At 31.9% G+C, this 63,058-nt stretch overlaps 3 protein-coding genes across 4 annotated transcripts; 1 reads left to right on the forward strand and 2 right to left on the reverse strand.

Annotated features, from left to right (window-relative positions):
* Positions 1-7,141: 7,141 nt before the first annotated feature.
* LOC145316551 (uncharacterized) lies at positions 7,142-21,237 on the reverse strand. Of its 2 annotated transcripts, XM_080157124.1 has the most exons (4): positions 21,175-21,237; positions 7,961-11,584; positions 7,649-7,736; positions 7,142-7,291 (listed from the first exon to the last, which is right to left on the reverse strand). In XM_080157124.1, exons 1-4 carry the CDS (start codon positions 21,205-21,207, stop codon positions 7,221-7,223), a joined length of 3,816 nt encoding a protein of 1,271 aa, XP_080013250.1. In that variant the 5' UTR covers positions 21,208-21,237; the 3' UTR covers positions 7,142-7,220. The 2 variants fall into 2 exon arrangements, with proteins under 2 accessions (XP_080013250.1, XP_080013251.1); XM_080157125.1 differs by lacking the exon at positions 7,649-7,736.
* A 1,194-nt stretch (positions 21,238-22,431) lies between these two features.
* LOC145316552 (uncharacterized) lies at positions 22,432-34,923 on the reverse strand. Its single transcript, XM_080157126.1, has 12 exons — positions 34,783-34,923; positions 34,203-34,262; positions 33,566-33,675; positions 32,777-32,831; positions 32,291-32,405; positions 28,614-28,791; positions 27,940-28,050; positions 27,390-27,564; positions 26,904-26,994; positions 26,421-26,525; positions 25,448-26,107; positions 22,432-24,889 (listed from the first exon to the last, which is right to left on the reverse strand). Exons 1-12 carry the CDS (start codon positions 34,842-34,844, stop codon positions 23,963-23,965), a joined length of 2,649 nt encoding a protein of 882 aa, XP_080013252.1. The 5' UTR covers positions 34,845-34,923; the 3' UTR covers positions 22,432-23,962.
* Positions 34,924-41,552: 6,629 nt separating this feature from the next.
* LOC145318276 (uncharacterized) lies at positions 41,553-50,740 on the forward strand. The gene is made up of 10 exons (XM_080159591.1): positions 41,553-41,699; positions 42,486-42,589; positions 45,847-45,907; positions 46,025-46,071; positions 46,512-46,580; positions 47,929-47,958; positions 48,033-48,098; positions 48,305-48,404; positions 49,755-49,954; positions 50,313-50,740. The coding sequence occupies exons 1-10, from the start codon at positions 41,580-41,582 to the stop codon at positions 50,659-50,661; spliced, it is 1,146 nt and encodes a 381-aa protein (XP_080015717.1). The 5' UTR covers positions 41,553-41,579; the 3' UTR covers positions 50,662-50,740.
* Positions 50,741-63,058: the final 12,318 nt, after the last annotated feature.

Below are 63,058 nucleotides of genomic sequence, written 5' to 3' on the forward strand. Positions count from 1 at the left end.
TAAATTTCATTGCCCAATTCCTCCCTGACTAAGAATAACGATGCATTCAATGTTGTGCCAATTTTGAAAAAACAAGGATGACTAACAGTGTTAATTTTATTTTAGTACACCCATGACAAAAGTAAAATAAAGTAAATGGGTTAGTAAAAGCTAAAAAAAGTAAAAAATGTTAGTTTTGAGAGCAACATGACAAAAAGAGTTTTCAATTTTTTAACATCTACAGTAACATAGATATTCTGCTCGTGTTAGAGCTAACAATTTGTTATTATTCAAAGAGCTATTAATAAACCAAAGTAATTCGTTGTTTGAGTGATTTTAGAGAAGCTGTGCTACTTGAAAATAATATTCTCAGTGTTTTCCTTCTTTTGTGCATAATGGGAAAGTGTAAATGACATTTTCATCTGGAATTCATACAGAGAGATTCATATTAGATTACTTGTCAATAATATGTCATACAAAGGTAAAGATTAAGTAAAATGAAAGAAGATTTCACAAGGGCAGTCTAATCCATACTGCATCATACAAAAGACTTAAAAAATGATAAAGAATAATGATGCTTTGTCAAGGGAATGCTTTGCCATTAAACAAGAGAAACTATTTGCCTTTTAAAGATTAAAAGGACGTTTATACAAAGATCATGCAATCAATGAGTTAGTTTTCTGACAGATGATTCTAAAATTTCTACAAATTAGGTTGATATATACGGCGAAATAAATAGTAATATTGTTAATCCTATTCTTTTATCTTTTATATGTCTAATAATATGGTGTTTTAGGGACAATGGTAACAAACACATTATTTTATTGAGTTCAATAACTCTACTAAATAATTGTATTAGTTAATTAGTGTCAACACCTCTCTGATCCGTCTATTATACTAATTATCCTTACATCCTTGCAAGGGCGTGCACACGACGTTTGTTTGAGGGGGTTAGATAGAAATTATAGAAAATTAACTTTGAGGGGGGGGGGGGAGGAGGTCCTCAACCCTATACTATGTCCACAAAAAAAACAACTTTACATCTTTCCAGGATAATGGTGTAATGGTAATGTTTAGGGGAGCATATCCCCCCTTGCCATCAGCATAAGTAAGCCTATGTAATGTATCCTTTATTTCACAAAGAAAGTATACAATACAAACCTTTATTTCAATTAACCTTTTTTACCTTAGAGGTCAAATATCTTAGTAAGAATTTTATTGTACTGTGAAATTTATTATAAACAATGAAGAAATTTTTAATAAATAGGTGAAATTTTAAACTTCATAAATGATAAATTTCGATAAAGCATTACCTTAATAAAGATATTACATGCCAACCCTAATAGTCTTGATTTTAGCGTCAAGAAAATATTTTCTCGTATTCATTCGAATCCGGTGGATAGGAACCGGTTCTCATCCATACGAAAAAACTTTGTCTAGCATCGTATTATATCCAGCTTTCTACGAATATAGAAATGTACAATCATAAGATTAAAACCAGTTCTTTTTAGCCCCGAGGTGCCACCTCGGGGCTAAAAAAACTAGTTTTAATCTCATAATTGTACTTTCTTTATCCGCGGAAAGCCGTTTATAATACGATGCGAGAAATAACTATTCTTTCAATAATAAACTTTTTATCTTTTTTTTTTATTTCTGCGCTACTTATAAATATGATTCTTCTTTTTAACCATTTAACCAACAAAAAATAGGGATGTTTAAAGGAGTGGAAGAAAAATTGCTACTCTTTTAGATTTGATGAGTATTATAATTATTTTAGATTATATAGATAGATATAAACTTCTTTTATTGTCCCTTCTTATATCTATAAACTGGCGACGTGTTAGGTTATACAAAAACAAAACTAAGATGACAACATCCATAAAAACAAAGCTCTGAAATGGAAGGACAAACGAACATTAACACTTGTAGAGTGTCAGAACTGAATAAGCAGAATATTAATGCATAAGACTATACAAAATTGTAAGTAAATTTTTTGCAAAACTGATTGAATACATGATAATGTTTAACATACTTACATTTTAGGACTTGATTATAGAGATGCTTACAACATTGTTTCTTGCTGTAATAGGGATCAGATGAATAGGATACAAATATTTGTTGAAAAAAGTAAAAAATCAGCATGTTTGCAATGGACGGACGTACTGACTTTCTCGTAAAAAAATATAGTGTTGCTGCGCTTATTAAGTCGTACTTAAATGTTATTGGAATCATCATGCAAAGTTTGAAATCTATAGGACAATTCTAACCTGTTTAAATCAACGAAAAGAGCTAAACGTTACGGACAGGCTGACCCTAATTATATAAAAGCTTCGCTTTTAACAATATGTTGCTTTACTTTTTAGATTGTTCCTAAGTCTGCAATCGATTGGCTAGAATATTCAAAATTAACAACCTAAGCTATTCGTTATGCAAGATTGAAAGCAAGGAAAAAGTCTTTATGAGAAGAACTACTTTTTTATTAGTAGCAGATATAGATTTTAACTTTGATGCCAAAGTATCGTATTCGTAGATCCAATAATCAATCCTATAATTTTTCAGGGAAGGAGGTGGACATCGGACTGTTAATTTTAATGTTCCCAAAAGTTTTGAACATCTTTCACTCGTTGGCAGAACAAACACTTTTGGAACTAATTACCTTTGGTGCGTAGATATTGTAGAGCAACGACTGCTTTAAACCTATGGATTCAAGCATAGACGTCCAAGGGGGGGGGGGTAATGGGGCGATTGACCCCCCAAACAATTTTGGGGGGGGGGGGGGTAAATACCCCTGCCAACAGATTTCAGCAAGCAAATTTTACCCCCGTGGTAAAAATTTTGGGGGGGGTAAAAAAAATTTGCGGCGCGCTTCGCGCGCCATTTTACCCTCCCCCAAAAACGAATTACCTCCCCCTTAACAAATTTTTACCCCACCCCCAAAAAAAGCTTGGACGCCCCTGGATTCAAGATCGCATAATTACTTCAAATGTTACTTTAAACAATATTTGTTTAACAATCGTTGTGTCGGTCGGTCTTAATTGTAAGGTAACTGCGCTACTGAAAATAACTATTAGTTTTAATATCTGTTTTGTAAAAAACTATGTGAATTTGATGGTTCACTAAACATCACAATTTTTTACATGTTAAACTCTGTCAGACACCTGTAAGAAACAAGGATAAAAAAAAACATTTATTTATTTAAATACAAAAATAAATTTTTAAAAATGGATTCTTTTGAATTTTGAATAAAATTTCTGAATTAATTTTAACAGAATATATCAACCCCTGTTAAGAACGTCCTTTGAAGGCTTTCTAGAATGGGATAAATATTTTTTTTCTCTTTTTAAAAATAATCTTTTTTTTGTGTTGTCCGTTTGAAATTGATGATTAATGTTATTTTTTATTAAAATTTTAATCTTGAATTTTTTTATGCACCCCTTTTTCTTGATTAAATCTTTTACGTATGAAAAAAATGTTAATTTCCTGGAGGGGGAAACTTGGTTTGCGGAGATATGGTTGGCTGATTCTATGGAATGCGGAGGAGAAATTGTTGTGAATGTTCGGCAATAATATCTAGGTAAGTAGTATTCCGACACTCACGGACATGGTGAAACATTTAGATAAACATTTAATAAAAGGATGACAACTACATTGATTATATGTTTAAAAGAGGCAAGATGACTGAAAGTTTGTACAAAAAAATTTTTGTATCTATTTTCTGGGAAGTTATCATCACGCTTAAAAGAAAACTTGGCCTAAAAAAAAGTTTTTCTTTTTAAAGGAAGATGATGTATTGAGCAATTTCTTGTAACAATGTTTATTGAAGGTGTTATCAAGTATGGATCAGTATTTCAAGTATTGCTGTTAGCAAGCCATGAAACAACTTCTGGTATGTATGGCAACCCCAATGGTATTCTTTCGGGTACCCAAAAAATAGTAAGAAGTATCTCGCTAGCCGCAGCCCAGCGTTAGATCTTCCACAAATTATTAAATCAAAGTTCTTGTCTTCTTGGAACAATATATTTTAAAGAAATGTTTCTCCGTATCCTGTGCAACCACCTGTTCCGTAAAGTAAGAGCAATACTTAGCTTTCTCTGCTACGATGACCAGACATGTATCTCACACCTTCCCTTAATGTGAACAAAACTAAACACAATTAGGAAATCATTCATCTCCTTATATCCACAAACCTGATGCGTGCACAACGATTCACCAGTGGGTGTGAAACTCTTAGCGGTTTAAATAAGGAAGGGCCTTCCAAATTTTAAGGGGGATGTTGACACCCCCCTTCTGTTCGCCATTGCCTCAAACTTTTTTCCTTGTAAAAATTGATTAAAGGAACATGTTAACTCTCTGAGATTCTAAATTTTGTTTAAATGTATTAGGATTTCTAATTGGCCCTTTAAATCTGTTTTGAATGTGCTGAGGAAGGGTGTGATGTACAGGAACCACTAAGAAGCACACACCATGTACATTATAGATTTCCGGCTCAGTAACAACAGCTTTTTTTTACGCATTTATTTTCATGTAAATTAGAATTTATAACTTTTTGCTTTATTATCTTTTATTTTACTATTGAAGTTTTTGCAATTTAAAATATTTAACTAGCTGCCTGCCTTCATGTGCAGTTCATACCTTCATCAATAACGCATATAAAGCATTTCTTATGCCAAGATTCCAATTAGTAACATTATTGATAAGAACTCCTTATAGAAATCAATATTTTTTATTTAAATCTGTTTAATACTTATATGATTCCTTTATGGTTCAAAACAAAAAGTATTTTAAACATTTCTATAAAAGTTTGGTTCCAATGTTCCTATGATAAACTTGGGGTTGATTAAAAATAACTTTTTTTTGGAATCTATGTAAAAAGCATGGATTTATTTTATTTATAGCATTTTTTTTTTACAAAAAGCGAGATGATACTCAGCTAATTATTTAAACAATTTTGCAGAATATTCGGCAATACGAGCTTGCAAATATTTTCACATGCTTGTAATTGCAAGGTGAATGGTATTATGTAAATTAGACAGAGAATCTGAAATAAGCCACTAGATATTTTCGTCTAAGTTTCTCGTTAATTGATTATTTTAAGTTTAAAGTTCAATTTTCCTGTCTACAATGTACATATATAGAATATCTCATTTCATTCCAGTTCTATCAATATGTAAAATACTAAAAAATTTCAGATTACATTACGATGCCATGAGATAATTTTCCTTCTAATTGATTTTTTAAAACAAATTACTCAAATTTAATAATATCTTTCATTTATGAGTTCATTATGCCCTTAAAACCTTGAGTTTAAGTCATCAAAATGAGAGGTTATGTGATTATTAACTTGTATTATTCTCTTTGTTCAGCTAAAATTTAGATTCTAAAGCTAATTTGCAGTGTTCATATTCAATTAGCCTAGTTTTAGGCTACTTTTATGAATTTTGTTGTTCTTAAAAAGATATTTATAATATAGTTATTTATTCCCTATTAGCATAGCCCGGCCCTTTTCTGCAGACATACCAAAAAAAAAAAATTTGTATTAAAAAAAGAATTATGAAGCTGAAGGCCAAATCCTATAAATTTTCCTAGGCTGTGAGTTAGGGTTTCTTTAACCCTACTTAGATATAAAGGACTATGCAAGACTTGGTAAATCCAAACTAGGCTTGCCTGAGTAATTTTACAGGAGTTGGTTTAGAGTGAATAACAAAACCTGTTATCAACAAATTTATTCACTTCAGCCAGATTCGAAGATAAATAAGTAATTAGTTTTCAAAACAAAAAAAAAACAACAGCTATAGTCCCTTTCGTGGCAACTCCTTTTAAGGGGCGTTTCGTAATATTTTCACAGTAGTTTTTATCCTATTTCTAGCCCCTGCGGAGGGCTCTAACTCTGCGGGGCCAATTACCTAACCATGCGGGGCAATCACCTAACCCACCTTAACATAACCTAATCGGTATTATCCTCTTAGAAATTTTTTTTTCAATTTTGAAAATTTGAGTCCCCCCCCCCCCCCCCCCCCCGACAACAAACAACTCTGGACGCAGCGCTCGGCTCCCTAGCCGCAGCGCTCGGCCCCTTTGCCTGCCTAGCCGCAGCACTCGGCCCCCTTGCATAAATTGAAGTAATTCTCATGAAGTTTTATATTAAAAATGTTGGACCCAACTTTATATGTCGTCTTTGACGCAGAATAAAAAAATAATAATTAATTCCAAAAGAACGAATGTATGAATGTCCGCTAAAATCTCTTAAGCGGCGGGACCGTTCTTTACACAGGGAAGTTTTACAATGGTCTATGGAGGTTTTATTTAAGACGGGTTGGGGAAGTGAATAATAGGTATTTGTGTCTAATAAGTTAGGCTAATTCAAGAATATCTGTTTGGGTCAAAATTTTGTTTCTTACAAATTTAAATGCTATCATGTAACTCCAGCAAAAAATTCGAATCCTATGAATGTAAGTAAAATGGATATTGGGTATTATTGAAAGATTGATTAGCCATAGTTTCTAGTGTTTGGAACTAAGTCGTCATAGAGTAGGTTGAGAAACTTTTGTACAGCCACTAAGGCCAGCTTAAGCACATTATGCCTTCACCTGTTATTTCATGAAAGCTTCTGATTTTATCTCTCACTCGTCGAGTAAGGGGGGTGTCCGAAATAATGTCACCGTAATACATTCCAATCTTCGCAGAGGAGCTTGGAATGAGGGTAGTACAGATATTATGTATTGTACGTGACTATTAAGTATCCAAACTTACACAATTTAATATTCCCTCTAATATTCTATGATGCAAAATTGTAAACTCAAGGATGACTCTATCCTAGGTAGCGAAGAAAAAAATCCTGATTGGACAAACAGATAGTGAGTCAAAGTGCAGTTGTTCAGTTGTAAAAAGAAAAGAGAGAATAGGTAAGCCAATTTATTTTTACCTTAGCGCGTTTCATCATGATAATGAAACACCTAACACCTGTGTATCTTAGACACCGATTAATATCCTCTGGATTAGAAACGGTTCTTAGCCTCTCCTGACTAACAAAGCTGGTTTTAATCATATTTTTTTTATTTAGATATCCACGGAAAGCTGTCTATAATGCGATGCGATAAATAACTAATAGACCCTCGCTTTCCTATCATGTAGGAATTTTGAGCCCAAACATGTATTAAAAATACACAAATTATATATATATTTTATTTACTGCATGAATTACAAGTTTATATTTACATAGATTTAAATAAATAAAACATAAATTAATTTGTTTTTACATGTTGACTCAGAATATTCTCTAACTCCTCGGGTATGTGGAAGGAAACAACTCGACCTTAAATTTAAATAAAATAAAGATGGACACGTCATTAGTTTTTTTTTAAATTTTGTTTTAGGGGAATGTCACTTAAGGAAATTCATTATGCCTAAAACTCAACAAAATTTTTTTTTCATTGATCTTTATACTTGTAACAAGTAAAATGCAACGAATAGCAGAAAAACCACTCATTTTTTGTCTTCTGTTTAAATGGAATAAAGCTTCTTCTAAATAGAATAAGATTGAATTAACTTAATATCATTTTCTATGTAATAATACAACATCATATTTATGAACCCATAGTTTAGCTTGATAAAAATGACATTTGATTCAACTTTAAGAATTCTGCCTAAAAAAATGAAAACTAATTCTGACCTTTGTTTTGTAAAGAGAAGCCAGACTCGTAATCAAAATCTTTTATCCCAATAACAAGTTGATCATCAGTGGTGTGTGCGGAATTACCCTAAGCGGAAATCAAAAGGTTATTTGTTATACCTAGTTAAAAGTTTTAGATATAAGATTTAAAAAAATAAATCATTTAAAATAAATACAAAGAATAAAATCAATGTTAAGTCTATAAGCATTTAATCTTCTTAAAGTTTGGTAACATTAAAACATGTATTCTGGATATCACAATAGCTTTTAATAATCATAAAGATGGTGCCAACTTATCTGAATTTATTTTACCTCATTCTTTTTTGGAAGCTGAAGGGGATTGTCCGGCATTTTGTAAACATATCCTTTCATCATATCCTCCATAGGGCACAGAGGTACTCCAGCATCTAGCAGAGCAGGGTTGTCTCCAAAAGTTGCTTCAAGCTCATTCACACAGTTCGGGACAGGCCTTGCTGGTGTTGAAAGGGGCTCGGGTAACTGGGTGGTCGTAGTGGAGGATTTTGTAGGTAATGTTAAAGGGTTTTCGGGTATGGGATAGTTGTAACCAGTTTCTGCAGGCTTACAGAGTGGTACTCCTATTTCAATTAGCTCCTTTCCATCCACTGTCTCCTTTTCCTCTTCAGGTACACAACTTGGCAAACTATATGATGTAGTTGTTGTTGGCTGTGGCGTGGTTGTTGATGGTGTTGTTGGATAGGTCAGAGGAATCTCAGGAACAGGATATTCATATCCAGGTTCATCTAAAGAACACAATGGAACTCCAAGATTTATGTATACTTCATTTTCTGGTAACTCACTCTCTTCCTTTGTAATACAATCTGGTGAAACTGTTGTAGAAGTTGTTGTTGTAGTTGTGGTTGTGGTGGTAATTGTAGTAGTTGTAGTTGTTGATGGTGTTGTTGGGTAAGTGAGAGGATTCTCAGGAACAGGATATTCATATCCAGGTTCATCTGAAGGACATAGTGGAACTCCAAGGTTTATGAGTTCCTGATTTTCTGGTAATTCACTGTCTTCCTTTGTAATACAATCTGGTAAAACTGTTGTGGTAGTAGTGGTCGTTGTTGTGGTAGTTGTGGAGGTTGTAGTAGTAGTTGTAGTTATTGATGGTGTTGTTGGGTAAGTGAGAGGATTCTCAGGAACAGGATATTCATATCCAGATTCATCTAAGGGACACAATGGAACACCAAGGTTTATAAGTTCCTGATTTTCTGGTAATTCACTCTCCTCCTTTGAAATACAATCTGGTAACACTGTTGTAGAAGTAGTGGTTGTTGTGGTAGTTGCAGGTGTTGTAGGATAGGTCAGAGGATTCTCAGGAACTGGATATTCATATCCAGGTTCATCTGAAGGACACACTGGAACTCCAAGGTTTAAAAAGTCCTGATTTTCTGGTAACTCACTCTCTTCCTCTGTGATACAATCTGGTAACAGTGTTATAGTAGTTTTAGTTGTTGTGGTAGTTTCAGGTGTTGTAGGATAGGTAAGAGGATTCTCAGGAGCAGGATATTCATATCCGGGTTCATCTGAAGGACACAATGGAACTCCAACGTTTAAAAGTTCCAGATTTTCTGGTAACTCACTTTCTTCCTTTGTAATACAATTTGGTAATACAGTTGTTGTTGATGTAGTAGTTGTAGGTGTGGTGGTTGTAGTTGTTGTTGCAGCAGTTGTGGTAGTTGCAGGTGTTGTTGGATAGGTTAGTGGGGTTTCAGGAATAGGATATTCATATCCAGGTTCATCTGAAGGACACAATGGAACTCCAAGGTTTAAAAGTTCCTGATTTTCTGCTAATTGACTCTCTTCCTTTGAAAGACAATCTGGTAACACTGTTGTAGTAGTTGTGGTGGTTGTTGTAGTAATTGTAGTAGTTGCTGGTGTTGTTGGGTAAGTGAGAGGATTTTCAGGGATGGGATACTCATATCCAGGCTCATCTGAAGGACACAATGGAACTCCAAGGTTTAAAAGTTCCAGATTTTCTGGTAACTCACTCTCTTCCTTTGTTATACAATCTGGTGAAACTGTTGTAGAAGTTGTTGTGGTAGTTGTGGTTGTGGTGGTAATTGTAGTAGTTGTAGTTGTTGATGGTGTTGTTGGGTAAGTGAGAGGATTCTCAGGAACAGGATATTCATATCCAGGTTCATCTGAAGGACACAATGGAACTCCAAGGTTTAAAAGTTCCAGATTTTCTGGTAACTCACTTTCTTCCTTTGTAATACAATCTGGTAATACAGTTGTTGTTGATGTAGTGATAGTGGTAGTTGTAGTTGTTGCTGGAGTTGTTGGGTAAGTGAGAGGATTTTCAGGAACTGGATATTCATATCCAGGTTCATCTGAAGGACACAATGGAACTCCAAGGTTTAAAAGTTCCAGATTTTCTGATAACTCACTCTCTTCCTTTGTAATACAATCTGGTAACACTATTGTAGTAGTTGTGGTTGTAGTTGTAGTGGTTGTTGTGGTTGTAGTTGTTGTTGTTGCAGCAGTTGTGGTAGTTGCAGGTGTTGTTGGATAGGTTAGTGGGTTTTCAGGTATAGGATATTCATATCCAGGTTCATCTGAAGGACACAATGGAATTCCAAGTTTTATGAGTTCCTGATTATCTGGTATCTCACTCTCTTCCTTTGTAACACAGTCTGGTAACACTGTTGTAGTAGTTGTTGTTGTTGTGGTAGTTGTGGTGGTTGCAGCAGTTGTGGTAGTTGAAGGTGTTGGGTAAGTAAGAGGATTTTCAGGAACTGGATATTCATATCCAGGTTCATCTGAAGGACATAATGGAACTCCAAGGTTTATGAGTTCCTGATTTTCTGGTAACTCACTCTCCTCCTTTGTAATACAATCTGGTAACACTGTTGTAGTAGTTGTAGTTGTAGAAGTAGTTGTAGCCGGTGTTGTAGGATAAGTGAGTGGCTGTTCTGGAATAGGATATTCATATCCAGGTTCATCTGAAGCACACAATGGAACTCCAAGGTTTAAAAGTTCCTGATTATATGGTAACTCACTCTCTTCCTTTGTAATACAATCTGGTAACACTGTTGTAGTAGTGGTGGTTGTTGTGGTAGTTGTTGTGGTTGTGGTAGTTGCAGGTGTTGTAGGATAGGTCAGAGGATTCTCAGGAACTGGATATTCATATCCAGGTTCATCTGAAGGACATAGTGGAACTCCAAAGTTTATGAGTTCCTGATTTTCTGGTAACTCACTCTCTTCCTTTGTAATACAATCTGGTAATACAGTTGTTGTTGTTGTAGTGGTTGTTGTAGTGGTTGTTGTTGTTGTAGTGGTTGTTGTGGTTGTTGTGGTTGTTGTAGTAGTTGTAGTTGTTGCTGGTGTTGTTGGGTAAGTGATTGGCTGTTCTGGAATAGGATATTCATAACCAGGTTCATCTGAAGGACACAATGGAACTCCAAGGCTTAAAAGTTTCTGATTTTCTGGTAACTCACTCTCTTCCTTTGTAATACAATCTGGTAACACTGTTGTAGTAGTTGTAGTTGTAGCTGGTGTTGTAGGATAAGTGAGTGGCTGTTCTGGAACAGGATATTCATAACCAAGTTCATTATCATCACACAGAGGAACACCAAAAGAAAGCAGCTCTTGATTTTCTTCAGAATCACTATCTTCCTTTCTTATGCATTGTGGTAAGCTGTAAGAAACAGTTGTAGTGCCTGGGGTTGTTGTAAATGCTGTTGTAGAGGCTGAGGTTGTAGTCAATGGAGGTTTTGTTGGGAGGACCAGAGGGTTTTCTGGAACAGGATAATTGTATCCCTGGGCTAATCTTTTGTTTCTATAATTAAATAACAATGTTCTATGTGCTGTGCTCTCTGCTCCTTCTATATTTGTTATTAGATTCAGCTTGTTTGACCGCCATTGTGCAGGCAGCCCAGCTGATTCTGATAATATACTAAGGAAAAGAGCCACAACCTGAAAAATAAACAAATTATTAATTTCAACTTTATTGCTATAAAAAATCTCCCCATTTTTATTAAGTTTATTAAGTCAACGATATTATCTAACAGCATTTTGGAAGTCATAAATGCACCTTCAGTCGGGCACCAAACCTCTCCCGCCATATCTTTATATAATGTAAAGTAAAATGGAGGCTGTTTCTTCCTATTTCTATGACATGCGGGAAGCCCTCTTCTAGTATCTTTTAAAATCTAACCTAACCTGACCTAAAGTAATAAACAAAAAAACGAAAAACCACCCCCAAAATCTTCGATTTATTTAATAGATAAGAATGAGCGGTGTTTCTGTACTCAATAAGGCCCTTAAAAGACAAACTCCAAAGCTTCTTCATGCTATAGGCGAAGCATATAGTTAAGGAACAAAAATTGCTTTAAATTTTAATCCAAGGAAGTGATTATAATCTTCAAATATTTGGTTGATAACCCAATTTGTCCTAATAATTATAGTCTTCAAAACTACCAAGTCAAATTTAATATTTTTAAAACTATTTAGAACCCACATATTTATAGAAAGAAATCAATACAAAGGTAAACCTAGAGTTATGTTTATAATGTTTCACTTTTTTATCTTATTTTTTTAGATTTTAGCCTGAAATGTTAGGTGAATAGCACACCCATTAAAACATGTAAAGTTTGTGTTGTATTTATAAGTTTAGACACACACAGTTAGCAAATTGAGTGTTATTACATTGTAAACTAAAAAGTAAAAGAATCGGGTCTGTCTAGTGCATTTTAAGGTCAATCGTTCCTGATGACGATTTTCTCCAAAAATGTATATAAACTGTAAAGGCTGCTAGTGGCCAAACGGATGAACATACATGTTATGATCGCATATCGTTATAAGTGGCATAAGAAGGACAAAAGACAATCTGGAATAGTTAAGATCCAATGATGCACAGAAAAAGCTTATCTGAAGAAAACACGCGTAAAATAAGTCTTTTTCGCGCATTTATGTGCGCTGCGTGTTAACTGTATACTTCTGAGTATTCCAGATTATTTCTATGGTTACAATTTTTTGATAAAATAATATATACGTTTAACCATTGGCCTTTAAAGTTCATTGATTTTTAGATATAATCGTTACCAGGAACATTTTACCGTGTACTGCAATAGATCCAAAAAATCTACTAGCAATATAATATAAGTGGGATTTTATTAATCAAGATTAGCCTAAGAACATCTTACATAACTTTTAGATATGTTATGGTTTACAAATCATTCATATTTGGGCTTAGTTTTTGGGCTGTGTGAGTGTGTGAACACCTTGTAGTTGAGGTGTGCCACATTACTAATTTTTACCCAGTTAGGTCAGCTTTACTCATACTATGTATACTTTGTCAAATTTGTTAAAAGCGAATCTTCTCTATGCAGTCTGTAAGTGCCCCGTTTATATTGGCCCGGCATGTAAATTTTGTCTTATTGATTTAAACCTTGCACAATAACTCCTGTATTGATTAGGTTTAATTCAAGAAACAATCACATAATTGTTATTATTTGAAATATTAATTCAGGGCAACAATTTGAAAGATATTTTTGGCTTTTTTACACCTAATTTTGTTATGATAGAATTATTCTTTTTATCTGATTTATAAAATTGTGATTCCTATGACAATTTTACAGTGTAAGTACCAACTAAGGTTTTAGACAATAGTTTGTCTGCTATATTTTTTTAACTTTCCTATTTAAAAAAATCATCGACTAATTTTTGATCAAACTTTAGTAGTTTAAATATTCAGTATCTCAATTAAAAGTAAAAAATATTTGTTAACGTTCGTTTGTTAATATGTCAGTTGCTCACTTTTGTGGATAAGTTCATTCTTGATATTCTTTTCTGTAAACATAAAAAAGCTTGTTGGCAACATTTGGTTAGTTAAACAAAAATGCCAGGCCCAATGTCGTTTTTCTTCAAATTTTAAAACAAATTAAGTCTTTAAGTAAATAATTAAGCCTTTATATTAAGATATTTGTTATTTAGATATCAAAAACATTATCACTTTTTTTATTGACCTACTTAAGTAATATATATATAAAAATTATTAAATATCAAAAATATGGATTTCATTAATATTCTTCTCATACGCTAAACTTAAAATAAAAGTACTTTCTAAGTGTTGCTTGTGTAAAATAATAAAATACTGCACCCTTAAAAATTTTTACATTGCTTGACCATCTGAAGAAATTCATTCAACTTTTACAAGTATAAAAATATCCGTGAGAAAATTTCAATAAAGAAAACATATAAAAATCTCAGCCGCGTGTTTTAAAGGCGGTTGGCTGCTAAAAATAAAGAAGTCCGGCCTTGCCGCACTTGATAATAGTCAAAAATGGCGACTTGGATGCAATTATTAAAAAAACTATCATGACTGCCTTGTGATTTAAGCGGCAGAAGTGAAAAAAATATGATCTGATGGATGCGGCTAAACGTCCAACGTTAAATTGAAGTAAAAAGACCTATTGTGTGAGAAACAAAAACTTGTACAATGTACATAATATTCTTGACTCTTGAATGATATATTTGAAATTTTGTAATTTGTAAAACATTGTGAGGTGCTCATCGCGGTAAAATCCCTCTAATCGAAAAGTGAACCAAAAATCCCCCCGCTATATTATTTTCCTATGAAAAGGATTCTAGCCCCTGCAAGAAGTCCTAACCCAATTGAGTTATTCAAAACATCATTATCCTAAGTTACAAGATTCTTAAAACCATTAAAAAATTACTGTCGAGGGGGTAATGTTGATTATGGTTGATTAACTGGAGATTGAATGAATATTACCCTCATTGCTCATGCAACAAAACCCTGATAACTTTTTTTTGTCTGCTTGATTTTATTTAGTACTTTAGGACGAACTCTTAGTTTCGGAAAATCACTTATAAGCTTAACAAGGATAACAACATCCATAAGAGCTAATCTTAACTAATCAAAAAGTTAGATAAACGCACATTAATAAACATAGAGTAACAAAGCATTTAGTATGGACACACATACATTGTGAGACTTGATTATAGAGATGCTTTGCTTATAACAAAATGGTTCTATTAAAAATGAAATGTTTATTTTAAAAAAATCTAAATTTACCAAATTCCCCAAGGAAAGGATTTACGAGAAGAAGATACCAAATATGAATTTGAGTATTCACTGTATTTGGCAACATTTTATGGTAAGGTTCATGAGAATCACATATTATTATACATGGTACGTGCACAGGATTTTTAGAAAGGGCGGGATGTAAAAAGCATACCAAAATTTTACAATTTATTTATGATTTTTCTATGTATAACATATAACACAAATGTACATGCCCCCCCCCCCCCCCCCCCCCAACACGCCCCATTACATACATCATACATGCAATCATTTATTTCAAATTTGGGAGACACAACCAAATTAAGGATGCCAATATCCATATAAACAATCTCAGTAAAAATAAATGATAATATCTATCAAAAGCCTTAACAACATTAACTGTTTAATTGTTGTTGAATTGCTTAAAATATATTTATTTTTAGAGATGCTCCCTTTTAACAATGTTAACTCGATTCCATAAAAAATCATATCATTCTGTTTTAACAAAGTAGATATATCATATTCTTGTTACTCTGCTAAGTAATATCAGTGCTATAAATGTTATATTTTAGTGTTAGAAAAGACTCATGAGCAGTGAACACTCCCTAAACATAGAAAACTAAAATATTTTTGAAAATTGGCAAAGCTGCTAAATGGAAATAAACCAATTAAAGTGTCTACCCTTAGTTGTTGTTAAAAGGTGCCATGAACATTAAGGCACAGTTGCAATTAAATTGCATTTTAAGAGCAGAGCCATTGTAATGGCTGGTATTTGCATTTTGAAAAGCATAGCCACTCTAATTGCTGGTAATGTATTGTCCGTCTCACCTATTAACTTGCAGATAATACCTGCTGATGATTTATATTGTTTAACAACATGTATCTTAAATGTTAGCATATTCATTTGAATATTTTAGCTGTCAATATTTTAATAACGAAAAGCAAAACCCAATGCTTATTAGAGGTTTAATAAAACCAAAAATGAATATGAATAAATTATAGATTTTAAAAATGACATGCATTAGAATTTAACATAAAACTTTATAATAACTTTAAATTATGCCCAGTTTAGCAAATATAAACATACACGGACATATTCTAGCTATGTATTTGCTGTGGTATAATGTAAGGCACTTTCTTGCAGCAAAGCTCAAATTACTCAAATCTATCTTAAATTAAAACATTTATGGATATGGGCCTGTTGAAGACAATGCCATAATTTTCCCATAAATGCTAGAAACTTGCATATTTAGTAACATGAAATAATAGTTTATTTACATTCACTGGCAAGTGTATTATTTACAAGGAGACAGGGATGGACTAATGGAAGAAAATATTATCACTTTAAAAATCCATAAAGAACACGATCAAGGAGGGAAAAAATATTTATAATATATCTACAATCCTTTCTTTTGTCCAATGTTTGTTAGCTACGTAGAGCAATAATTCATTGAAGGATGTTTAATTTTAAGTCAATAGCCCCATTCCTGTCAAAGTGCTTATGTATAACTTAAATATTGGGGAAATGATTGATTTGGTGTAAAATCATTACCTTAAATTCAGGCAATTTTTTTGTCTTTTTTCATTAGTAATTTTAAGTATTTTTTCATGAATATTTGTTAAGGTAAACAAATAAACATTGTAAAAGAAAGGACTTTTGTGATTTAAGTTTATTGTATTAGTATGAAATACAAGCGCAATTAAATTAGGAATGGTTAATTTTTCCAATACTGTATTGTTGTTTAAACAAATAGTAGCGTAGCAACTAAAAACTCGGCAATTTCATTAAGTCCGTCCGTTAATACATTTATTTAAATCACAAGTTGCTCAAAATTGTACGAATTTTTCTATCTGCCTTCCCTACCGTCAAAATAACTTTTTTGATAAAATATTTTTTCATTTCTTATTGCTTAACTACTTTTAATGTTATTGTACTTGTTTTGTAATAAAATCAAACAATGCAAGTTTTTTATTCAAGATTGTTTTAAAACATTCATTAATTTTTTGAATTTTCTTCCAACTTAAGATTTAAATGTTATAAACTGTTTATAACGTTAAAATCTAAAGAAGTTAATTGAATGTAACAGATACTTGAATAAAAATGAATACAAACGCGCTATTTTATGTTTTTTATTTGTCTATCCAGCAGAATATCACCATCCATAAGCAGAAGAATACAGCAGAAAAATACACAAATTTGAACAGCAAACCAACAAATAACTTGCATTTCCCCCCCCCCCAAATTTTTTTTTTGAAAACAATTACAGGCATTTATCTTTTGTAGTGTCTGTGTAAATCACAATTTCCCCATAAAATTAAAATGATTTTAATATCATTATCAACAGACTAACAGAATCAATTTATTTACTGGTCATTGGAATTTTCACAAAAAATCGGATTTATATCTTTAACATAAGCAGAGAAAATCAAGTTCTTTATTTTGTCGTACAGGCAGACAAAGTAAGTTGTAGATGAGCATTGATACTAAGATGTGTATGAACAGAAACAAAGGAAGTTTTCAAGAAAGCCAGACTGTATGCCAGGGATAAATGGAAAGACCCGTGGACGATAAATTTATTAAAATCATCGGGAGAGGTAGGGGGAGGGGGGGATTGGATATTGTTACATTGTACTACCAGTCATGTCTCAACCTTAACCCCCAAAGTTTCTAGGCAAATATATGGCAACAGTTGACAAACATTACGGGGGGGGGGGGGGCAGTACAATTTACAGTCCATAACTTCCTCCCTCTATTTCAACATAACACAAAAGACAAATCCCATAAAAAATACTAATTTTCATACAAAGGGTAACATTCATTTCCTTAATGGTATTTTTAGTAGCTTCTCTATAATTAGGCGCTGTCATCTTCATCTACCGTTTGTCACTCGTCCTCAAAAAAGGTCAATTTGCTCAGGATCAAAATAAGAGTTATTTTGTGTGTAAATTCCCCTAATCACGTGGAAAACCAATGATAAAACCAATTTACATTTGTAAAAATAGAATAAAGCATACATCATAGAAATAAGGAATATACATTTTTGGTAAAAAACAACTAAAATTAAAAAAATGTATTTTCTCTTATTTAAAGATTATTAAAATATATCAAAAGCCTTCTGAGATTCAGATATGACGATTACAAAAAAAATCTTTATTCCATGAAAGATCATGTATTGATATTAAACTGACGAACATACCCTAGTTTTACAATAGCTACGCCAATAATTTTTTTCCAACTGAGAAAATTCAATTTTTGTTATGCAAATTATTATAATTGAAATTTTTCAAAAAGATAAATAATTACTGTATAAATAAGGATGACAACATACATAAAAGCAAAGCTCTAAACTCAAAAGGTTGGACAAACGAACATAAACTCTAGTAGAGTGTCAGAACTGAATAAGCAGAATATAAATGTATTAATATAAACAAATTGTAAGAAAAATTTGCTTAATTACAGGATACTGTTAAAGTCATACTTGCATTTTTAGGACATGATTATAGAGAGGCTTTGCTTATTATATGTACTTTGTTGTCTAGGAATCAGTATTAAAAAATTAGATGAATAGGATAAATACATCAAAAGAAAAATTGTTGTCAAAAAAGTTAAAAATCAACATGTTATAAATGGACGTACGGACATTCTGTTAACGATCATAGAATTGCTACGCTCTTTAGGAATCACCATGCAAAATTTTAACATGTCCAAATTAACGAAAAGAGCTCACCTTTCCAGACGAACGGACTGACCCAAATTATAGAAAAGCTTCGCTTTTAAAATTATGAATAAGAACAAATCAAATTATACAATTGAATCATAGATATGTACTGTATAGTGAAATGAAGCATAGCGTATATATAGTGTGTTGTTTCTTGATTGTTGTCTGTAACTATACTGTAACGCTTAGTTTAAAAAAACTTCATTTTGACTTATTTTACAATATATACTATTGATGACAATTGTAATAGATACATAACTAATTACACCTATTGTTCTTGCTATACGATTCATCTTTGATTGTCTTGGCCGTTTACAGTCTTGTTTTAATTTTTGGCGATGAAAAACTATTAAAATTATTAAAGAGATTTCTTTATAGCTTGGATCCTAAGGTTTAAGACAAAATTACCAATTCTTAAAACTAGATTATTAAATGAAAATGTAAGACAATACAATTTTTAAAAAGTACCAGAAGTTTTGAGCCAATGAATCTGATAACGTGGTCATAAAGTTTTGGGTACCAGTATAATTAACAGTCCAATAACCCCCCCCCCCCACCCTGCATATATTCATTATAAAATATCTGCTGTTTCTTATTATATTTGCTTTGATATTTCAAAACATGTTTTGTCCTTGTTTGTAAATTAAATGTGAGAAAATGATCACAATAAAAGGATGATTTGGTAAAATTCCTTTAACTGACGATGAACAAAATCGTCAGCTCTCTTTTATTTGCAACTTTTTAAGATGTGTTTCAAGCTCCTTCGAGTGGAGCCCAATCGCTGTTAAGCTTTCCTAACCCTTACTTATATTTACCTATTCTAAAATATGTCTTAATTAAATCGTATTCTTGTGTTTCACTTTAAATGATGGAAATCTGATTTTACTTTACTTTGTAATCCTTAAAAAACTCACCTTTCTTACTAGATCATTAGAAGGGGGAGGGGGTGAGTTATTGACACGATTTATCAAGGGAGTGTGTACTACACCCTTTAACAATCTATATACGAGGTTAATCTATCTCATTTGAAAAAATATATTTTCATCTGTTAAACATCCCCACACAATTCATACTTTTGTTCTTGTTTGTGTTGGAGGGAAGTGGTTGGGGTGAGGTTAAAAACATCACGAGACATAAAAATTTTGGGATTGCTTCGCGCAATATGACATGGATATACCTGCGAATAACTCGGAAAATTATTGAGTCACCACATATACATAATTGATAATTATTATATTTATATTGGTTATTATTTCCCCCTCCATATAAAGAAATATGTCTTTTTGAAAGCTAAAATATTTATCCAACGACTCTAATTATTGGTAAAAGTCCATGCACGCCACTAACCATATTATAACTAGAGTCTCAAATTTTCCACTTATAGTAAGTATGACACAAAATAATAATTTTTTTGGTTCACATGCAAGCTTTACTCATTATTACACAAATTTATGGATTTTAGACTAAGTCATTCAAGAGGATTTGTTAATCGTAAATTCAAATGATCCTAAAAAATAAATAATATTACATTTTATCTCTCATATTTAACTGTAAAATAATGCATTTGCCTATCTCGTACTTTTATGTTACAAATGTAAGTGACCTCAAAAAAAACCTTTGAAATGTATGCAAATCTTTTAAAGCTCATAATCAAAATTTACCTACAACAAATTATACACTATAAACTTATTAAGATTTGCATGAAATTGAAATTAAATCTAATATGGTTTATATAGAAGTAACATATTGACACAAAAATCTTAATTTTATTTTCTTCAAAATTCAAAATATATAAATAAGAAAGACGTACAGAAAAAATATTTTTTTTTGTGTGTAGTTTTTCATACCATCAATAAGCCCCATTTTTGTCTTAAAACAGATAAATTTGCTTACGACGATAATGAGAAATTAATGCGTAGCCAAAGTCCAAGGACAATTACGACCATAAGATGATTATAGCAATAAAAATTAACTACAGTTTAAATAAGAATAGCTAAATAAAATGATATGTTATTTAGTCAAAATTCATTTTATAAAAGAAGGTCACATAAGTAAATCAAAATCTTATATTATATCCATAATCAATTATTCTAATTTTACGTTTATTGCAACGAACAAGAAGATATTTAAATGTAATATAATGCGTAGGATGTACAGGCTTTTTAAAAAGAGTAGTTGCGCTATTGAAAAATAAATCTAATTACCCACCAGTTCACTTTTTTGGTCAAGAAATTAGAATACAAAGAAAGTGTTTTCCCTGCAATTATTTTTCTTTTTTTGCAAAGATTTTATCATCTTTATCTATACGATATACAACTATCCTTATATATCTAGTTTTTCAATTAACTTGTAGCCAGTTTCCTAACATTTTAACTTTGAAATCAAATATAAACATTCGATCTGCACTCATTTGCAATAATAGTTATCCTAATATATAAAGTTAAAAAAAGAAAAGCTAAAATTATTGAGTTCTCTATTTCAGAAAAGGTTCACCTAGATCCCAGGATGGATTTAGGCTTTTTTATTTTTAGATTTAATGCCGAGGAAGGCTTTAGGCTTTTTTCTGCCCCTTTAGGAAACAGAGTCCCTAGAGGCTAGCGGCACAGAAACTAGTATATATAAAAGGGTTCAGTGATTCTAAAAGTTCAAATCATAACCCTTTTATTTCAATTTTACTTAACCCTGCTTCCTCAAATATCAAAAATATTTGAAAAATCATCTCATAAATTCACATAAAATCACAAAGTAAAAAGTTGTCTAACCTGTAGAAGAAGCATGGGTATCTTTGCCTCCATGCATCCAGAGGGTAAATAATAATATTGTGGGATTCTTCAATCTTCATGTCCAAAACTTTATCAAACAACCAGACGCAACTTTTATTATTTTTAGGGTATTTAACTTCATAAAATATTTTTTTCTCACAAAAAATTATCTTATTTTTGCAAAAAAAATTTAATGAGATTATTTTAATTTCAAGATAAAACATCTTTTGAACAGTAAAAGTTGCAGCATCCCGAAGCTTTCGGACGTATTTTTTTTGTGCGAGCGTTACCGGTTGACGCACCTCTGGCTGACGCGCATAATGCGTACTCAATTCTGATGATTGTACGCGCTAAGGCCTAGCCTTTTCTTGAAGCGAATAAAGTTATGGATGGTGATGCTGCTTTATGTGATTGGGGGATCATCATTCTTATGTGTTGCGTCTCCGTTTCTGTGTGATAATGTCTTAGTGTTGTTGTGTGTGTCTGTGTATTGGTGTGTTTGTTTCATAGTTTTGGTGCAAATGTATTTGTGTGTGTGTGTGTGTGAGAAAAAAAGGACACTCATAAACAAAAATTTAGTATATGAATGTACTACTTATTCAATTTATCTTTATTTGTTTGTACATTTATAGAGATTTATTGTTATCTAGGAATCAAGGAGAAATTGGATTGTAAATTATACTAATATACAAAGTTTAATAACCACGTTACCTTATTCGTTAGCTCACAAACAAACAATTTTAATCTACGAAAGTGGTTATTTTATTATTCATTGTTTACGTTTGTCAATTTATTTTCCATTGTCTTATCCCTAAAAATCCATGAAACATGTCACATGATATAAAATTTTGGCAAATGCCTACTTGCTGACTTAAACACTACAAATTTAACATTTTTGAACATTTAACGTCAAATTAAAACAATTTGGACGATTACTTTGTTCAGAGAGTAAAATGTAAAATCAAATATGATTTTCAAAATGCTAAAGTAATACGATGCCTCTCTGTATGTCCGTCAAGATCTCGTAAGGGTATGGACCGATCTTTCCACAATTTCCATTTGCACAGTGATTTTAGTCTATTTGTGATGGGATACGACATTTCAGATATAACAAAGAAACTACCCTCCCCCCCTCTCATCCAAAAAAAGATATATTAATATCAAGAAATAAATATCTGGAGTGGGTTGGAGGTCTGGGAGTGGATGAATTTTTTTAATAACAAAAATAAGTGTGCAGATGTCTGCTGGGCCTCAACCCCTCTTTCGGCGAAGCTCCTAAAGGCTAGGTGCGAGGCAACTAGACTATGACAAATAAAAAGACTCTATTTATTAAAAACTCAGAGTTTACTTTAAAGGAGTGTGCATTTTAAATGTTGTATGTGTGTGGCCCAAACTTTGATTATAATGTGAACAAAAGTCAGAATTTAACTGTTTGCTCTTTACATTTAGGTTTATACATTGTACCCTTCAGTTTTCCATAACGAAAAAACACTAAGGATTTACCTACTTGTCAGTTTTAGAATTTAGGTTTAAAACGACTTTCTAGAGGAAAGTAACGAATTGTTTAAGAAGCTACAGATACATTTATAAATATCTCTTTTTTTTCACATGGGTGGGGGGAGGATTATCCCACCCACTGATCTACATCAGTCAATAACAAAAATAATTCTAGATGGTAGTTTGTTATTTTTTTTTCTCATCAAGTTAAACCATCCCTGCCGTACATATCATAGACACATGTAAAAAATATTAAATTTAATTATAACATAAAAAAGAACTTTTAAAAAACTAAATTTATTACAACTATAAGATACAAATATAAATATAAAATTACACTTATATGATGTATAGAAAGAATGTAATTAGCCAATAATAGATGTAAAACAATGATGATATCACTCAGAGGGGCGCACCAACAATAATTACAGTGATGAACTATAGTTAGGAGGATGAAAATATTTCCATCTCTTAATATTATACATTTTTTAACTTTTATAAACATATAAATTTAAATACAAATTATCAAAGGTTGAATAATACTTATTCTAGAGATAATAATTGTAAGGCATATCGAATGTGAAAAAATAACCTTTTATTTACACTATCAGCTTCGCCCCTAGTCTCTATGAGAAGGTTGGGGTAAAGCAGGAAAATAAACTTTATGACGTGGATCGTGATGCAATAAAGCAGCCCGTTTCATAAAAATCTGTCGAAAATCCTTATAATAAAGTAACAAGATGTTTGTTTGTCTGTGTGTTTGTGTGTATGTTTGTGCCGAAGGATCTAGCTAACCGCTGAACCGATCAGGTTCTCATTTACAGGGTAGCTGCTCATAGGTCCTGGTAAGGTTTATAACTATTTTAAGAAATCGCCACTAGAAAAAATACCTGCTTCCCCATTTTTTGAATTAAATTTTTTTAACATAAATAAAAAATTGGGGAAAGGGGGCAACCCCAACCCCAGAAAACAAATCCACTACCAAATTTTTTTTAAACTAAAAAAAATATTGGGATATCGAATTCAACTCCCTCTCCTTAAGTACCCCTAGAGGCCTCTATGGGGCGTAGCCGCTGGTATTTAATAAGGTAAAAAACACATAAAGCTTTCGTTTTTATTGTGTAGAATAGAAAGCATATACATATGTTTTTAACTTTTAAATATCAGAGACAAGTGATTATACGAATGAAAAAAAAACTATTTAGGTCCGTACTATAATGCTGTAATTAATCAAAATTGTCCCTGCTGGATTATAGGAAAAAATGTTTATTTTTTTTTATACATTCATGTTTTATTTAGGTCGCAAAGTAAAGTTTGGCCTTAAAAGTCTGGCCCAAGGGTGACCATATTTGTTGTAAACTATAAATAAATAAGACTCAATTAAACAAAACAAAATAAAAATCAATGGAACACATAAAATAAATATAGAAACTTGATAAATTTTCAGTTCCTCGGGCAAGGTGTACAGCATAGCGTTGTATCTCTCAATATTTCTGATGCTTGCAAACAAGGATGGAATTATTAGCAGTATGTTCTCAAGCAAATGCAGCACAGAGAGTAATATAAATTCCTTCCTCACTGAATACCAGTTTGTCAGGTAATCTTGGACAGGTCTACAGTCCCAATCTTCATATATCATGGGAAGAAGCAAGGTTATACATCCATGTTGAATAACTTCCAGCCAATTCATTCTTTTTACTTGCCTTGTTTTGATATATCTATATATCATAAGGCTTACTATAATGATATGAACTATCACTACACAAGCAAAGAAGAAACAAACATGCCACAGCCGCGGTAACAACGTGAACCACTCATAGTGTTCTGTTTTCTCTATGATACTTTCATACTGAGGCCAGATTTTTGGGTCATACTTAAAATTTGAATCAATATGATAATAGTTTAGGAAACCAAGTATTCCCAAGGTTGGAGCTATCATGAAAAGCAAAGCAAGGATTTTCATACTAACTCCGATTAAATATCTGATGAACACCAATATCTTACCCAAGTCACTGACGCTGTAGCTTTTCCAGTACAGGAAGGTTTTCAATAAACCATTGACTATTGTAACAAATGACCACGCTGTTGATATGTAGAAGAGGATTGTAAAGGCAAGGTTTCTGGGATCATGTGTTGCAAATACAGCTTCTAGGCCTGATGTCCAAGGAAGAGAGGGATTATTGACTGCCAACAGAATTATCAAAGTTTTTACCATCACCTAAATAGAAATTTTTTTATTATCATTATTGTATGAATTTACTTAGATATACAGATGACAATATAATTTGGTTATCCTAAGATTAGAATATCAATCTTGATATTACTAGGTTTTTAAACAACTTCATCTAAGAAATTTTTGAATGGTTTGAATATGACCCTCACTTCCTCATGTTAAAGATGTTAAAAATTGTACATAATTTCTTTTCTTTTGGGAAAATTCAGAAGAGATGGAATGTCTTTGGAAAGGTTTTGTATTATAGGGTTAAAATAGTCTTTCTCGTATTTATTCGAAACCGGTGGATTAGAACCGGTTCTCATCAATACGAAAAAACTATGCCTGGCATCGTATTATATACAGTTTTCTACGAATATAAAAATGTACAATCATAAGATTAGCCCGGGCCTTCGGCATCTCGGGGCCAAAAAAATGGTTTTAATAATTGTACATTTTATATCCGCGGAAAGTTGTTTACAATACGATTCTAGAAATAACTAATTCTTTGTCTAGGACAGATGAATTCAGTCATAAATATTGATAAATAATCAGATACTATACCTGTGGAGTACTTTCTAGTGCCGTCTCCAGCCTGTAAAATCTGGAACATAAATTCTTATAACACATTTTCTTCTTCACAAGCTTGTAATATTCAGTTTCGACCTTAAACAATTCTTCAACTTGGTCAGTTCTGTTGATTTTACTCTGCAGGGCAAACTTAAATTTATTTCTATTTTGTTTAATTTTGTCCATTGTCTTTGCATCCAGATAAATGACAATTGTAATGGTAAAAGGACAGAATATTATCAGAAATGTTAACATCAACGCCTTTTCCCAAATGTTCATTTTCTTGGAATCTTCTCCATAGATTTGTTGTCCCAAAGACGCAATCATAGATACTCCAAATGTTACCCCCGCCACAAATGTCGTCATCCACAAAATTATGATTATAAAATCTATAAAATCTGAACCTTTACTGTCTAATTTGTAGATATTTGTCACATGGTTGGCAATCAGAATATCCTTCATGAAATCTAAATGGAAGGTGAATATTGCAATTGCAATAACAATTTTTTTCAAGGGGTATAGTTGCCTGGGAATAATTTTGATTAGTTGTTTCATAATAGGATGTAGAATATTCCTATTAATCCAGGAAACAGGATCGAAAAAAGGATAAACAATTCCATAGAAATCTGTAGCTACAAAATCACTCAATTTCTCCTGAAATAGTTGGCAGTGATTATTATAATAATATTATTTATTACATTGTATTATAGACAGCGTTCCGCGGATATTAAATTGAAAAATTACAAAACTGATATTAATTTTATGATTTTAAACTTAACTACTTAACTCTGCGTAATATATAACTTTCTAATTTTGATATCATTAACCTTTTATTCACATAATTTAAATAAATGAATCTATTCATCTTTTTGCAGAACTTCATACTGCGGACATAAAAAATGTGACAATCATGGCTTATCGACGGCTGATATGTTCTGTTTTATTTAATCTTAAAAACGCTGTTTACCTTAAAGCTATGATCTACGGTGGGGGTTGAAGTTCCTTGAATATAATAATCTTCCAGGTCATAATAGATGAGATGACAACAGTCATATTTCAGAGTAGCATTTTCCTAAACAATTATTAGTTATTATTCATTTGCCTCTAGATAATGACATCACTGGGGCTAGATTTTCGTACGGTTAAATATGTTCATCTATAAAAGGGCAAAATTCGCTTGTAATGGTATGGAATACCATAACGTTCTCTGTAGGATATTATATTAAGTAACATCCATCAGAAAACCAACCATTTGATTGGACGACCCATGATATTCCAGACATAGCAGCAGTAGGAACGACGTACAGACGAACCAACATAATTATAGAAAAACTTAGTTTTAAAAATAAAACTGGTCGAAGCTAAAAGTATTTCTTACCCAGATTGACTCCTAATAATGATGAAATGAGAGAATAATTACATATTTACAGCTTAAAGTTAATCTGTTTACCTGTAACAGAATTGCATCTAATAATAGAGGAACAGCATACTTGATTGATGAGTTTCTTATATTTATGTACATTTCTCTTACTTCGGCGTACCTAAAATATTTTTTCAATATTTTATTGTGATAAAATAAAATTTCGTATAAAGTAATACAACAGATGTAAGCTATAAAAGAACAATAAACTATCATAAAGTATAAAAAAACATGTATAACATCGAAACTTAACAAATCAGACGGTATATCATGCATGGTCATACATACGAACATTAACTAATAAATTTTTTTTTTCTTTTTCTTTTAAAATTTAAAATAAGAAATTGGGTTATTTGACTCTCTCCTCCTTAAGTGCCCCCTATAGGCCTCTAGGGGCGTAGCCGCTAGTTATACATAATTTAGAATAAAATGAATAAAATTAAACAAGTGATAAACAATTATTTAAAATAAAACGTAAGAAACTTATTATGGTGATTGTTTATTTGAAAATCATACCTATTAGAGACTATTTCGCCTCTATTCCACACAGGTTTCAGGAAAAAAGATGTGTCCATTGAGCCTTGTGACCAGTTTTCTTCCAGGAGAATTATATCAAGCAAATGTGCTATGCTCCGACTAATATTCTCATCCTCTTCCTTGTTTATCTGCTCACAAAGCTCCATTTCAATATCTATATATGTACATATATGTATTGTATGTTATTGTATATCGCATGACACAATATTTTGTTTAGGGTTTACAGACCTTATTTCTTAATGTATCATCAAAAGAAGCATATGTCCTAGTTTTCTATACATTTCTACGCAAGAATATACATATAACAATTTTTATTTTACCTACATTAACAACGAAGATTTTCAGAGCTAAAGTTTTGAAAAAGTGACTGAGCAAAAAGTAACTTTTTACATGAAACCACTTTTTTTCAACAAAATTTAGAAGTTTGATCAAATTTAGCAAAATTCTATGCCCCATTTACTTAAATACTGAGCTATCTTTGACGGACGGACCTACCATAGTTATAGAAAAGCTTTGCTTTTAAAATTACCTTTAAGTGGCGCATATTTGGTTACTCTTCGTTGAATCATCAATTCTGATATCAATATTGTGGACATCACCATTAGAATTACACATCCAATCACAAGTAATGTGTTGTCACCTAAAATAAGTTTGAAAATATCTCAAGACTGTTAAAACTGTTTGGAAAAGAAAGCTCGGTTCCTAATGATTTGTAGTTAAAACAAGGATGACAACATCCAAAAAAGTAAAGCTCTAAGATCAGAAGGAAGGAACAATAATTCTTGTAGAGTATCAGAACTTTATAAGCAGAACATTAATTTCTAAACGAAATTGTAAATAAATTTGCGTAAATATAGGATATAGTGTAACTTTCATTTTTAGGATTTGGTTATAGAGATGCCTCGTTTATAATACTGTACCTTATTGTCAAAAGAATCATTATTCTAAAATCATAGAAAAGAATATTTATACAATACAAAAATGCCATAAAAAAGGTCGAAATCAGCAAGATATAAATGGACGTACGGACTATCTGGTAACAATTAAAGAGTTGATACGCTTTGTAGTTAGCACCTAACTGTTATAGGAATCATCATGCAAAGTTAGAAATCGATAGGACAATTTTAACATTTCTAAATTAACAAAAAGAGCTAACCGTTACATTTTACAGATTTGTAATTTTTCTCAAATATAAAACTTTACCTTGTACACAATCAACTTCATCAGCATCGTGTAGACATCCATCAAGATTATTATTACATCTAGTAGCACACACTGCCAGGCGGGTTCCATATTTATCTGTACAGGTAAACTGTCCTGGTCCTATGGTATCGAGGGTTCCATCTTTACCATTTATACAATAACTCTCCAAAGTTAAATTCTACAAAAGAAAAAAATGACGTTTAATAAAATATGAAAATGAAAAGGGATGTTCATATATATGTAGGTGCTTTTTAAAGGCGAAGCTTTTCTATAATTAGGGTCGGTCCGTCCGTCCGTCCGTCCATTCGTCCGTCCGTCCGTAACGGATAGCTTTTTTCGTTAATTTAGGCATGTTAGAATTGTCCTGTCGATTTCAAATTTTGCATGGTGATACCTTTAGCAGTTAGGTACGATATAGAAAGCGTAGCAACTCTATAATCATTACCAAAATGTCCGTACGTCCATTTTAAACATGATGATTTTTTTTACTTTTTTAACATCAAATTTTTATGTGATCTAATTATCCGATTGATCTGATTTTTGGTATATTGATTCCTGGGATAATGTATAATGTAATAATCGAAGCAACTCTATAATCAAGTCCTAAAAATGTAAGAATGTTCATAAACATTATCCTGTATCAAGCAGTTTTTAACAAATTTACTCACAATTTTGCTTTGACTCTTATACATTTATATTAGGATTATCAGTTCTGAAACTATACAAGTGTTAACGTCCGTTTGTCCTACCGTTTCAGTGCTTCGCTTTTATGGATGTTGTCATCCTTGATTAACTAAACATTTTAAAATTTATACGTTAATTGAAGAAAGCAAAAATAATAAAAGTTTCCTCAACAATACTGATAGAATTTAAAAAAATTTTAAAAGCGAAGCTTTTCTATAATTAGGGTCGGTCGGTTCGTCCGTCCGTCCGTAACGGATAGCTTTTTTCGCTAATTTAGGCATGTTAGAATTGTCCTATTGATTTCAAACTTTGCATGGTGATTCCTGTAGTAGTTTGGTACGATTTAGAAAGCGTAGCAACTCTATAATCATTACCAGAATGTCCGTACGTCCATTTTAAACATGTTGATTTTTTTACTTTTTTAACATAAAATTTTTATGTGATCTAATTATCCGATTGATCTGATTTTTGGTATACTGATTCCTGGGACAACAAAGTACAATATTATAAGTGAAGCAACTCTATAATCAAGGCCTAAAATGTAAGTATGTCCAACAAACATTATTCTGTATCAAGCAGTTTTTCAACATTTTTACTTACAATTTTGCTTCGACATTTATACATTTATATTCTGATTATTCAGTTCTGACACTATACAAGTGTTAGTGTACGTTTGTCCTACCGTTTCAGTGCTTCGCTTTTATGGATGTTGTCATCCTTGTTGTAAAAAAAAAACATTTTTATTTAACCCTTTACAGTCGGGCCCCTTGCCGCACCTTAATCGGTCGGGAGGGGGGGGGGCGTTCAACGCCCCCCCTTATTATCTCAGTTCCTATTAGAGCTAGAGGGCTAATTTTTTTTTGTCCAAGTCCCATCTTTGGTAATGAATTTCCGACCTTTTATATGTCTAAGTCAATTTTCGCTTCCTTCACCCTTTTATTTACCAACCTTTGTTTTTAGGTCTTTATTTACTTAAAAATTTCAAACGGCTGTAATTTTCTTATTTTTGAAGCTAGAAAATTTTTTTTTTCCAGAAAATGTTTATCTTTATGTAAATTTTACATTAGAAATATCAAAATATAAATTTCAGCGGCCGCAGCTGTACTTGGCAGCTGCCAGCCGCCGCAGTCGGCGGTCGGCGGGAAACGGCGGCAGATCTTCATGAAATTGTAATACGTTATGTAGACATGTAAGAAAAGCTTAAGTTTAAAATTTTAAGTATCTAAGTCAAAAATTGCGGCCACAGGAGCCTTTTAAAGATTTCTGGAGACCTGGAGGATCAGGAACCTGAAAGTGACATGAACACCTGTATTTCATATAAGGATGTACTACTAAAGGATGTTTTAGTATTTTGGTATGATAAAATGCTTTGTTTTAGTCAAAAAAAATATTTTTGCGGTAGATTCCTCTTAGTATTATTTTTAGCGATTTCGAAAATTTGAGTACCCCCCCCCCCCCGACAACAAAATAATAATTTAAGTAAACTATTATTAGGTTGGACAGGAGGAAGGGAGGGAGGGTATATAAGGCGAGACACGAGCCTTGCCTTGCCTCCTTAGTCAACCATGCCAACCAGTTTAGGATCTCAGTCCCTCGCTACAAGGCAGTCGACTAGCAAACAGCTTCAAGCTTTCAGTCTATTTATATACAGAATTCTTACTGTATTGTTTACCCCTTTCCCCTCCCATCTGACCAACAACCCCCTTATCCCCGCCCCCTTTATGTTCTCCCTCTCGTCCGCTCCGTGTCCGCGTTTTTTTACTGTATTGTTTACCCCTTTCCTCTCCCATCTGACCAACAACCCCCTTTTCCCAGTCCCCTTTATGTTCTCCCTCTCGTCCGCGTTTTTTTAGCAAGAACAATTTTATTTGTGGGTTGCGTAGCAATATTTAAAAGAAATAGCCTAACCTAAAATAGTTTTTTGAAATTTAGAAAATTAAAGTACCCCCGACATTGAACATCTGTGGCCGCAGCGCTCGGCTCCCTAGCCTATAACCTAACCTAACCTAACCTAAAATAGTTTTTTGAAATTTAGAAAATTAAAGTACCCCAGACAACGAACATCCGTGGCCGCAGCGCTCGGCTCCCTAGCCTATAACCTAACCTAACCTAACCTAAAATAGTTTTTTGAAATTTAGAAAATTAAAGTACCCCAGACAACGAACATCCGTGGCCGCAGCGCTCGGCTCCCTAGCCTATAACCTAACCTAACCTAACCTAAAATAGTTTTTTGAAATTTAGAAAATTAAAGTACCCCAGACAACGAACATCCGTGGCCGCAGCGCTCGGCTCCCTAGCCTATAACCTAACCTAACCTAACCTAAAATAGTTTTTGAAATTTAGAAAATTAGAGTACCCCGACATCAAGTTGTGGACACAGGAAAAAGGCAAGCTTCAATTTAATTCAATAACGTGTCTGTGCTGTGGAGAAGCCTCGCTTCGCTCGGCTTCCCCACACAGCACGGACACGTTATTGAATTAAATTGAAGCTTGCCTTTTTCCTGTGTCCAAATCTTTTCCTCCTCCCGCAGACTATCCAGACTGTCGGGGGGGGGGGGGGGGGGGTACTCAAATTTTCAAATTGATAAAAAATTTTGTAACAGGATAACGCCATTTTTGCTCTTTACCTGGATGACCCTGCCAGTTTTGCTGGCATCCTGTGCCCGCCAGGATGGAGATATTCAAAAAATTCCAACTCTCAGTTATGTGTCATACCCATACAATTAAACACACACAGAAAATGAGATAGAAAAAACCGGATGGGGGCGGTTCAACGCCCCCCCCCCCCCTCGACCGTTAAGGGTTAAGTAAAGCAAGAGGGGACTCTGTCACAATAGAAAAATATGAAACCTGCCCTGTATTTTTAGAAAGATTCCCTTGAAATGTCATAACTACAGGGCTATAACCATGCCATTTAAATACTAAAATAAGGTTTAGAGATAATTTTGTAATTAGTACAAAATTAATTATATTCTTATTTAAAAGTTTCTTACCTGATTAGAAATATAAGATGGCACGTCATTTATGCAAACAAACTTCTCCGATAAATTAAGAATTGTTGCATCAATTTTCCAACAGTTCTTACTTTCTTTCCAATATTCATCGTTTCTAAATATATTTATATTTTCAAGGGATATTATAAATATAGGATAGATAGTCTAAATTGAATTGAGAGGACATTTAGCTGTATATTATACTGGCTGGTCCATTTTGAAGAAGATCCTTTATTTGTTGTCAGAAAAAACTTTAGGGGAAATGTGATTACTAGTGAGCATCCAGTATAATTTATTATGTCCTTCGGTCTGTCTGCCATCATACAAAATGAATACTAAAAATATAAAAGTTTCGTGACTTTTTCTCCCATAAAACTATTCTTAGTTTTAATAAATGCTAATTAAATACCATTGTCCGTGTTCCCATTCAGGATTTTTTTTGGGCTATAATTATGGATGTTGTCATCCTTGTTTTATCAGATTTACCTGCAAATATCATAGTTATCCAAATGAGAGCCACAACTCCATACTTGCTCCGTACCTGATTTATTTTTATATAGTCAATTATACAATCACGAAAAATGCATAAAACGTAAAATGATTATAATCAAGACCAAAAATAACTGCTAAAGCAAAAAAAATATTTTAATTGGGATAAAACAGCTTATTGGAATAAATGGTATTTGAAAATATTTATACATAAATATATTATATATTATGTACATATATTGCAAGGGACATAGTAAGTAAAACTTCGTTACAAATACAGACATAAAAACATTGAAAAAAATTGAAACCTCGTGAAAAAAGGACTTCAGAAAGCACACACAAATTATGTATAAACATGTGGACAAAGAAATTAAATAATATATTCCGTTGTCATAAAAGAAAACATTAAAAACATCACGAAAACTTTCTATTTTATATGCTATGTATAGGAAATCCCTCCAAAAATTAAGATATCTATTTTAAATATCAGCAGAGAAAATCACATTTCCCCTGACAAATAGACATATGAACATTTTGAATGATAAAGTAGCTTCGACACAAAACAAGGATTACGAAGCAGCTTATAGTGCCTATAAAAAATAACGTCATACAATACAAATGACCAATCATAGGCCAGTATACATTTTACCATTAGTCAATTACAATAAATACTACTGGCCTATCATCGTCATTTGTATTGTGTGACGTCATTTTTATATAGTCACTATAAGCTGCTTCAAGTATTACAACACTTTAAACAAGCATAATGCTCAATTGTATTCTAACCTCTAGAACACCATTCATCTACTGGAACACATTGGTCTAAACAAAGGTAACCATTTTTTCCACCGGTTTCGCATGCTTCCAGATTCGAAACAGAAAAATCATCCAACCACCTAAATGATGACGTGTATTGTTTTGGGAAGATCCATTGGAATTTACCCACAATCTGCACTGGAGCCATAAACCCCAACTAGGATTCTTTATATTTGAATAAGAATAAGTTTTAAGATTTGTTTATAAAATTGTTTGACCCATAGAATTGTGTAGAATTTAAAATTGCAGATCAAGTTTTCATCACTGACAGCCGAGAAATTCACATTCCCATATCGTTGCGGATTGACATAGTGATGGACAGCGAGTAAAATCATAGAGTGGCTTCGCTACCAAAAATTTACATATTTAAAATGGTAGCAGAGAATTTCTGTTAATAATTATAAAGCTAATACGCTTCCTAATCGATGAACACGATCTGATCTTTCGATACGGACTTACAGACTGATCATAAACGAAGAAAAATTTTTAATATAAAAAAATTATGGTAAAAATTCACTTAACCTCACAATGATTTAACATCTAGGGCTATATGTAAAGAAACGTATATGTTATCACAATTAGACTGTAAAGTAAAGTTATAACTTACTTGCAATTTGAGTAGGATTCATCTGTTCGATTCAACAGATTAAACGTCCTATCACAATACCTAAATACATGTATCATAGAATTAAAATGAGCTTTAAAGATTGGTTCTTTTCTTTTTTTACACCAATCTTTTTTGCAGCTTCATTCCGTAAGGTGCGTAGGGGTGTTTTTGAAAGGGTCAACACCGCCCTTTAAATTGGAATTGGGAAGGCCCACTTTAAGCTTTTACCCCTAATGGTTTCACATATACATGGTTTATCGCCGTGCACGCCACTAAGAAAGATTATACAATTTATTGTCGATTCAAAATTTTAATTAATTTGGATTATTTTTTTTTATCAACAACAGAACCTAAACTATCATGAAATTAAATTGTAAACGCGGATTTGTTTAGGTCATGAATTCATTCCACATGTCTTCACATTGTGTATGATGATTTGATAATAATATAATGCTCAAAGGTTGATGCAAAACTTTTTAGGTAAGGTTCGCAAAACCACAACAGGGTTTAGTTTCTACACCACAGGGCTTTAGATTTTCATGATAACTAACCAACTTACTAAACAAAAAAATTTTCCTACCTTACTGAACAATTAATTAGTTCACAACAAGATATCAAATAAAATAACAAAACATAAATCATCTTATTTTTACGCCATTTCAATTTTTTTAAGTAATAGAAAATAGTGTGTATAACTTAACAACTAATAAAAAATAAACACGGAATCGTTGTAAATTGATGATAAGAAAATTAAAAAAACAAGGATGACAACATCCATAAAAGCGAAGCACTGAAACGGTAGGACAAACGGACATTAACACTTGTATAGTGTCATAACTGAATAATCATAATATAAATGTATAAGAGTCAAAGCAAAATTGTAAGTAAATTTGTTGAAAAACTGCTTGATTCAGGATAATGTTTATGGACATACTTACATTTTTAGGACATGGTTATAGAGTTGCTTCGCTTATTAAATTATACTTTGTTGTCCCAGGAATAAATATACCAAAAATCAGATCAATCGGATGATTAGATCACATAAAAATTTGTTGTTAACAAAGTAAAAAAATGAACATTTAAAATGGACGTACGGACATTTTGGTGATGATTATAGAGTTGCTACGCTTTCTAAATCGTACCTAACTACTAAAGGAATCACCATGCAAAATTTGAAATCGATAGGACAATTCTAACATGCCAAAATTAACGAAAAAAGCTATCCGTTACGGACGTACGGACGGACCGACCCTAATTATAGAAAAGCTTCGTTTTTAAAAAGTAGATAAGTTTTATAAGCTGCGAAGCTATATATTCCAATGTTCATTTGATCTGGCCGTCTGTCCAGAAGGGGAGTATATTTATTCGGTTGTTAGTAGAGATAGACGGCTGGATTTTCTAAGGAGATTCTACAGACCACCTAATCAAGAATTTTTGGTATATCTATGGTGTTCTTTTAGACATGAGACTTTAGGAGAGATTAGTACAAACATTAAACATTTAATGCAGAAGAACAAAGAGTAGTATTAGAGCAGCTCCCCTACTGATAGTGAATCATTTAGAAGGTGAATCATTATTGCTTGAATTTGTCACAAAATAATAAGTGAGAATATTTGTAATTCGTATATATGTAGATATGTCTCATTCAATAATGTACAGTGAATATATAATATGCACAATTCAAGATTTTTTTTAAGCAAAGCTATTCTGCAAGTGTTGATTGGTTGGCAATACGACAAATATTAAAAAAAAAGAATGTGTAGAAAACTTCAGCCGCCTTTTAAAATTACAGCATTCTGTGTCTATAGTTTGTTAGATAAAGGAAGGCTAAAAGGTTTTGACAACAGCTACTGCTTTACAATTTTAGCAAAATACTCTCAAATAATCAGGTTGTTATAATAATTATGGCTGTGGTTAGCCGCTATCAACCGACTGAAGAATAAGATCTTCCGTGGTGGAGCTAGTTTGCTGCAACAGAAAAATTTTGTTTTGGCAGCTTAGAGGCATTAACGGCTAAAAGTTCTACTATGGATTGTCCAAACTAAGTCAATTTTAGATTGTTTTTGGATATTGCTATACTTGTTAATGCATATTTCTGCTAAATATCGCAGAATATTTTAATCTTGCAAAGTAGGAAGTTTGGATTCAACCCTCTGATCGTTCATATAAACAACTCATACCCCGCCCCCTTTTCCATTATGAATATTTTTGAAAATAAAGGGGCTAACCAATGAATGAAGAGTAATCACAGTAAATAAACTATTTTCAAATTTAAGAAGAATAAGTTGGAAAAAGATGGGGAGGGGGGGGGGTGCACTTGTTGAGAGGTCCAATAAGTAATTTAGGGGTATTTCCGGAAGTTTATATTCTATAGTTGGGTTAATTATTTAATTGAACAAACAGAGTATCCATGCATGAAGCGAGCTTTTTTTTAACATTTTTATCAATATTTTCAGTAAATATTTAACAATAACTTAATTTTTGTTAAACTCAATTAAGGAACATGTCAGAAGCACTTTGGACAAGGGACAAGGTACTTTTCAACAAATAGATATAGGCTGGAAATGACCAAACGGCTGAACACACAAGAGATATTCGAATTAAAGGGCCTATACATTATTTGAAATAGCAAAGACTCGTAACGTATACAAATTCTTTAGAAAAGACACATTTTTAAGTAAGATTATTTTTGTGCGTTGTCTGAGTGTTGAGTGTGTTGATTTCACAAAACAAAAAAGAAAGGGGAGGGGGGGGGGGGCGGGGGGGGTATAAACGATGCCATAAAAACCGCAAGCAGACCAACGAACACTGATAAATTGTGGAGTGACTTGCTACAACCAACTTTTCATTAGTTTCAACGTCCATTACACCGACCTTTTCAATTAATTCTATTCTGAATTGATGATGGGAAATTAATAATTGTATTTCTCATGAAACTTAGTTATTGCTATTAATATAAACACAACAATAAATTAAGAAAGGATAATTGTATTCAAAATTATTAATTGATTCTTAATAATATTAGAACTTATTGACAATAACTTATTAGTAGCAAAGCTACTCTATAATTTAAAAAAATATTTTGGGGTAAACGACATTTTATCTACTCCTATTTAAGATAGACGTATACAAAACCTTCGTCGGGGCCAGACAGCTTTTAAGCAGCTTTTTGGTTTCTTTTATTCTATACTACTAATTTACACATATTGTAGGTGTTTTAGTAGTTTGGTGTTGCCAGTATTGCGTGATTGGTTAATATCTAGCTGTACCGCATTGTTCGTGGCTATTAATCTAGATTTTGGAATATGCTTTTTAATCAACTAGTTACGGGAATAGTGCACTTGGAAAAATTCTCACAAATGCAGGCTATTACAAATGTTTATGGATCTTTCACTCTCTTTCTAGACTTCCCAGGAGGGTTAAAATACAAGACCTCTATTTTTCAGTTAGGGAAACTGTATAGTTCTGAGTATTATAAAGCGTTATATGTTAGATTATAATGCAATACACATTTATTTATATATATATATATAATGGCGCAGGTCTATATCAACGAATATTTATCCATCTTTTAAACTTACGGTATTCACAACTCATGCATACTTAGGACCTCTAAAGCTTGGAACAATCAAAGGGTTCTTTCTTGTGTGTTACTTTACACCCCCATTAATGGGGCAGAAAAAATATAATGTTCCCGTTCTTCAACCTTATTTGACGTTACAGTGCTCCATGAACAGTAGTCTCACCCGTAAATGGAAGTCTTCCAAGTTTGACTCTTATCCCCTATATAATCTTTAAATGATTTAATCAACCATTGTCACTGCCTTGACTATTTTCGAGAGAGTTATGAATCATATTTATTGCGAAAGCGCTGCTTTACCAAATCTATTGTATTGCCTCAACTGTTGAATCATATGCGACTGCGTAACTAGGAAAAGCGTAAGCGTATTTTCATAGAAATGCTCTCCTCGCTTAACAAGACATCGACCAACATGCGTAAATTCCAGCAAATCATTTTCAAATACGCTTTTAAAACGTTAGATGTTTTGACTAAGGTGCTTGGTTGAAAAAGAGAAGGGAATGACGCTAAAATGCGTCGATTAGGATAATTTTCTTGTAAAGTCTTTACAGATGTTGTTATTATGTTTCATGTGTAGTTAGTATTGGACTTATTATTGACGTGAGAACAATTTATTTAATTTAATAAATTATTTAAATTAAAAAAAGTTAATAACATGAAGTTCTAGTTTACATATTAAAGTGAAAACAAATAAGTAGAAATAAATCTCGCTTTTGACTGTAGGATAATTTTTATTAACAAAACGATTTTGAATACGATTCAAAGGTATTTACCTACAAAGATATCATTAAAGTACAACAAAAAATGAAACAAATAAAGTAATATTACATTTTATTGCAGTAATGGTAAATGGTAGCGTGCCCGCATGTCGTCGGGGAGGTGCCATGTTCGATTATGGACCACACCGCGACATACAACAGAATTGTTTCATATTGCTGCTATGTCGTATGCGCGATATTATTATCTATAATACAAAGTAGAACGATGTTTGTCCGTCTGTCCGGCTGTCTGTCCGTCTGAAGCTTAAGATCTCAGTAACCGCTGAACCGATTGGGCTCTACTTTTCAGGGATTATACCTACTGGTCCTGTGATGGTTTTAAGATATTTTCTTGGGGGTGGAACACCCCCAACCCCCCCCCCCCCCATTTTTTTTATTGCAGAAGATTTCCTTGGTTTCACCTGAATTTTTTTTTTATCACCTCTTGGGGCAAAGCCCCTAGAGGCTAGGGGCGAAGCCGCTAGTATATTATATAGGAATGCCTAATCCCAAAGCTTAAGATCAGCTCATTACCATTCACAAGTAGGACTGCACTAGAAAGGTCGTGCAAGATTCTTTTTATTGCCTTGGAACCTACTATAAATGTAAGGATCTATTTTGTTATTATCCATCACAAGAGGTAAAAATAAGGTATCACAGACATAATTAGAAGATAGAAGTTATATGTACAGGAAATATATTGGATGTACCTACAGATTTTGATTTCAGCTCAGTCACCAGATGAGTTAGTTTAAATTGCCTTGCTTTTTGTTGTTTGTTATTCATTAATTAACTTGAGGCTCAGCAGCAACAGCTGCATTCAGCTGAATATTTCAGACATCGCCTGTCCAATTCTGGAGAAAAAAATACGCAGCCAATGCATACTTCGCAGTCTTTAAAACTAATTTTGGATATATGGCAACTGCTGCAGCATTCCAAAAATTTGACAGTCGTCGTCAGTAAGACAATAATAATCTACGAATCCCATATCCAGCAAGAACGAAACTTATGAAACAGTATTTTAAAAAAAATGCTGATCCTAGATCTCTATCAGAACCAATACGAAGCTTAAGCATAAAATTTCTAATAAAAAACTTTAAATAAAACAAACAAACGGAACTAAATAACCGCTGAGTAACAAAGCTTTAAATAATTTTAAAATTTTATTGATTGTTACCACATATGCTCTTGTGGTAAAATTAATAATAAATATGTTTATGATGTTAGTTTTAAAAGGACGAAAGAACAATATTATTTTTAAATCCAATTGTAAATGGACGAATGCGTCAGATAGCAGCGAAGCTTTTAGAAGAAATATACAGAACTTAGGTCATAATTCAAAGCATGGGTAACAAAGTCCATAAAAGCGAAGTTTAAACATGATTGTATTTAAATTAGTTTGGGATATATTTACATTTTTAGGACTTAATAATGGAGTTGCTCTAACAAAAATAAGATGAATGGGATAATTATGTCATACAAAAGGCTGTTGTCAAAAAGAACAACATAATCATATTTCAAATGGACGAACGGAAACTCTAAAAATGATGATAGGTTTGCAATGCTTGCTAACTCGTATTGATGTGTTACAGGCGTCATAAGTTTAAATCGATGGGGCAATTAAAACATGCATATAATGTAATGTTTAGATCTAGTCGTCTTTATAAAAACGTCTGCTTTTAAAAATAAGTACTGGGCGTAATATTTGCTAAAGTATAAAAACCAATATAACAGAAGAAATAACACACATGCCTTATAGAGTAGCTTATCAAATAAAATTCATCTGTTACTGTATTAAATTTATTGTTTCTTTTTTTCGTGCAAAGAAGGTTACAGTTATTTCTTTAGTAGCGCTGCTACTCCAGATTATAAACCATATGTAAGTAGTTATCTGCATTTTTTTTTGCATTTCTAGCATGTCTAAATTAACGTCGATAGCAATCCGTAGTAGAGACGGATCCACTGACCGACGTGCGGACCGGCCAAAATGAAAATGGATGTTTTCTTCCTTGTTTTCTTATAGAATTATCTAAAAATCGTTTCAATAGAGAAGTCTCTTCCTTTAGACCAATAATATTTATAGTAAGGATTTTCTGCATTTAGGTTACAATTTATTTAGGGGTTTTATAATTGATTTAACGGCATAGTGATTTCTATAAAATATATAATTCTTACCAGAAAGTCCGTAAATCAAATAACATGATGGTTTTTGGCTGAAAAAAAACAATATAAAATGATAATTCCAAGCCCATTATAGTTGACTTATGGATTCCTATGACCATTTGGCATAAAGGGATAAGCGAATTGTCTCTATAATCAAGTCTAAAAATGTATATCCTTATTAACTATCCTTTATTTCATTTGTGCTAAATTCAAATTGAATTTTTGTGTTCAAGCTTCTACATTCTAAACAAATAATCAGTGTTAAATGCAAGGTTTATCTTTATTTGTGCGTTTGTCTGACTTTCTGTTTTGCAGAGCGTCGCTTTATTGGCCCGTGTCATCCCTTTACTTACATATTTATTACATAAGGATTAATTATGAATATTACTGCACAGAAAAACCACTAATTACTATTGTCATTTATGTAATTAATCTTGCAGGTTTGTTTGACACATGTCATTACAATTATTAAAACGAAGCTTTTCTAAAATTAGGATACGTCTGTTCGTAACATATAGCTCTTATCGTCGATTTATGCATTTTAGAAAAGCTTCGCTATTATAATTGGTCGCGTTATGCTGTTTATTCAGTGGCTGTCATACAGCCAATTATTAATTCCAATTGAAATTGAGAAAATCAAATATTTTGTTTGCGTTAGTTGGCGTAAAACTTTATTTAAGTAACTGAAGGGAAGTGGGAAAGAAGCGGAGAAATAAGGGAAGAGGGTTGTAAGAAAATTTTCACTTATAGTTATTTGTTCTGATTCCCTGATCCCTGTTTTATTAAGTTTAAACAAGACCCCTGTAAATCTGGTAAAAACACCTTTCTTTTTAGCCACCAAATTTCTTTCAGAAGATGTAAATTGTAAAGCTAATAATGTTTTTGATATTACTGGTATGGGTGATGGTGTATATAGACCTGAGCATTGAGCATGGCAGGATGCTGGAGCCACCATCCAGAGCTTCTGCTTGGAGAGTCGGATTCCCCACACCAAGGGTAATTAAAATTTCATCTGTTAAACTATTTTACAAGTTTTATGCAAGGATTTATCTGTCTGTTAGTCGTCTTTTGTATTTGTAAAGCAATATACCAACGAACACAAACATTATTCGAATGGAATATGCTATAGGTTCCTAAAATATACATTGAAGAAGCAGCTTATAGTGTCTATAAAATGACGTCAAACAATACAAATGATCAATAATAAACCAGTATATATTTTACCATTGGTCGATTAAAATGTATACTGGTCTATCATTGGTTATTTGTATTGTATGACGTCATTTTTTGTAGGAACAATAAGCTGCTTCTACTTTGAATTTTGTTACCCCTAAATCTTTTATGATATTTAATCAGACAAGCTAATGTGTACAGATTTTTTACCCTCTAAATATACATTATTTTATTTGGTAAAACAAATTTCCCTCTACGACGACTTTTTTAATAAAGTAGAAATAAAATTTGCAATAAATAAAAAAAAAAATTATAAGAAACTTTTTGTACCATAAAACAGTTGACTAAAAGAAACTATTAAAACTAAAACCAAATTGAATTTTAGAAAATCCCGAAAAAGTACCAAAATGCCAAAGCATTATGATTAGAGAAATTAATCCATAATTACTTAAGTTACTAAAGACAAACTTTGATGAAATAAATGGAAATATTTATTTCTACGTCATAACAATCATGTTTAATAATATAAATCTAAGGAAGAAAACACATCAATTTAAAGAAACTGACAGAAAGACATCCTATTTATTTTTATTACATTTTGATATTTAGAATGAAGACGACAATGCATTGTATTGTGGAGGATTTGGAGTGCAGCATCAACAAAATGGAGGGAAATGTGGCATTTGTGGGGATCCGTGGCATCAATATCCAAGGTAGGATATCCTATAATCTAAAGTAGAAGTTTTCTTGTTTCTCCATTTGGATCTTGTTAACCAATGATCCGATTTATTCATTTAGGTAAGCTTTACATAGATCATATTAATAATGTATTTTTTTCTGTTAATATCTCGTTATCCACATAACAGATTAAGTTATCCATTTAAGGGAAACTTTACAAAGAACCCGGGATAGTTTTAAGGACTTTTTATTCATAAATAAAGTCTTGGAAAGGTTTAGGCTACTACCCTCAAAAATAAAGTAAAAATTTTAAGTACTCAAAAGAAATGTGATACTAGTATTATCAAGCGACTAAAATTCTGAAAATTCAGCGCTAATTTTTTTTGGCTATTTATTAATTTGTCCGACACCTGTTTTCAAGCTCTCTTATGTTTTCTTACATCAAAATTTAGATTCCCATTTCCTTTGAGTTCTTACTTTATTTATAACTGTTAAGCTACCCACCCTTCTTTAGCTGCTACGGGCGTGGCAGGTAGTCTTTTTTTAAAGGAAGATGAAAATATCCACCAAAATGTTACTTCTATGAATCCCTAAATGAATGGGTAAAATAAGGAAACACTAAATGATTTAAAAGGAGATCAAATGATTGCATAAAATATATTTAAATATTTTACTTATTTTTAGCGCAATATGTAATTTATGTCTAGAGCTTAAATACAAGTAATCCATGCAATAACAAAGTTTCAAAGAGTTTCAAAAATTTGCAATCTGAGTAAAAGTTTTGCATGTGCATAATACTTGCAAATATCAGAGATGCTTTCCTATCCCTACCTGTACTTGTATATGTCACACCATTTCTTAGGAAAAACAAGACATTGTTTGACCTTAAACTAGACATATAACATCCATGACTACATGACGGCTTTTAAGCAAAGAAGATAAAGTATAGAATAGAATCCAGGTAGACGATTCTGCATAAAATTTGAACGTCCCAAAAGTTAATATGGCCTTTAGTAAAATCGCATCTTTACAGAAATTATCCAGATTTATTACTAAAATAAATGCCTTTTTTAATAATTTACTGAAAGCAATACCGACTTGCATTCAGCCATTCACAATGGAATAAAACTTTATATAATGTGCAAAACCATGTACAAAATTGAATTTAAACGTGAATTTTGTAAAAATGACTAAGAAATATTTGGACAAAAATAATGATATTGGCACATTCGATATATTTCCTTTTTAAAAATTATTATTTCAGTTTTGTCCAAACTGGACAATCGTACAATTCAAGTTAGGTATAAGTTTATATTTCTAAGATATATTTGAGGTTTTCAATTCTATACTTTATCTTCTTTGCTTTTAAGCCATTTTAAACTTTTTCTTATTCCCACGTATCTTTGGTGTTTATGGTCCGATGCTTATGGATGATGTCATCCTTGTTTAAATTATAAGCACAGTGCATATGAAGGTTTTTTGACTTTTGTGTCAGAACATAAATTGGGACATAGTGCATTTCATTACCCTAGGTTAGGTAACTTCATTTCACTTTTCAATAAAATCTAAAATGCAGCCGTTTTTGAGAAAATTAGATTTGAAAATTTCTAGTTCAATTTTCATCCACTAGGAGTTACCACATAATCATGACAAGAAAAGCAAAGGTTATTTATTTAAAATTTTTTGAACAACTTTGCTTTTATTAAGTCTGTCATAAAACCTCTCTCTATATAATTTATTTAAGGCTGAATTTCCGTGACCTTAGCAAAGCAACTGATAAAAAAGACATTAATTAACTCACTTCAGGAGTGGTTTTATGAAGAACCTTATAAAAGCAAACTTGTTTAAAATTTTAAATAAATAATCTTTGCTTTTCTTGTCATGATTATGCAGTAACTCCTAGTGGATAAAAAATTAACTTGAAATTTTCAAATCTAATTTTCTCAAAAACGGCTGCATTTTAGATTTTATTGAAAAGTGAAATGAAGTTACCTTACCTAGGGTAATGCAATGCACTATGTCCCAATTTAGGTTCTGACACAAAAGTCAAAGCACCTTCATACGCACTGTGTAAGATAAAAACAGGACTCATTATTTTAGAGAGTATAAAAAGAACTTTGGTAATTTCTAAGGGATGGGGTGATGTTTTGTGTAATAGAAAGTGTGTGTGTGCGTAAGCATAATGTATATTGGTTCAGGTTTTTACCTACATTGTAGTTTATACAACTTTAGGCATACAGGATACAAGATTCCAGGGATATAAGTTCAGGTTTTTACCTACATTGTAGTTTATACAACTTTAGGCATTCAGGGAACAACATTCCATGGATATAAGGTTAGGTTTTACCTACATTGTAGTTTATACAACTTTAGGCATACAGGATACAACACTCCAGGGATATAAGGTTAGGTTTTACCTACATTGTAGTTTATACAACTTTAGGCATTCAGGGAACAACATTCCATGGATATAAGGTTAGGTTTTACCTACATTGTAGTTTATACAACTTTAGGCATTCAGGGAACAACACTCCAGGGATATAAGGTTAGGTTTTACCTACATTGTAGTTTATACAACTTTAGGCATTCAGGGAACAACATTTCAGGGATATAAGTTCAGGTTTTACCTACATTGTAGTTTATACAACTTTAGGCATACAGGATACAAGATTCCATGGATATAAGGTTAGGTTTTACTTACATTGTAGTTTATACAACTTTAGGCATTCAGGGAACAACATTCCATGGATATAAGGTTAGGTTTTACCTACATTGTAGTTTATACAACTTTAGGCATTCAGGGAACAACATTCCATGGATATAAGGTTAGGTTTTACCTACATTGTAGTTTATACAACTTTAGGCATACAGGATACAACACTCCAGGGATATAAGGTTAGGTTTTACCTACATTGTAGTTTATACAACTTTAGGCATTCAGGGAACAACATTCCATGGATATAAGGTTAGGTTTTACCTACATTGTAGTTTATACAACTTTAGGCATTCAGGGAACAACATTCCAGGGATATAAGGTTAGGTTTTACCTACATTGTAGTTTATACAACTTTAGGCATACAGGATACAACATTCCAGGGATATAAGGTTAGGTTTTACCTACATTGTAGTTTATACAACTTTAGGCATTCAGGGTACAACATTCCATGGATATAAGTTCAGACTTTACCTTATTTTTTGTAGTTTTGTTTAACAGGATACAAGAAATTGAGTTTGTCATTGATAATTTCTGATATTCTGTTAATGATAATGAAAGATTAATATTTTTTTATAGAGATAACGAGGCTCCGGGAGGAACCTTTGCTACAGGAATAATCACAAAAACTTACAAACAGGTACATAAAAAAATTTAAATTAAAGATTTAGGCAATTTAGAGTTTTTTTTTTTTTGGGGGGGGGACCTTACCACTGTCTTTTATTATACCTAACCAAGTAAATTAATAATATTTAAGGGTGAAGTGATACCTATTGTATTGGATATAACTGCTAATCACCAAGGGTAAGCCTTTTTCATAATGATTACATTTTTAGTAAATAAAAATTACTTCAAAACATCATCAACGCTTGTTCAATTTTCTTTCCAAGCTTTTTCTTCTGATTAACTTATATGGTAAATTTGATATTTTATTATGGATTTCACCAGGGCTCGGCATCCGCGTCTATTGTGTAAGCCTCAGTAAAATCATCAAATAATAACTTTAAAATTCAACTGGACGTCAAAGCCTGTTCCTAAAAAGACAATCCATCTTTTCGGATTTTTTTTTTATTTTGCACACAGGGTGGTTTAAATTGAGGCATATCCGCGGATGAGGCGTATCCACGGATGAGGCGTGGCTGCCGAGCCCTATTTTTAACAGCTAAAGTAACGGTTTATAGTTTTAATTAACAATATCGAACGTGTATTATCAAAAATGGATTAAACAAGTTTTTTTTATTTAGATATTTTGAATTTAAGTTATGCCCAAATAATGATATATTTTTCGATCCTGGACAAAAATGTTTTGATAGGTGAGTTGATTTTTGTGATACTTAAATTTTTTAGAGAAGCTTTTGTATAATTAGGGCTGGCATGTCCGTCCGTCCGTAATAGCTTTCATCTTTATTTAGACTTTTTTGTCCTATCAATTGAACAAACTGAGCATGATGCAGCTCTATTCGTTACTAGAAAGTCAGTACGTCCATTCAAAACAAGATGATTAAAAAATGTTTTGACGACAGTTTTTTTGTATGGTGTATTTATCCTATTTATTTTACTTTTAAACAATCATTTCTAGGGCAATATCAAGTGAAGCATCTCTACAATCAAGTCCTAAAAAAGTTTATCCTTAACCAGTATTCGGTATTAAAGAAAATGTATTTACAATTTTGTTTAGGGTTATAGATTTAATATTCTACTTTTAAATTTCTAACACTCTACAAGTACGTATAAATATTCGTTAGTCAAACCGTCTGATTTGAGAGCTTCGCTTTTAACAATGTTGCCATCCTTGTTTTGTTTTAAATGTTCTCAAAGCTTTGGCACCTTAGAAAAATGTTTCGCATACAACATTCCTGTATGTGAAATAATGTCATTAAGATTAAAATCCTGTACCTCATTGTACTTTGTCTGTCGTAAATAAACAATTATTCAAAGTTGAAAAAAAATCTTATTTTCTACTTTTGAACAGTACAATTTGGCTTTATTTGCCATATGAAATTTTTTACACAAAAATTACTAACCTTTTTCTTTTTACATTTGAATGAAATAAAACTAACACATCCACTCATACCCACATACACACACACACGTACACACACATACACACACACAAATTTCACTGCATTATATTTTTATCTACTTTTAAGTTCCCTCTTGAGGAAAATAACCAGGTGCAAAAACAATTAGCTGCAAATTGTGCTCAAATTTGGCTTTATTTTCATATAATATACATATATATATCTTTTAAGAAAATGAAGCACATTTTTCTTTTAATATTAACTTTTTCATTACAATTTATGCTATTGCATTGAGAGAATTTTTTTGTAAAAGAAGTTAGATTAATAATTTTGAAATTGTTCAAAGCATTTTTTTTTGCAGGTATTGTAATTATGTACATATAAATGATATACTTTTACATTCATATCTAAGTGATTTAAAATCCTAATTTTTGCAGGTATCAATGTCTATAGATTAGCATATTGTATGGCTGTATTGTCTCTTCTATTAAAAAGGAATTGATGTTTATATTAAAAATTTTAAAGATGTAGTCATTCAACTTAACAGACTGACAGTCTTGACGTGTTGACAAACCCTAATTTTAGAGGAACTGTAGTTAAAATAATCTAACATAGAAAAATTATTCAAATATTTTCCTAGATATGTTCTGAAAACTGGGAAGAAGAAGGGGTATGTGCTTTACATTTTTAATAACATTCTTTATAATTTTTTTGTTTAGTTTTAATATTTTTTTTAAAATTTAGGCTAAAATATCCAATCTATGATTATTCAACTGGAATAAGGATGCTGTATGTCCACCTTCCAAAAAAGTAAGAAGATTATTTCGATTTTAAGGAAATGATTCAAAGAAAACGGTACATAGTAAAGATGTTTTTAAAAGAAATAGTCAACACACACAAAAATGTGAGCTAACCTAGAGTTTCGTTTTTTCCTATCCGTGGACAACTATCTATTGTACTACCTGATAAATAATATACTAAATAGAATTTCATAATGAAGTCCTTAATATTTTTAGTTTAAGTTGTGATCAATGTATCTTGCAGTGGACCTATACTGCTGGTAATAACTGGGGACTATGTGATGATGGTACAGGAGCTTTAGGTTGTGGACCACAGGTAGAGCATATCTTAGTCCATAAAATTATAAAGTCATTATTTCTGATACAACATTTACATCTGTACTTTTTCTACAAGTAACTAATAACTCTTAATTTGCAATGTACCATATGTATACGATTTATAAATAGAGAGAACTATTATTTTCTATGCTAACATTGGTATTCTTTACATTAGGTTTTAGAAATTTGTTAACTATTTCTAATCATTAATCATATTTGCAGCTTTGACTCGAATTGTTTTCTACCTGAAAAACTAACGAAGAAAATCCTAGTCTTCCGTGGTTTTGTAATACATGTCTACAGACATGAAAATAAAAAGTTCCCACAGGGTTTGATATTTACTTTAGATTTTTGCGGGGGAAAAATTGAACAATTCACTTTATCACCTGATCTGTGCAAAAATTTATAATAAAGGTACACAAACTCTTTGCAAAAATGCAAGATTAAATTATTCAACAAAATGTAAGACAAAAGAGGTATGGAAGCATGGCAGGGTTAAGGGGGTGCACAATAGACATACAATACTATATTTATCATTACCTGATAATTCAAAACACTTTCCAACTGTTATAACCTGATTAAAACCTCTTGTGATAATTTATAACTTTGTCTAAAATTGTGGATGGTCTAAGTACTAAGACCTTATTAAGACTAAGACCTAAGACATTATTTACCCACCCATTTTTTAAAAACCTGTATTAAATAACCTAAAAGTTCTAAAAATGTTTTGAATATTATTAAAACATTCGGAATAGACTTTTTTGTTATTTCTATTCAAGATTGCATAAAATAATTTTTTTAAGCTAACCTGTAATAAAAATCCAAATCAGATCTTTTCTGAAGCATGGAAACTACTTTATGCATTGCATATTATACTGATTGTCTATCTATTTTGTTTAACTTTATTGTGTTGGCCAGGCCGAGGTAACACTTTAACATGGAAATAATCATGGTAATGGACAAAACTCCTGAGGGATCAACAAATGCCCAGCTACAGGGGGAAGAATCTTGTAATAATATATAAATATAATAATTATTTATAAAAAGTTTGCAGTTTACTCCTAACATGACTAATGCTATTAAATTTGCTTAAACTAATAAATTATTATTACAGGAAGTATCAATAAAAAAAATATTGAAAAGGAAAAAATATCAGAATATAACATACTTAATTACAAAAAAAGAAGATATTTTTCTACATGTATTTTACATTTAATTAGACAGAAGGTCAAAGCGGGACATGTATGATTCCTAAACAAATCTAACTCATTAAGAAGCTAAAAACCTATTTTTACGGAAAAACAAAGTTGATGAAAAAGAGTCTGCTTTAATATTTACCATTTTTCAGGAAACTTTTCGAGCTTGTGCAGATATTAGAATTTTGAAAGAACGCAACTTATCCCCTGTAGGCAGTGCAGCCATTGAAAATACTTTCACTGACGATACTCACTTCCAAGGAGGTCTCGAGTTCGAGGACTATTACGATGAACTATTCAGTGACAGTGAAGAGAATAATATTGACTACTTAGATTTTCAGAACTCCATAAGGTAGATATTTCTAATAGAAGTGCTTTCATAACACATCCGCTCATTATCGGGTAGAGGATAGTTTCGAATCTCGGCACAAACATGCATCATAACTGAAAACCTTAAAATGTTTCCTATTTTGTTGGATATAGCTAAAGTACGGAGGAATGCCCCAAATAGACACAGATCATCATGATGTATATTTAGGAGTTTGAAAGAAAGATCGTGCAATAAAGATTAGTAGTTAAGATCATTAAGCGTGCACTACATTTTAATACGACTATTCATTATTCAGACTTCTAAAGCCTAAAAAGCTACGTTTTTTTAGTTTAAAAAAGCGTACAAAAATACTGTAAATATTAATATAAAAATATTTTAGAAAATATTCCAGTGCTGGGTCCCTAGACCATATGAGCAGAAAAAAGTTGCGACTACTGAAAAGAAAAATTCTGCTATCAATGGCCCTCAAATCCCTTTACAGATTGATAAAACAATCCAAAGAAACATCCACCCAGACTGAGCAACCTAGAAACTCTCCTTTCACAAACATTGAGGAGAGAACTCGTGCAGATCTCGAGAATTATGATGATGATGATGATGTTAAGACTACAGTTGGTCCCTGGGTGGATGATCAACACTCAACTGTAATACCCTGGTGGGCCAGGACTGTCAGACATGGCAAGAGGAGGAAAAGGAAAAAGAGATCAAGCTTTTTAGATATGAGATAATTTTAAAGAAAAAATAATAATTAATATTTTTTATGTAATTTATTTAAACTATTTTTATTGTATAAAATAACAAAAAAGATCAAATTTTCATTCTTTTCAAAGGTAAGGGTTTAGAATCTGTAATAATAATATTGGAAGCGAAACAATTATTTAGTCGTTGAGGAAAAGTCAGTTCTTCTGTTCAAAAAATAATTTCTTACTTTTAGCTCTATTATCATAATTTTTACGTGTCATGTTTGATATCTTTATAAAAGCGAAGCTTTCATATATTCTGAGTCTGTACGTTTCCGTAACGGTTAGGACGTTTCGGTTGATTTAGTCATGCTAGAATTGCCAGACTGATTTCAAACTGTGGATGATGATTCTTCACTTCCACCGTCAATCAACATATGTTAACGAACAACAATACCTATAAATAACAAGAATGACAACATTCATAAAAGCGAAGCTCTGAAATGAAAGGACAAACGAACATTAATAACTGTAGAGTGTCAGAACTGAAATACCAGAATATTAATGCATATGTCTGGACAAAATTGTGAGTAAATTTGTTGCAAACTGCTTAAATATATGATACTGTTTAAGGACATATTTTCCTATTTTAGGTCCAGATTATAGAGATGCTTCGCTTATAACATTTTACTTTGCTGTAATAGGAATCAGTATACTAAAAACCAGACGAATCGAATAATTTTAACATACAAAAATTTGTTGACAAAAAAGTAAAAATCAGCATGTTTTAATTGGACGTACGGACTTTCTGGTAGAGATTATAGAGTTGCTGCGCTTTCTAAGTTGTACCTAACTGTTATAGAAATCATCATATAAAGTTTTAAATTGATATGAGAATTCTAACCTGTTTAAATTAACGAAAAGAGCTAACTGTAACGGAAGGACGTACGTACCAACCCTAATTATAGAAAAGCTCCACTTTTAAAAAGGATATTACAATTTTCATATTCAAATTTTATAAAAGAGAGCTTTAATGAAAAGCAAATGAGATGATTATGTAAAAAGGTGTACCTACATCTTTATTGAACAACTAGAAGAATGTTCAAACTTTTAAATTTGAGAAAACTTTGAACTTAAAGGAATTTTAAAAAGAGAAAAAGTGAGAGTCAGATGGTAGAAAGAGAAACATACGGAGAAAAGAGAAGAAAAGTGTCATGGGAAGTGATATTTCATCTCTGGAAAAAACTATACCTCCTCTAGTTTTTGCGCACGTCAATTAAATATTACATTTCATTTTCAATTACAACATTACAACATGCACTATCACTGTTAAAATAATCACTGAAAATATTGTCGGAAAAAAAAATTTCAGATGAAACATCACTCCTGAAAAGTGTCAAGTGTAAGATGGAGAATAGTGAATTATGCTATTTGTCCAACTTTTCTATTTAGATAGATTACATATTCTGAAGCTTGCAAATTTGTTTAAACAATGCCAATTTTGTGGAATATTTGTTTTACCAACAAGGATGGATAAATCCTCCAAAGCAAAGCTAAAGGCACATTAAAACAATTATTTGTTACTAAAATAGTATTACCAGTATTCTTTTCATCGAAGTTTTGTATAATTTCTGCATTAGTATTTTCTCCTGTCTAGTTAATGGGCCTCAGATGACCTCTAACAAAACAATTATTATTAAAAACAAGGATGACAACATCCATAAAAGCGAAGCACTGAAACGGTAGGACAAACGGACATTAACACTTATATATTGTCAGAACTAAATAATCAGAATATAAATATATAAGAGTCGAAGCAAAATTCTAAGTAAATTTGTTAAAAAAATGCTTTATACAGAATAATGTTTATGGACATACCTACATTTTTAGGACTTGATTATAGAGTTGCTTCGCTTAAAACATTATACTTTGTTCTCCCAGGAATCAATATACCAAAAATCAGATCAATCGGATGATTTGATCACATAAAAATTTGTTGTTAAAAAAGTAAAAAAATCAACATGTTTAAAACGGACGTACGGACATTTTGGTAATGATTATAGAGTTTCTACGCCTTCTAAATCGTACCTAACTATTAAAGGAATGACCATGCAAAATTTGAAATCGATAGGACAATCCTAACATGCCTAAATTAACGAAAAAAGCTATCCGTTACGGACGTACGTACGGACGGACCGACCCTAATTATAGAAAAGCTTCGCTTTTAAAAATCGTAAACTCTATCGCAGCCTAATATTTTTGAGGCTAAATTAATTATAATCCTTGATATTTATAATTTACGCTTTACATCTATTCTTGTTATAATTAATGCGTGTAAATACAAAATAATATCTATTTTGAATCAAATGCGCAAAAATAAAAGTAACAAAATTAATAGTTACCTAACCTTTAAAATAGGCTACTTTGAAAAGAGTTTTGAATCCAATCATTCTGGCGGTCACAGGAGAAACCCGCAATCCAAATAAATTTAAAAGGTAAATAAAAAATACTAAAAACATACATTTTGATTTATAACAAGGATGACAACATCCATAAGTAGCGAAGCTCAGAAATTATGAATGTATATTATAAATATATATATAATATACCAGTGTCATCCTATATATTTGATGAAATAGGGAAATGACGAAAACTTCAAAATCACGCAACCTTTAAATCACGAAAAATTAAAAATCTAGGAATCGATCTAGCACCACAATTCATAAACAAATCTTAATGAAACTTAATGGAAATATGTAGACTATAAGCATATTCAATCCCTGATAATTTAAGCCGCAAATCCTGAATAGGAATTGAGAAAACAATAGAAAACCTAAAAATCTAGGAATCGATCTAGCACCCCTATTAATAAAAAAAAATCGTAATAAAACTCAAGGAAAATATGTAAAATGTAAATTTAAGCAATCCCTGAAAATTTTAGCCCATTATCTTAAAAAGGAGTTGAGAAAATCATAAAAAAAACATGGAAATGTAGGAATCGATCTAGCAACCCAAATGACAGACGGATGGACAAAACAATGTATAGATTAGATGGGCATATATTATAAGAATCTTCACTAAAAATTTCAGCTGTCTATCTTTCATAGGAGCCGAGAAAAACACGTTTCCCCCATTTTGTCTCAGACGGACGGACAGACGGACAGACGGACGGACTGACGGACGGACATTTTGAATTATAGAGTAGCTTCGCTACTAAAAAATGATTACAATTGCAAACTCAAGGGAACATTTAAAACGAGCACTTGTTCTCGTTCATGGTCGTTCACATGTGCCAGAAATAAAATCCACGGTAATTTTCTTTTATTTCTTTTCATATTAATTGAGTGCGACTTTTCCCCTTCAGATTGTACCAGAGATGCGCAGAAAGGGTGGCTACCCCCATACATTACTCTACATCCCTTTGATAAGAGAATATACCTCCTTCATGGGGTGTCAAGTTAAAACAGTTTGTGATGATGTTGTTTATGTAGAAAGTAGGGAGGTGGATGGTGTAAATATCCCCCTGACAATAAAATTAAACCCCTCTTGTTGTCTGTAATACATTAACCTAAATCTAAAACTACAATCTTTTTAGTAGCGAAGCTACTCTATAATTCGAAATGTCCGTCCGTCTGTCCGTCCGTCTGTCTGAGACAAAGTGGGGGAAACGTGATTTTCTCGGCTCCTATAAAAGATAGACAGCTGAAATTTTTAGTGAAGATTCTTATAACATATGCCCATCTAATCTATACATTGTTTTGTCCCCCCGTCTGTCATTTGGGGTGCTAGATCGATTCCTACATTTTCATGTTTTTCTGATTTTCTCAACTCCTTTTTAAGATAATGGACTGAAATTTTCAGGGATTGCTTAATTTACATTTTACATATTTTCCTTAAGTTTTATTACGATTTTTTATTAATAGGGGTGCTAGATCGATTCCTAGATTTTTAGGTTTACTATTGTTTTCTCAATTCCTATTCAAAATTTACAGCTGAAATTATCAGGGATTGAATATGCTAATAGTCTACATATTTCCATCAAGTTTCATTAAGATTTGTTTATATATTGTGGTGCTAGATCGATTCCTAGATTTTTAATTTTCCGTGATTTAAAGGTTGCGTGATTTTGAAGTTTTCGTCATTTCCCTATTTCATCAAATATATAGGATGACACTGGTATATGGTAAATATATTCATAATACACATTCATAATTTCTGACCTTCGCTACTTATGGATGCTGTCATCCTTGTTTTTAATTTAACTGGGGTGTCAAATTATGGCAATACCCTATGCACGCCACTGCTTAGAATAATCATAACTTCCGAAAAAAGTGTGTATAGGTGGGGAAGGAACATCTCGGCCACGAATATAAGGATGTTCAGGAGGATAACTAAAACTTGATTATTCACATTGCAAAATTCAAGCACACAAACCTTTATTCATCCTAAACAAAGCAAAACCTAACAGCTTTATTTGTGACATCGGTAAAAAGTAAAAGTTGGTTTCTCAGGAAGGAGGGCCAAGAAAAAGTAAATATTGCACCTGATGAGGGTGGTGCTCCATTAAGTCCACAAAACTACAAGTGTTTCACTTTAGCAAAACATAAAATAACTGATTAATTATATTGTCAAGCAGCATAAGAAGCTAAATTTTTACTTCACTTTTATCACTTGTTTTTAATATCATATAGTTGATATGAAAATGCCCTAAAATACAATGATACTTGCAGATCAATACTTGTCCAAAATGTATACTGAAATAAAATACAACTGAAATAAGCCACAAACAGTGCGTTTAGTTTTTATATGGAGACTACAACTGTACAACACTATTGTCATACTTGCGTAATAATTTGCTTAGCTTTGCAGATTTGTCATTTTTGCCAACTTGATTGAGCACCGCTAGCTGCATCCCGTGCAAAACTTTTATATACAAACACAAATATACATTTACATGAGTAGAGCAAATGAAAAGCGCCCTGATACCAGCAGTGTAGTTTTTTTATAGGGGGGGTGCAAATGTTGCGCGAAGGGAATTGATATTTTATTCTAGAGTGAAATTTAGATGTGAAATGTAAAAATTTTAAAGTTTACAGTAAAATGTTCCTGGTATCGATTATCTCCAAAAATCCATTTACCCTAAAGGCTGCTAGATGCTAACGATGGAACATATATGTCATACCGGATCACCATGTTAAGTGGCATAGGAAGGCCTATAGATAATCTGGAATAGTACAGATCCTTTGCTGCACAGGGAAATCTTCACTGCAGAAAAAAGTCTTTTTTTTGCGCATTTATGTGCACTGCGAGAAAACTGTGCATTATTAATTAATGACGATTTCAGATTTTTTGCAGGCCTTCTTTCGTCAGTAAGAGTTATTTGCGAGCATAACCTATACGTTCCGCCTTGAAAGTTCATAGATTTTTGGAGATAATTAACACTAGGTACAATTACCATGAACTGCTGCTGATAAAAAAATTACCCGATTTTAAGGGCTTTGGAAGATTTTAAAAAGAGTGTGTGGGGGAGGGGTATAAGAGTTTTGACACAACAGTATAAGATGCTTTTTAAAAAATTAGCATAAAAATGATATGATCTATTATATAAGCTCAACCTTCATAAGCCACACCAAAATTACTAACAAAAGAAAGAGATGGATGGTCATGAAATAAGAATGCCTTCTCGGGAGAAAATATTTTACAAAGATTTACCTTGATTATGTATAAATCAATGTATGTGCTTTTACAAGTTTATATAACTTATATCATTTACAAATATCTGCATTGGTACTATTTCAACAGAGATTTATTTTTTCAACAAAATCCAAATAATCTTATTTAGGCCATTTTAAAAAAAATGAAGCTTTTATACCTCAATACCAAATAACTATGGTTAAGGTCATTAAGATATTTTAGAACCATCTTATTGATTTTATACTGTGAATGCTGAATCTTACGAAAATATGATAGAATTTATAAAGCGTAGCAATCTGTAAACTAATTAGTTAGGAGGGTGAAACCATTTTTATATAGGCAGAAGCATAATCTATGATTACGGTTTTGTCTCTCTTAAAAAGGTAATTTATGATTTCATTTTCCTTTCTCTTCATAATGATATCATCTTGGCGATTTGATTTTTGGGGTGTATTCCCTTTCGTGGCAACGCCTCTTAAGGGGCGTTTCGTTGTATTTTAACAGTAGCTTTTGATAGGTTATTTTAGGTTAGGTTAGGAGATTGCCCCCCGCAGGGGCTAGAAATAGGGGAAAAGCTACTGTGAAAATACGACGCAATGCCCCTTAAGAGGCATTGCCACGACAGGGACCATACCCGATTTTTGTAATGCATTATTCCTCTTTCAATTAAGACAAAACTTGAATGTTTACTAATCAGCATATTCATAAACATTGATTTCCTTAATTAAATCGACATAATTGTAATGGTAATCGAAAATGGAATTATTATACATTAGCCTTTATGAGTGACAAAACGGTTTCAAAACGGTAAAAATGGTTTCAAACTCCTATCTGATAACAGAAAGTTCTTAGATCCAAATAAAAATTGTTTATTTTCTACCTCTTTTAGCATTAAATTTTTATATGACAATCATCTTCATTTATGAATGGTGATTCCTAGAATGAGAAGGTTTAATTTATAAGCGAAGCAACCATTAACAAATAGTGACAATTTATAAAATTTATTATTGCTAAATGGGTATATTGCTTATAATTATAATTCATTACTTTTTAACATTAATATTTACTTAATAACCTATTAGATATTACTATGTATTGTCATCTTTTAGGAGTTTTGATTTTTAAAATGTTTTTTGTTCTATAACATATTTAAAAACAAGGCTAATTAAAATTAAAATATTTTTATGTAATCAACTTTAATTGTAATTTTGTGTTTAATTTGAATTTAAAATTTAATATGAAGCAAGTTTATTTATTAATACAGTGTTCTATAAAACTCTTTTCCCTTGCACTCGTATTATGTATAAAAAGTAATGCACATGTATAATTCCAGTTGAATATCTTTGTTATTATAATCAAATATTTTTATGTTTTTTCTTTTTCATTTACAGACAACTCACATTTTGATGGCACGACCTTTTTCAGGAAGTCATAACTGTGCCTTATAACGAGTTGCACCTGTTTTAACTCAATGAATTTCAATTACACTAACTATTTAAATCGCACACCTGACATATCAGCAGTAAATTTAGCGTCTTTATTTATGACCCGATGTTGGGCTGAGAATCGAACCCATCACCTTCCCGTCTCAACGTGCAAATACACTTGCGTTTTTAACCTTTGCGTGTAATGACCATGCATGGCCTTGTTTTCACTCCTCCCCCTCCCCCCACCCAGCAGAACTCCCCCCCCCTCACCTCTGCACTTTTCTATTTCCTAGCAAAAACCATTAACTTTCTAGATTTAATTTAGATAATTGTAATAAATAGCAAAGCTTCATTTTATCCGACACTCACATACAGAAATGAAAGTTGAAATCATTTCCTGTTATTAGTTTAACTTTTAACTTTGGTAAAAGTTTATTCTATTGCAGTTTAAACAAAGTTTTCACAAAACACAATTGAATAATGTTTTTTTGCCTCATTAATTAAGTACTATAATCCAAAATGTGTTGGAGTTTTACTTTTTAACAAACCTGAAACTCTAAGCAATATCAATGGAACTATATAAAATTAACAAAATCATTAATTTAACGAAATGATTATAAATCTTATTTTACATGAATTATTAAATGAACAGGGATGATATATATAGTGAAGTAGACGGAAGGACAACGAACATGAACAGTAGATTGTCAAAACTTTATAAGCAGACTATTAATCTATAGGTCTAAACAAAATTCTATGTAAATATGTTGCAAAATTTCAGATGAATAGAATAATTATATTATAAAATAATATTGTTCAAAAAGTTAAAAATCACAATTATCTAAATGAACATACAAAATTTCTGGGAATGATTATAGAGTTGATACGATTTATAAGCTTAACCTAACTGTAACAGGGATCATCATGTGCAAAGCTTTAAATGTATAAGACAAATATAACGTGACTAAATTAAAGATAAGAGCTATCTATATACATAGCCCTGCGCTTTTAACGATATCGTTAGATTTTTTATGAGTAATTTATGCTTTAAATAAAACTCGTTCAGTATGAGAAACAGACCTACACTAACTATATGTAAAGTAGTTGCGCCATTTTTTTTTTGTAGAACTTGAATTATACTTCTCACTTGACAACGGAAATTATAATTTAATAATTGCAAATATCTGGAAATTGAAATAAGAAGAAGTAAATACATTTTCTTATAGTAGACTTTTTTAAAAGCGAATCTTTTCTATAATTAGGGTCGGTCCGTCCGTCCGTCCGTCCGAGATAGATAGCTTTTATTAGTTAATCTAGGCATGTTAGAATTGTCCTATCGATTTCAAACTTTGCATGATGATTCCTGTAGTAGTTAGGTACGATTTAGAAAGCGTAGCAACTCTATAATCATTACCAGAATGTCCGTACGTCCATTTTAAACATGTTGATTTTTCTACTTTTTTAACAACAAATTTTTTATGTGATCTAATTATCCGTTTGATCTGATTTTTGGTATATTGATTCCTGGAACAACAAAGAAATTATTATAAGCGAAGCAACTCTATAATCAAGTCCTAAAAATGTAAGTATGTCCATAAACATTATCCTGTATCAAGCAGTTTTTCAACAAATTTACTTATAATTTTGCTTCGACTCTTATACTTCTATATTCTAATTATTCAGTTCAGACACTATACAAGCGTTAATGTCCGTTTTTCCTACCGTTTCAGTGCTTCGCTTTTATGGATGTTGTCATCCTTGTTTTATTATAGTGACTTCTTTACAGGTCAGGTGTGTTAGTTGGTAGGTTTTAGTTGTATCTATATTCTATGTATAGTTACCAATTCCCAAAGATTTAACGAAGAAAAAAATAAACTGTTTTGGCATTTTTAAAGCCATTTTCTTAGGATGGTTGACCTGACCGTAATATAGTAAAAATAAACTTACAGATTTTTAAAAATAAGATCATGTAGTTACTAAGAACTATAACTGACAAAATACATGGTAACTTTTATATTTGGGTATAGTTATTTTTTGGTCTAATACATTAATATCTATCCGACTGTCTAAAACATTTCTGGGAAAACCTAATTTCGTCCTTGTTTTTGTAATAATAGCAATAAATCTTGCAATTGTTTAACTGCAATGAGAATGTTGTTAGTACATTTACATATCACGTTAGAATACAAAGTAGCCGGATGGCGGGATAAAATAATAAACTAGTTCTAAAGTACTAGCCATTTTGGTTTAGAATAGATGTTCATTGGTTATAAAATTTCAGAAAACTATCTTAATAATTACAGAGAAAGACTTATTTCTCTCATTGAATCTTTATTTCTATCCTTACCTGTTGAAGTAAAGACTGATCAAGTTGGTTAGAAAGTAGATGCTCTTAGGTCATTGGAACCTATTTAAAATTGAGAACACTTAATTCTCAAATAACATTTTCATTTCTACCATAATGTAATAATATGAATGACACACAAAGTAAGTTATTAAAGACAGTGTAATCGACCTACCAATGACGCAACAGACATGTAAAATTTTCGTTACTAAAGATTACATGAGTTTTTAAAAAACTATTTATTTCGACGTAAAATAATTTTTTCTCACCAAAAATGTCATTTACTTTGGTGAAAATTTCTTTCTTTTTTCCATTGACACAAATAAACAAAATTTGCTGAAAATAAACTTTTCCACGGACTTTGCAATTTGCACATTTTCAAGTAACGACAACGATGAATCAAACTAAATTTACAAACCTTGTATAAATAAAGTTTTCAACAAATATTGCCATAATTCATTGCAATTTAAGTGGGCTCATTATGCATAGAAGAAAATCCCTTCTGTCCAGCGAGTATAAACTAAATTTGCACAAGAACATGGATAGATGACAAGTTTGTCTACAGTACATTTTTATACACTAGGCCTTTTGTGTATTTGTATAAGCGGCCAGCCAGTCTATAACTAAACATTTTTTAAAAATTCCTAATATTTAAAAGATTCCTTTAAAAATAATTTATTTGATTTAAACTGACAAGCTTTTATAAATAGTGCTTGTGGGTGCCGCCTTACCCCTGCATAGGGCTTCTGTTGTCGGACCAACCAAAATCAAATAATGAGCTTAACTTAACCTAAACTAACAAGCAGCTAAATCCTGATGAGTAACGTGTAAAATATTTCAAATGAAATATTTTATGTTATTACTGCACTTATAATGGAAGTTATTATACTGGTTTAAAAATTGTAAGAACAGAAAGATGTATAAAAAATTGAGACGAAGTACTTGGAAGGATTTTAAAAGTTGATCAGCATTTTTTGTTATGAAAAGACATACTATTTAAATATACTTTAAATAGCTTTTTTCCAAATAGTGATAAAGTACATGACAAAATAGATTTATCTTAAGAAATGTTACCTACAAAAATCTATTACTAAATAGTAAATAAACCTATACAATATACATGGTTAAAAAAAGCCTAATTTTTAAAATTGCTATGCTTTTTTTAGATGTTGATAAAATAAACAGGCCCAAATGAATAAAATACAAGGAAAAATGTTTATTTATAACATTTTGATTAAAATCATCATTCAAGAATACATTTATATATGATTTATTAAAGCCAAGCTTTTTGTTTTAACAGCAAAGCTACTCCTAAACTCATATTTTATATCCGGTTAAATGAGAATATTTCAATATACTCAACTAAAATAATAAAGGTTTGGTTAAACGGATTTTTAAAAGACTCCCCCAACCTCGAACATCATTTATATAACTTACATTTTTCGTCAGTCAATTTGTAATGCTCTAGAAAATATAAAATTCAGATTTGAAATGTGAACTGCTGCTTAAAACAAACAAATGCAAATTTTAATTATTTGGACCTAAAAAGTCATGAATTATGACAAGCAATGTTTGTATACTAAAGCACATTCAAGCACATTATGACTTCAGACGTTGTATGTGCCAAAACTTGCCATAGACTTAATATACTCCTAAACTCACATTGGCCGCTCATCTGTTTGACCAGTCCTAGTATGTTATACCTATTAGCTTTGGGATGGATGTTAAGGGAAGTTCAAAATAAAAAGTATACTGTACAAAAATAATACAGAAAAAAATAATCATTAAGTAAGAAAAAACATAAAAAACAACAGTTGTTTAATGAAAAAATTGTGTTTAAGGCGAAACTTTTACCTATTTACATGCATATTAACTTCAATAACCATGGGGAATCAAAAACATAAAGTGGGAGAGAAAATAGCTTGAGTACCAGGGGCATAAAATGGTTATAAATATTATCAAAACAAGGATGACAACATCCATAAAAGCGAAGCTCTGAAACGGTAGGACAAACGGACATTAACACTTGTATAATGTCAGAACTGAATAATCAGAATGCGAATGTATAAGAGTCAAAGCAAAATTGTAAGTAAATTTGTTGAAAAACTGCTTGATACAGGATAATGATTATGGACATACTTACATTTTTAGGACTTGATTATAGAGTTGCTTCGCTTATAATATTGTACTTTGTTGTCCCAGGAATCAGTATACCAAAAATCAGACCAATCGGATAATTAGGTCACATACAAATTTGTTGTTAAAAATGTAAAAAAAATCAACATGTTTAAAATGGACGTACGGACATTCTGGTAATGATTATAGAGTTACTACGCTTTCTAACTCGTACCTAACTATTACAGGAATCACCATGCAAAATTTGAAATCGATAGGACAATTCTAACATGCCTAAATTAACAAAAAAAAGCTATTTAAAAAAGTAAAAAAATCAACATGTTTAAAATGGACGTACGGACATTTTGGTAATGATTATAGAGTTGCTACGCTTTCTACATCGTACCTAACTACTGAAGGAACCACCATGCAAAATTTGAAATTGATAGGACAATTCTAACATGTCTAAATTAACGAAAAAAGCTATCCGTGACGGACGGACGGACGGACGGACGTACGGACGGACGGACCGACCCTAATTATAGAAAAGCTTCGCTTTTAAAAATTGGGAAGATATAGGCGATGGGAAGGTTAATATTTTAAGTAAAAAAAAGGAGGGAAAAGAGTTGGAAAGAGGTCGCTGTTTTGCCGATGAAAGATTTAACGGTCTGTTGATGGTGGCCTCAGGGAGTATCTGGCAACTACGAGAGTCCACTAGGGAGAGAAGAAGGGCGAGGGGGATGTAAGAGAATTATACAAAACTGGAGAGAAAGAGAGGGTTGAATAAAATAACATGGGTTCCAACATCAGTTTGACTAAAATACCATCCCAGACAAGACAATGACAAATAACTGTGACAAAATTC

This window comes from Acartia tonsa, chromosome 4 (assembly GCF_053477335.1).
Source record: "Acartia tonsa isolate MP-2025a chromosome 4, ASM5347733v1, whole genome shotgun sequence".
In the NCBI taxonomy this organism is placed as follows: domain Eukaryota; kingdom Metazoa; phylum Arthropoda; class Copepoda; order Calanoida; family Acartiidae; genus Acartia; species Acartia tonsa.

Coding starts and splice junctions, on each gene's coding strand:
- LOC145316551 (XM_080157124.1), bottom strand. CDS start 21,207: ATGGAGGCAAAGATACCCATGCTTCTTCTACAG. Junction 11,585..21,174: donor TACCCATGCTTCTTCTACAG/GTTAGACAACTT, acceptor TTTATTTTTCAG/GTTGTGGCTCTTTTCCTTAG. Junction 7,737..7,960: donor AGCTTCCAAAAAAGAATGAG/GTAAAATAAATT, acceptor ATTTCCGCTTAG/GGTAATTCCGCACACACCAC.
- LOC145316552 (XM_080157126.1), bottom strand. CDS start 34,844: ATGATTTATGTTTTGTTATTTTATTTGATATCTTGTTGTGAACTAATT. Junction 34,263..34,782: donor CTAATTAATTGTTCAGTAAG/GTAGGAAAATTT, acceptor ACATGTATTTAG/GTATTGTGATAGGACGTTTA. Junction 33,676..34,202: donor GAATCCTACTCAAATTGCAA/GTAAGTTATAAC, acceptor GTCATCATTTAG/GTGGTTGGATGATTTTTCTG.
- LOC145318276 (XM_080159591.1), top strand. CDS start 41,580: ATGTTTTTGATATTACTGGTATGGGTGATGGTGTATATAGACCTGAGC. Junction 46,072..46,511: donor ATAACTGCTAATCACCAAGG/GTAAGCCTTTTT, acceptor TTTTTTATTTAG/ATATTTTGAATTTAAGTTAT. Junction 48,405..49,754: donor CTTTAGGTTGTGGACCACAG/GTAGAGCATATC, acceptor ACCATTTTTCAG/GAAACTTTTCGAGCTTGTGC.